We start from the raw sequence: 70128 nt of genomic DNA on the forward strand, positions 1-70128 counted from the left end.
GCTAGGGAAGTGATCCAACCATGGCTATAAGCCCTTAGGGCAGCCAAGATCAGATTCATTTCCCTTTGACAGCAACATGAGAAAATCGAAACTCAATATGGCAAGAATGGGAAGCTGCTGTCATTTCTTGTTTCCAGTGGGTGTGGGGCTCGAATGAATGGGCCAAAGTGATCCTAATACATCCTATTACATGTATATAAGTCGCCTTGGGAGCCTGGAATCGAACCAATACCTGAAACCCACAAAACAAAGTAACCCGTGAAGCACAAGAGAAAACCGAAAAATTCTGCATGTTGCATTTTCTGAAATCTCTTGATGTATTTCGGTTTTAACATGGAAATGATGATCATGTAATGAAAAATAATTGATATTAGGACTTGATTGAAGAGTCAAGGAAGAATATATGCATGCCTGGTTTCGTTTTGATAGAAAACGAAAGAACGAGACGATCCGGCGCGGAGGAGGTGGAGTGATCTTCTTTCCTTTTCTTCTACTAAATTTTCTCTCTAGTTTTCTCAAGTTCTAGCCACGATTTTTCTCTCCACAAACACTCTGAATTTCGAGACTTATGGAGGGGGAATGGTTGTTAAGAGGGTGAGGAGAATGGGTGCAAAATATAGGGAGAAAATCAAGACCAAGTCTCCACCTTTTTTTTTTGAATTTTGAATTTTTGTTGCTATCAAATATTTCTTGGAGGGATCTAGAATGTGGTGGCCGAATACTCATGCCAACCTAGACTAGGATTATGCTTATTAATTAATTAATTAAGGGTGGTTAATAATTAAAAAGGTTGGCATGTTAAAATAACAAAGAATGAGTCAAAAGGGTGAGTTGGCATAGAAATGTTGCATCTCCAAGGGGTGGCCGAATTTCAACAAATAAGTGGAGGGGAAATGTTAATTATTAACTAGATTTATAACCCTTAAAAGCCTTACCTATCTTTTAATTAATTTAGTGAACTAACCCCATAATTAAGAACTTAAATGAATTTATTTTCTACTCACCTCAAGTAACTTAAATAATTCCTTAAACTCCCTTTTTAACTTAAATGAACTTACTTGCTAGCTAAAATAAATTCTGGAAAGGTTTCTTGAATCTTAAATTCTGGCGCCACACATTCTTTTATATATGAGCAATTTATGCATTCTCTGGGTCTTGCTCCTATTGGTGAAATTGTCCACTTTTCTATTGTGCTTCCTTCGGGAGATTATATTCATTCTTCAAGTGTGATTCGAGCGTGCCCTGTTTAAGTAGATGAGGAATTGTTGTATGCTGATTTGATTGTCATTCCCATGATTGAGTTCGATGTTATTTTGGGAATGGATTGGTTATCTACTTATCGAGCTGTGATAGATTGTGTAGCCAAGACAGTGCGTTTTCCTTCAGGGCATGGTGATAGCAGGGTCTTCAAGGGGTCAGGTACTTCGCTTGGCCTTTCTTTTATTTCTTGCTTGCAAATGCAACGGGTGTTGTTTAAGGGTTGTCATGGGTTTCTAGCATCGGTGGTGGATATAACTAGAGAAGGGAGTTGGAATGTAAGCGACATTGATATTGTGAGGGATTATCTTGATGTCTTTGCGGATGATGTGCTGGGATTGCCACCGGATAGAGAGGTGGAATTAGTCATTGATATTGTACCAGGTACCGCACCGATTTATATCGAATGGCCCCAACTGAAATGAAAGAGTTGAAGAGTCAATTGCAAGAGTTATTAGATAAGGGCTTTATTAGACCAAGTTCATCTCCATGGGGGGCACCGGTATTATTTGTGAAGAAGAAAGATGGGTCTTTGAGATTGTGTATTGACTATCGAGAGATCAACAAAGTAACGAGCAAAAACAAATATCCTCTGCCCAGAATTGATGATCTTTTTGATCAGTTGCAAGGTGCTACTGTATTTTCCAAGATTGATTTGCGGTCAGTGTACCATCAATTGAAAGTAAAGGAGTGTGACATACCTAAGACAGCCTTTCGAACCAGGTATGGTCACTACGAGTTTTTGGTTATGTCGTTTGGAATAACTAATGCTCCTTCTGTATTTATGGATCTTATGAATCGGGTTTTCAAGTCATATTTGGACAGTTTCGTTATTGTCTTCATTGATTATATTTTAATCTATTCAAAGACTCGAGATCTACATCGGGAGCATTTGAGGATCGTATTACAGCAGTTGAGGGACAACCAGTTATATGCTAAATTCAAGAAGTGTGAATTTTGGGTGGAGCAAGTTGCATTTTTAGGTCATATCGTTTCCAAGGAAGGAATTGTTGTGGATCCGGCTAAGATTGAATCAGTTAAGAAGTGGCCTATTCCTTTGACAGTTGCTGAGGTACGAAGTTTCCTTGGGTTGGCAGGGTACTATCGTCGTTTTATTGCTGATTTCTCTAAAATAGCCTTGCCATTTACTACTCTGACGAGAAAGACAGTTAAGTTTGAATGGACTAATGAATGACAGCAAGCATTTCAAGTATTGAAGGACAAATTGACTTCAGCTCCAGTGTTTGCACTTCATCAGGGAGTTGAAGACTTTGTGGTGTATACAGATGCTTCCAAGAAAGGTCTTGGTGCTGTGTTGATGCAGCGAGGTAAAGTTATTGTAGTGCCCAAAATCAGTACACGTAAATTCCATGCATTTAGTTAATGAGTAATCATTTATTTAAAAATTTAAAAGTTATTTTTAATGATGAATTATTTATTTAAATTGCACTACGTTATGTGATGCACCTTAAAGTGTTTTTCGAGTTTCATGTTTCAGGCGATTATTCAAGGCGGAATCGAGGAAAAGACCGGTGACAATTTTTGGCAATTTAAAATGCGGTACTTTATCTTAAGTTGAGAATGGGGCGTTTTAAATAATTTATTTAATTTCAGCATTTTAAAGCCTAATTATTTATTTGGTGATTTAGGAATTTAAAACCTTTAAAATTTATCCATGTTGTGTTTTAAATTTTAATTGGGGATGTGTAGTAAATTATAAGGGGTTAATATTTCAATTAGTATTTAATTAACACTTAATTAGTCAATTAAGCACTAATTTACCCGTAATTACCTACACAACTCACACACACACACACTCACACGACACAAACACACACACACATATTTTCAATTCAGTTTTATTATTTTGAAGAGCGAAAACTAGGGTTCCTACTCCTAGAAGCAGCCGCCCCACTTCCCCTATTAAATTCCCAGCAATTTTCGTGTGTTTTCTTCAAAGATTTTAGCGCCACGTCGTCCCGGATCAATCCTCATGCCATCTCCGCTTCGGTATCGTCGCTACGGTATTTTTAAATATCAAAAGGCACGTATATTCTGTTATTTCTGCATTGATCTTGTCGTATTATGCGTTGTGTTGATTATTACGCGTAAAAATATATGTGGGACGTAGAAGTTTGAGCAGAAAATTAATCGACTGCGTTTTGAAATATTTTTTTTGGATCTGAAATTTCGTAATTTTCTGTTCTGTTGAAAACTGCGATTTTTCAGTCGAGATTTTGAGAATACTTTCAATACAAAAAAGGTAGAACTTTTTGATATCTTCTATTTTATATAAAATTCAAGTTATTTAGATAAAAATTGAGTGAGTTATGATGTTTTTCGTGGGACTGCTCAAACTACATTTTCAGAAAATATTGATGTTGAGGCGTTCTTGAAGTGTATATGTTGCAGGCTTCGTTGGGGATCGACGGGTGATCGGTGCTGCATATAGGTATATTGGTAATGATGTTAGGAGTATTTTTGAGGTTTCGTTTCATGTCATTAGGCAATTGATTTAATTAGAATTCGTAGGAAACGATTTGATGTTAATCGCCGTATTTTTTGTGTCGTATGGGTCGTAGGGTGAACGTCGTTGCTTTGGGGCGTTTGTACGAGTTGGGTCAATGTTTTGGCATCCTAGGACGGGTCTTGTGGTGTCGATTCATGGTCCGTTCGATTGAGTCTAGACTTTTAAGCAAAACCTGTTCAGAATTTTCGTATGTTGGCTTGTCCCGCAGGTACACGGACCCTGGCACGGGGTCCGTCCCTTTGTTTCCTCGTCAGTGTCATTTTTGCGTGCCTACACACACCCACACACGGACTAGGGCACGGGGTCAGTGCCTTTATTTTTTTTTCGGTGTCAAAATTCGCGAAGCCACCCGGACCCCTACACGGACCCTAGCACGGGGTCCGTGCCCCTTCTTCCTTTTGAGTATTCTTTCCACCGCACTTAGACGGACCCGTATATGGAACCGGTAACGGGGTCCGTGTACTCACGTTTTTTGGGAAAAGTTTAATGTTTGCTTTGGGGTTTGATGTCAGGGTTTAGTACAAGGATTACCAAGGTCGAGTCACGGGAAATTTTAGAATGTCCTAAGAAATGATTGAGCTTGAGAGTAACCATGATAAGTATGTCTAAGCTATGCAAGTTAAGTACGCAGTTTCATGTTAGTACGTGCAGCAGCGACGGCCCCAATCGAAGTCCAACGAATCCCTCAACGCCAATTAAGTATGTATGACGTGCAAGAAAATATTTTAAGTTTTTGAGGTATACTAAATGTCTTGTGACCGAGTTATGTTTAGGATTGGAAAGCGTTAAATTATGAACGGTGACCAATCCGCCCGTTAAATTATGGACGGGTTTAGATCGTGATTGGAAAGCGTTAAATTATGAACGGGGACCAATCAGCCCGTTAAATTATGAACGGGGATCTAATGTATGTGGCAGTGGATACGTCCCTGTCAGCCCAGTACTGTGGTTTAGTCTGATCAGGCGTTTATTATGTATGAGTCACTTGCTTTGAAACATATCTCTACGAAAAATGATGAAGTTATGTATGTTCAAGTATGCAAGCATGTTAAAAAAATTTATGTCGACGGCACGTCTAATTATGTACGTACGTATGTTCAAGTTCATTTTGCAAGTTCAAGTTTCAAGTATGTATGTCCTATTTTAAAGTTGCATGTGGCTTTATTATGTATTACTTGCTATTCCAGTTTATACGTGTTGAGTCTTTAGACTCACTAGACTTGATCGATGCAGGTAAGGATGTATATTTGGAGACAAGAGGTGGCGACCAAGGAGCAGGCTTGGACTGAGCGGGAGGCTAAACCCGAGGACCGCCCACGTCATTTTTAATGTTTTTATGCAAGTTTAAATTTACTCTGATTTTATGTTTTTGATGCGAGATGTTATGAACAATCTTTTCTTTTAACAAAATTTTATTGGTGATGGATGATTCCAATGATATTTTTATGAACGATGAGTTGACGACCGTATGGATGTTTATATTTAAGAAAATTTTTAATTCTTCCGTAAATTTTAAGTAGTAAAAGTATGGTGCGTTACAGTTGGTATCAGAGAGGTGTTCTTGTAAAGGGGTATGCCTACTGCCAGTCGCAAGAAGCTCTCGAAGTCACACCTCAAGTCTGTGAGTTTTAAAATTTTGCATTATGTATGTAGTTAGCATTGAATCATGATTTCAGCATGTCCATGTTTTAAGTTAAATTTCGTGCATCTTAGGATATTGTTATTATATTCATGCATATTGGGTTTACGTGTTGGGTAAATTGTTGGAACAGTATGCCTCCCAGACGACTGATTAACCGGGAAGTTAGGGATGAGAACAGAGAGCATCGCGATGAGGAGAGGGTCACTCCTCCTCGTCCACCTCCGGATATGCAGGCGCAGCTGCTTGTAGGTATGACGCAGTTCTTCGCGCAGTTTGCGGGGAACCAGGCTGCAGCAGTGTGTGCAGGGGAGAGGCCCAGGCCTGAGGCTGTCTACGAGAGGTTAAGAAGGATGAGTCCAAAGGAGTTCTCGGGTACCACTGACCCAATGATAGCGGAAGGATGGATTAAGTCCATCGAGGTAATCTTTGATTTTATGGAACTGACCGATGCTGATAGGGTCAGGTGTGCCACGTTCCTTCTGTCAGGGGATGCTAGACAATGGTGGGAGAGTGCGTCGGTGGCAGTTAACTTGCAGACCTTGTCTTGGGCTGGATTCAAGGAAGTATTCTTTGCCAAGTACTTCACTGAGGAAGTACGATCCAGACTGACTAGGGAATTTATGACGCTGCGACAAGGAGACAGCAGTGTTGCAGAGTTCGTTAGGAGGTTTGAGTGGGGGTGTTACTTCGTACCCCTCATTTCGAATGATGTCCAGGCAAAGCTGAGACATTTCTTGGATGGATTGCGGCCAATCTTGAACCGTGATGTGAGGGTAGCTAGCCCCAGTTCTTATGCAGTCGCCGTATCTAGGGCTTTGGCGGCAGAACAAGACTAACGGGATATTGATGCTGACAGGTTGGGCAAGAGGCCCTACCAGGCACCACTGCACCAACAGCCGCAGCATCAGCATCAGCGACCCCAGCACAAGAGGCCATACCAAGGGCCACCAGGGAAGAAACCTTATCAAGGACCGCCGAAGGGCAAGGGTCCAATTCAGCAGCAGGGAGCACCTCAGAAGCCCGGAAATTTCCCTGTGTGTCCTAAGTGCAACCGCCAGCATCCAGGGTAATGCTTATATGGGTCAGGCAAGTGCTTCAAGTGTGGAGCCAGTGACCACATGCTAAAGGAGTGCCCACAGTGGAAGCAGCCGACTCAGGGCAGAGTATTCGCCATGCATGCACAAGAGGCGAATCCAGACATGACTTTGCTGACCGGTAAACTTTTCTACCCAAGTTCAGTATTATTTTGCCTTGCATGTGGATTTTATTTGGGATTGTTAAGGTGCTAGTAATATTTTGAGCGATTTGGGATACTAATTTTCTGCTATGTTTGAGGTTATTGTTAGAATTTTTGGGAATGTAAGTTTTGCGTGTGCTAACGTCTCTCAAGAAATAGTTTCATTAAGAGAATAGCCACTCAGGCCTTGATAGATTAAGGAGCCACCCACTCATTTATATCAGAGACATTCGCTAGTCACTTGGACATCAAGTCCATAGGACTCGATGTGAATTATTCAGTAACAGTCCCGTCAGGGGAAGAGCTGTCAGCTACTAGTGTGGTCAGAGACATTGATCTGGAATTTCACGGCCACCTAGTATATGCCGACTTGATCGTCTTGCCGATGCCGGAATTCGACATTATTTTGGGAATGGACTGGTTGACAAAGAACAGAGACTTGATCGACTTTCAGAAGAGATCAGTTTTTGTTAGACCATTGGGCATGGAGCAGTTTTTGTTTGAACCAGCCAGATGGAGGAGTTTTCCACGCATGATCTCTTGCATGCAGGCACGGAGACTCATTTCCAAGGGGTGTCAGGCCTTCTTGGCCAGCATTATTTCTGCACCTGACATACCCACTCCGTCTTTATCAGAGGTGACAGTAGTCAGAGACTTCCCAGACGTCTTTTCTAATGACGTCACAGGTCTTCCACCAGAGAGAGAGGTGGAGTTTGCAATTGAGCTCATGCCAGGCACAGTGCCAATCTCTAAGGCACCGTACCGATTTGCTCTAGCTGAGATGTTAGAACTCAAGCAGCAGATTCAGAAGCTTCTCGACAAGAAATTTATCCGCCCTAGTTGCTCGCCTTGGGTCGCACCAGTGCTTTTTGTAAAGAAGAAGGATGGGAGTATGAGGCTATGCATCGATTACCGAGAATTGAACAAGGTAACGATCAAGAACAAATACCCACTTCCTAGAATCGAAGACTTGTTCGACCAGTTGCAGGGAGCTACAGTGTTCGCTAAGATAGATCTTCGATCAGGGTATCACCAGCTGAAGGTGAAAGATGTAGATGTTCACAAAACAGCCTTCAGGACTAGATATGGGCATTACGAGTTCTTAGTGATGCCATTTGGATTGACTAATGCTCCAGCAATTTTCATGGAACTCATGAACCGAGTATTTCAGCCTTACCTTGATCTGTTCGTCATAGTATTTATCGACGACATTCTCATTTACTCGAAAAGTCATGAGGAGCACAGTCAGCACTTGAAGACAGTTTTGCAGACTTTGTAGAGTCGCAAGCTATTTGCGAATTTCAGTAAGTGTGAATTTTGGTTGGAGAAAGTAGCGTTTTTGGGGCATATAATATCTAGCAGTGGAATTGAGGTGGATCCAGCCAAGGTGGCAGCCGTTAAAGATTGGGTTGAGCCGAAGAATGCATCAGAAATCCGCAGCTTTTTTTTTTTTGCTGGTTACTACTGTAAGTTCATCCAGGGATTTTCGTCGATAGCAGTGCCACTCACTTCGCTGACCAAGAAGAATGCTAAATTCGCGTGGAGTGACGAATGCTAGAAGAGATTTGACACTTTGAAGCAAGCTCTTATTTCAGCACCTGTGTTAGCCATCCCGACAGGGCAAGGGGATTTTGTGCTATACACCGATGCGTCTAAGCTCGGGTTAGGAACAGTGTTGATGCAACAGGGTCGGGTTATAGCCTATGCTTCCAGGCAGTTGAAAATGCATGAAAGGAACTATCCGACGCATGACCTGGAGTTAGCCGCCGTTGTGTTTGCGTTGAAGATTTGGAGACACTACCTGTACGGCGAGAAATGTCAGATTTTCACTGATCACAAAAGTCTCAAGTATTTCTTCACACAGAAAGAACTGAATATGAGACAGAGGCGGGGGTTAGAGCTGGTAAAAGACTACGACTGCAAAATTAGCTACTATCCGGGAAAGGCTAACGTTGTGGCAGACGCCCTGAGCAGAAAAGTCGCAGTTATAGCATAGTTGTCAGTGCAGAGACCTCTTCAGTCCGAGATTCAGAAATTCGGTCTAGAGATTTATCGTAAGGGAAGAGCTCCCAGACTATCTAATCTGACAGTCAAGTTTGATTTGCTAGACTGTATCCGTCAAGGACAGTCTTCAGATGAACAGTTACAGAAGTGGAGACGGAAAGATGAAGCCAAGGGCTGTATGCTCTACTCAGTGTCAGACGGTATTGTGAGATACAAGGGAAGAATGTGGGTGCCTAATGTAGATTTGATCAGAGAAGATATATTAACAGAGGCACATGCATCTCCGTATTCAATCCACCCAGGAGGTACCAAGATGTACAAAGACCTGCAGATCTAGTCTCGGTGGCCAGGGATGAAGAGAGACATCCGCAGATTTGTGTCTAAATGCCTCACTTGCCAGCAGGTGAAGGCAGAGCATCAGAAGCCAGCAAGAATGCTTAAGCCACTCCCTATCCCAGAGTGGAAATGGGAGAATATTACTATGGATTTTCTCATTGGGTTGCCAAGGTCAGTCAGAGAATCCAATGCCATTTTGGTTATCGTGGACCGACTCACTAAATCAGCGCACTTCTTGCCAGTGAAGACGACTTTCTCCATGATGCAGTACGCGGAGCTTCACATCAAGGAGATCATTCGATTGCATGGAATCCCAGTTACTATTGTGTCCGACAGGGACCCGAGGTTCACTTCATCCTTTTGGAAGAGTTTGCATGCAGCCATGGGGAAAAAGTTTCTATTCAGTACAGCTTTTCACCCGCAGACAGATGGCCAGTCTGAGAGAGTGATTCAAATTTTGGAGGACTTATTGCGAGCCTGTATGATCGATTGCCAAGGGACTTGGGAATCTAAGCTACCTCTAGTGGAGTTTACATACAACAACAGTTTTCAAGCATCCATTGGTATGGCTCCCTATGAGGCATTGTATGGAAGGAAGTGCAGATCACCGATTCATTGGGATGAAGTCGGTGAGAAAGCAGAACTTGGTCCAGTGATAGTTCAGCAGACTACAGATGTGGTGGTCAAGATTCGTGACAGGATGAAGACCGCCCAGAGCCGTCAGAAGAGTTATGCTGACAAAAGGATGAGAGATCTCGAGTTTGCCGTAGGTGATCACGTTTTTGTAAAGATAGCGCCTACGAAGGGTGTTATGAGATTTGGGAAGAGAGGCAAGCTGAGTCCGAGATTTATTGGACCTTTCGAAATTCTTGACAGAGTTGGGACACTAGCGTATCGTGTTGCCCTTCCGCAGAATCTGGCCGTGGTACACAATGTGTTCCACGTCTCAATGCTGAGGAAGTACCTAGCGAATCCTTCGCATGTTCTGAGTTATGAGCCGTTGCAGTTGGCTCCAGACCTGTCTTACGAAGATAGACCTATCCAAATCCTAGACAGACAGGAGCGTAGACTTCGGAACAAGGTGACGAAACTGGTCAAAGTCCGGTGGCTGAACCCATCAGTGGAAGAGGCCACTTGGGAGACTGAGGCAGATATGAGGAGTCGATATCCAGAACTGTTTGGTAAGATTTAATTTTGAGGACGAAATTTATACAAGTGGGGGAGGAACTGTAGTGCCCAAAATCAGTACACGTAAATTCTATGCATTTAGTTAATGGGTAATCATTTATTTAAAAAGTTAAAAGTTATTTTTAATGATGCATTATTTATTTAAATTGCACTACGTTATGTGATGCACCTTAAAGTGTTTTTCGAGTTTCATGTTTCAGGCGATTATTCGAGGCGGAACCGAGGAAAAGACCGGTGACGATTTTTGGCAATTTAAAATGCGGTACTTTATCTTAAGTTGAGAATGGGTCGTTTTAAATAATTTATTTAATTTCAGCATTTTAAAGCCTAATTATTTATTTGTTGATTTAGGAATTTAAAACCTTTAAAATTTATTCATGTTGTGTTTTAAATTTTAATTTGGGATGTGTAGTAAATTATAAGGGGTTAATATTTCAATAAAGATTTAATTAACACTTAATTAGTCAATTAAGCACTAATTTACCCCTAATTACCTACACAACTCACACACACACACACACACACTCACACGACACAAACACACACAAACATATTTTCAATTCAGTTTTATTATTTTGAAGAGCAAAAACTAGGGTTCCTACTCCTAGAAGCAGCCGCCCCACTTCCCCTATTAAATTTCCTGCAATTTTCGTGTGTTTTCTTCAAAGATTTTAGCGCCACGTCGTCCCGGATCAATCCTCGCGCCATCTCCGCTTCGGTATCGTCGCTACGGTATTTTTAATTATCAAAAGGCACGTACATTCTGTTATTTCTACATCGATCTTGTCGTATTATGCGTTGTGTTGATTATTACACGTAAAAATATATGTGGGACGTAGATGTTTGAGCAGAAAATTCATCGAATGCGTTTTGAAATATTTTTTTTGGATCTGAAATTTCGTAATTTGCTGTTCTGTTGTAAACTGCGATTTTTCAGTCGAGATTTTGAGAATACTTTCAATACAAAAAAGGTAGAACTTTTTGATACCTTCGATTTGATATAAAATTAAAGTTATTTGGATAAAAATTGAGTGAGTTATGATGTTTTTCGTGGGACTGCTCAAACTACATTTTCAGAAAATATTGAGGTTGAGGCGTTCTTGAAGTGTATATGTTGCAGCTTCGTTGGGGATCGACGGGTGATCGTTGCTGCGTATAGGTATATTTGTAATGCTGTTAGGAGTATTTTTTTGGTTTCGTTTTTTGTCATTAGGCAATTGATTTAATTAGAAGTCGTAGGAAACGATTTGATGTTAATCGCCGTAATTTTTGTGTCGTATGGGTCGTAGGGTGAACGTCGTTGCTTTGGGGCGTTTGTACGAGTTGGGTCAATGTTTTGGCATCCTAGGATGGGTCTCGTGGTGTCGATTCATGGTCCGTTCGATCAAGTCTAGACTGTTAAGCAAAACCTGTTCAGAATTTTCGTATGTTGGCTTGTCCCGCAGGTACACGGACCCTGGCACGGGGTCCGTCCCTTTGTTTCCTCGTCAGTGTCATTTTTGCGTGCCTACACACACCCACACACGGACTAGGGCACGGGGTCAGTGCCTTTGTTTTTTTTTCGGTGTCAAAATTTGCGAAGCCACCCGGACCCCTACACGGACCCTAGCACGGGGTCCGTGCCTCTTCTTCCTTCCGAGTATTCTTTCCACCGCACTTAGACGGACCCGTATACAGACCCGATAACGGGGTCCGTGTACTCGCGTTTTTTGTTAAAAGTTTAATGTTTGCTTTGGGGTTTGATGTCAGGGTTTAGTAAAAAGATTACCAAGGTCGAGTCAGGGGAAATTTTAGAATGTCCTAAGAAATGATTGAGCTTGAGAGTAACCATGATAAGTACGTCTAAGCTACGCAAGTTAAGTATGCAGTTTCATGTTAGTACGTGCAGCAGCGACGGCCCCGATCGAAGTCCAACGAATCCCTCAATGCCAATTAAGTATGTATGACGTGCAAAAAAATATTTTAAGTTTTTGAGGTATGCTAAATGTCTTTTGACCGAGTTATGTTTAGGATTGGAAATCGTTAAATTATGAACGGGGACTAATCCGCCCGTTAAATTATGAACGGATTTAGATCGTGATTGGAAAGCGTTAAATTATCAACGAAGACCAATCAGACCGTTAAATTATGAACGGGGATCTCATGTATGTGGCAGTGGATACGTCCCTGTCAGCTCAGTACTTTGGTTTAGTCTGATCAGGTGTTTATTATGTATGGGTCACTTGCTTTGAAACATATCTCTACGAAAAATGATGAAGTTATGTATGTTCAATTATGCAAGCATGTTAAGAAAGTTTATGTCGACGGCACGTCTAATTATGTACGTACGTATGTTCAAGTTCATTTTGCAAGTTCAAGTTTCAAGTATGTATGTCCTATTTTTAAGTTGCATGTTGTTTTATTATGTATTACTTGCTATTCCAGTTTATACGTATTGAGTCTTTAGACTCACTAGACTTGATCGATGCAGGTGAAGATGTCTATGAGGAGACAAGAGGTGGCGACCAAGGAGCAGGCTTGGACTGAGCGGGAGGCTAAACCCGAGGACCGCCCACGTCATTTTTAATGTTTTTATGCAAGTTTAAATTTACTCTGATTTTATGTTTTTGATGCGAGATGTTATGAACAAGCTTTTCTTTTAACAAAATTTTATTGGTGATGGATGATTCCAAAGATATTTTTATGAACGATGAGTTGACGACCATATGGATGTTTATATTTAAGAAAATTTTTAATTCTTCCGCAAATTTTAAGTAGTAAAAGTATGGTGCGTTACAGTTATTGCTTATGCTTCTCGCCAATTGAAGGAGTATGAAAAGAACTATCCGACTCATGATCTTGAGTTGGCAGCCGTGGTATTTGCTTTGAAGATCTGGCGACATTATTTATATGGCATGAAATGTGAGATTTTCTCAGATCATAAAAGTCTTAAGTATCTCTTTACTCAGAAAGAACTGAACATGGGTCAAAGAAGGTGGTTAGAACTTGTGAAGGATTATGATTGCACTATCAGTTACCATCCAGGAAAAGCGAATGTGGTTGCTGATGCATTGAGCCGAAAGTCAGGTCAGCAATTGGGTTCTATGATTCAAAAGCCTCTGTTGTTGGATTTGCAGAAAAGTGAGATCACATTGGTTGAGGAAGGTACGATCGCTCGACTTTCAGTTTTAGTTATTCGACCGACTTTGATTGACAGAATTAAGCATGAGCAACAGTTGGATACTCTTTTGTTGGACTTGAGAGCAAAGGCAGAAAAGAAGGGGAATTCTGAGTTTGTATTGAACAGTGATGGCCTGATTACATTTCAAGGCCGTATTTGTGTTCCTGTTGGTGATGCTATTCGTCGTGATGTTTTGACGGAAGCTCATACTGCACCTTGTTCAGTACATCTTGAAAGCACCAAGATGTATCAAGATCTTCGTCGATTGTATTGGTGGTCAGGTATGAAGAAAGATATAGCAGCATTTATCTCTGAATGCTTAACTTGTCAGCAGGTAAAGATTGAGCACCAACGACTGGCGGGCTTATTGCAATCCTTACCTATACCGCAATGGAAGTGGGAACACATCACTATGGATTTTGTTGTTGGGTTGCCAAGAACTCAGAAGGGCTATAATTCTATTTGGGTGATTGTGGATCGATTGACCAAGTCATCACATTTTCTCCCTGTTAAGACGACATATTCTATGACTCAATATGCGGAGACGTATGTCCAAGAGATTGTAAGACTTCATGGGATACCCGTGTCGATTGTTTCAGATCGTGATACAAGGTTTACATCTGAGTTTTGGAAGAGTCTCCATAGAGCTTTGGGTTCAAAGTTGGCCTTTAGCACAACCTATCATCCTCAGAGCGATGGACAATCAGAGAGAATTATACATATTTTGGAGGATATGTTGAGGACCTGTACTATTGACTTTCCTGGTAGTTGGGATTCGAAGTTACCTCTTGTCGAGTTCACATATAATAACAGCTATCAATCATCGATTAGCATGGCACCATATGAAGCAATATATGGTAGGAAGTGTAGATCACCTTTATATTGAGACGAAGTAGGAGAAAGGAAGATGTTGGGACCCGAGTTGGTTCAACAAACGGTTGATGTGGTCGCACTGATCAGACAGAGAATGAAAACGGCTCAATCTCGACAGACAAGTTATGCAAATGTTCGAAGAAGGCCCTTGGAATTCAATGTAGGTGACCATGTGTTCGTTAAAATAGCTCCCCTCAAGGGAGTTATGAGGTTTGGAAAGAAAGGTAAGTTGAGTCCTCGCTATATTGGACCTTTCAAGATTCTGGATAGGATTGGTGAAAGAGCGTATCGATTGGCTTTGCCTCCGAATTTGGATTGAGTTCACAATGTCTTCCATGTTTCAATGTTACAGAAGTATTTGTCCAAACCATCCCATGTTCTTCGACACGAAGCATTAGATCTTTTGCCTAATCTGAGCTATGAAGAAGTACCGGTTCATATTATGGATCGCAAAGTTAAAGTGCTAAGGAACAAAGAAATTGGCTTTGTTAAAGTTCTTTGGAGAAATCATGTGATTGAAGAGGCTACATGGGAACTGGAGGAAGACATGAAACAACGTTATCCGGATTTATTTTGATGTAAGCAAATTTCGGGGACGAAATTTTTATAAGGGGAGGAGATTGTAATATCCCAACCTTTTATCCTTTTATTGTTAATGATTTTATTCTATGGTTTGGTGTTATGGATATATGGTTAAGTTATTATTGATCATGGTTATTGTTATGGTTTATGAGTATAGTTGATGGAAGGGTTGGTATTTCATGTTATAGCATCAATATGGTTATTACATTGTATTCCTGGTTAATTATTATATGGTTTTGGGTATGGTTAAGTAGATGGTTGTGTATTTGAGGAATTGTTATTGTTGTGAAGGTATAATTTTGGGAGTTGGATTGATAGTTTGGATGGTTTGAACCAAATAGGTAATTGGGGTGCAGAAACGGTATGAAAATTTTGGTATTTTTTACGGTTTTTAGCACAATGAATGAAATATTGATCCAAATGACATGAGGCTAATTGCATTAGAAATCTAAGATCCAAGGCTACAACTTTCATGTTTTGAGTTTTGTTTAAATAGTTGAGGAAGATGAGTCAAAAGTGGCCCGAAGTGGGTCGTGTGTATTGTTGTTCTTGCACTGACACATGTTGGGAGAATGGGCATAACTTTTTAGTCAGACCTTCAAATGCCTTGAAACCAGTGGGAGATTCAGGAAAAGACATAGGGCTACAACTTTTATGTTTACCACTTTGGCTAATTCGGAAGAAAAAGTGCGGTTTTGGCCCTTGGACCGAGGGTACACGGACCCAGGCACGGGGTCCGTGTCTGGCCAAGCAAAATTTGTGTTTTCCAGTGTGTACACGGACCTATACACGGAGGGGGGCACAGGGTCCGTGTCTATGGCGTAGAAAACATATTTTTAAGAGTTTCTAAGCCAATTATTATGCCATTTCTCTTAGCTCTCTTGCATCCATCGACTTGGAGAGTTAGGGTTCTTCATTTCTTTTTTAAATTCTTTTCTTTCTAAGGTTTGGATCTTCAAGTTGGAGGTGTGATCTTCATATCCTCAAGAGTAAGTAACCAAAGTAAGGAAAATTATCTTTTGGGTATTTGGTTGAAGTGAAGGGAATGGTGGTTTAGGCTTAAATGATAGTTATAGGTTAAAGATGTGAAGTTAATGGTATAATCTTGATATTGTGTTGTAGGATCAACTACCAAGAAACTATCACAACAAGTTCTATTGGTTGTAAGTGAGCTTTTTCCTTGAATGCATCTCATGGCCTATGTGAATGACAAATGATATTGTTATTGTTCCTAGCTCCTTTAATTAATTGTATATATATTTGTTCACTACAAGAAATTCTACATACAACAACGCACATACGACAACGGTTTTTCACAAAAACTGTTGTCGTATGTTTTTTAACAACGGTTTTATCGAAAACCGTTGTGGGGACCCCAAAAAGACAACGGTTTTAACGGTTTTTGGGATCAATGACAACGGTTTTATTGAACCGTTGTCTTTGAGCGTTTTTTTTGGGTCAACAACAACGGTTCTATGAACTGTTGTCGATTAGCGTGTTTTTTTGGACAATTGACAACGGTCGATTAGCGTGGTTTTTTGACAAACAACAACGGTTTTGAAAAACGTTGCAATATTTAGAGACAGTTATATCAAAAACCGTCGCTAAATGTAGCGACGGTATAACAAAATCGTCGCTAATTTTAACTTAGCGACGGTTTTGAAATAACCGTCGCTAATTTTAACTTAGCGACGATTTTGTGTCGCTAATTTTTGCGTTCAAAACCGTCGTTAATTTTTGCGACGGTTTTAAAAAAACCGTCGCATCTTAAAATTTAGCTACAGTTTTGACAAACCCGTCGCTACAATTAGCGACATTGTTTTGAAACCGTCGCTAATTTTAGCGACAGTTTAAAACTAAACTGTTGCCAAATAAAACTATGCGACGGTTTATCATTTACCGTCGCCAATAGCGACGGTTTAACCAAAACCCGTCGCAAACTGTCTATAAATATCTCCATTCTCGTTCCATTTTCCTCCAGAACACTTCACAACACTTGAAATTTTTCTCTTTTACACCATTTTATCACTTCACACAACACTTAAAATTTTTTTCACCACTTCATAACACTTAAAATTTTTCTCTCTTAAACCATTTTATCACTTCACACAACCCTTAAAATTTTTTTTCTCTTACACAATTTTATCACTTTCACACACCACGTAAAATTTTTCTAACCACTTTATAACACTTAAAATTTTTCTCTTTTACACGATTTTACTACTTCACAAAATGTTGAAATTTTTTTCTTTTACACAATTTTAGTTTGGATTATTAGTTTCTTTTAGATTTATTAAATTATTAAAAGTATTTTTTTTTTTTCGAAAAAAATTAGCGACGGAAATCTTGACAGATGACCGTCGCTAAAATTAGCGACGGTCGTGATTGCTACCCGTCGCTAATTTAAAATTAGCGACGGTTTACAAAATCTTCGCCGATTTGAACTAGCGACGGTGTATGTAACCGTCGCTAATTTTGAATTAATGACGGTTTTATTCAGAGCCGTCGCTATTTTTATTGATCTACCACAACGGATAAAAACCGTTGTCATTGAACGGACTTTCAACAACACCCTCAATTACAACAGTTTTTAAATGGCTAGGACAACAGCTAAAATCCGTTGTCGTTTGCCGTTTTTGTAGTAGTGGTTATGTAATGGTTCATTGATTGAAAGAAAAGAAAAGGAATTTTGATGCCAATTGCTAAGAAAAAAGCTAGTTCTAATTTCATGAACACCACATGTTTGATAGGATGATTCAATGGTTCTTTTTATGGCTTGATAGTTATATGGTAGTGGTGGTGCTTCTAGCACTTCTAAACCTACATAACGGAAGTTGATCAACATTTAACATGTACAGTGACTGATTTTGACTGAAATGTACATGTATACCATCGACGGATGACTTATCAATGCCATACAAGGAAAATTAAAGAAATAGTTGATAGAATGACATCTTATAATTGTTATCTATATATTACATTGAACGATGGCATTTCCTATGGTTCAATTGTAATGATTCTTTTCTTTACACTGTTGTATATGTAATTGTTATTGAAAGTTCCACTTACTGAGTTTCGTAAACTCATTCCAGTTATGTCATGTGATGCAGATAAAAAAGAATAGCGATAGAAGTGTCGAAGTATGGAAAGTGCATGTGCCAAAGCGTGGAGACTGATGTTTTGATAAAATGTGGCAATTATAAAATGGTTTTGATTATTGTATATTGGTTATGTTTTGAACAAGAAAATTATGTCTTAACTTTTGTCAAACACTTGGTAATTATGGAGATGGGATTATGTGTTTAGTGGACGTTTTGAGAATATATGTGTATTTTGGAAATACTGATTGTGGTAATATTTATTTTGTTGGCTTGGGATTTTTTTTTGGTAAGTCTATATATATGGGAAAACTTTGCCACAAATTTTATTAATTATTATTTTCTCCAAATCTTCTATAAGGCTTCCGTATTTTAGCATTTATAGTTTAATGTTATAGATTAAGGGCGTTACAATAACTCATAAAACGTGATGTGCGAAAATATGGTCCTCGGGTCATGTGCGCACATCCAGCCATGCCTACTCAGAATTTTGCACCTCCAGCCTCCTCATCGACGTGCTCACCTGCATCATTCACACCTAATGAGTCTAAAGACTCAACACACTTGTAACGATAATACCAAGTACATATACATGCTGGCGACAATGAAAAGGACTATAATAAAATACAATTCATGATCTCAAAAAGTCGTATGCATAATCGTGACCTGACAAAGCATAAACATATACATAACGTATACCAACATAATAACGTATATGTATTCATTTTCTTAATTTGAATTTCGTTCATCAGCTGTGACTTTCGTATTATCATGTCGATCAGTCGATGGATCCATCTACGTGTAACTGCGGTACCCGGTGGCGGGGACATCAGCGACAGCACTACCCGTCCACTGAACATTGGCCTTATATGTCATCGTGTCATCGTATTAGTCACAACCAACTCCCATCAGCCAAAACATGTCATCATATTTATCACTTAATTAAATCATGCATATACGTAATTTTTTCTTGAAACCAAGCATGCAACGTATTTTCATAATCACGTAAAAAAAATCATATACGTAATACATAAACATTTGAAAAAAAACGATAAATTTGTGCTCAGGGCAATGCAAGGACTAAAATCTCGACTCGGGTTCAAATAATCATTTTGCCCCTGTAAACCCAAAATGACCATTTTACCCCTGGACCTCAACATTTCGAACCGAAGCTAACCAAACTCCTTAATACATCCCAAAACATAATTTTAAAAATTTCTTAGACGTAAACTCGATCCCGAATCGAAACTTACATGATTCTTTTTAAAACTTAGACTGAGGTCCCGATTTTAACCTGAATCAACCTGAAACGCAACCAAATCTTTCCAAACTTAAAACACAACTTAATATCATAAAATTAGACCTAAAACCCTAGCCACCTAAGATCTCCAAAAACCTTGCTGCAACCTACTGAAATTCCATCCCCTAAACGTGGAAACCCTAGTTGTAACCACTCGGCCCCAGCTCGATCACCGCCCCTTCCAGACCCAAACCAAACCACCTAGGACTAATACCAGGCCCTAATGGACCCAACTCACTGTGACTTGCAGCCCCACACACGCCTCAACACCCCGTGCACCTGAAGGATGCCCAACACACCAAAGTCGTGACCAAGACTACTCTTCGGTAGATTGGATTCGAGACCAGCTCCAGCTGTGTTCAAGCCATCTTGGACCATGACTTCGACCCACCAGGGTCTGGTTCATGGCTAGGAATGACCCTTGCACAGCCGGCTCAGGCTCTCACCCAAACCCTAAGGAAAACGAGCCAACCCCTCAACACAACCCCTCGGTTCTTAACATTGCACGCCTACCCTCGACTCCAGCCTTATGGAAACCCTTTACTATCATGCACAGCCCCTTTGCCTTGACAACACGGCAGCCCCTTGAACGAAAATCATGAAAGCGTGAGTTATGCACAAGAAGAAATCTTTTTCATGAACCTTCAAAGAAAAAACGTAACAATCATGCAAGGATTATGGAGCCTACATAAACGTCACACATATAAGCAAGTACATAGCGTGAATGATGCAAAAATAAAGATACATGGCGTGACTTGATAAGATAAAAGAAATGGCTGGTGTGAGTAGCTCGAGTGCTTCACCGTTTTCTCTGGAGGCCAGGAAGGCTGAGATAGAAGATGAAGTCTTCTATGAGAATCTTCAGTACTGGGAGAAGTTACAAGAACTTAAGTTCTTGTATAACACTGGAGAGGCTACCACTCCTGAATGGGTGGCAGAGCTGAGGAAGGTGCGGAAGCACTTGCACATAGCCGAGTGGATTGACGTCTTTAAGGATGGTCATAGTCATCAGCTGATGCTCCGGAAGGAAGTGAAGATCCTGAGGCGCATAGTTTATTCACACAGCTTTGCCAAGACGTCCACTCCACCTTTATCCACTTGGTTGAAGATGTGGATAATTGATGTAGAGGAAAAATATTATGCTGTAATGCGAGCTAATGTTTATGCTTGAATAAAATATTTATATGAGTTAATTTTTTCTTTTTCTTTCCTGCAAATTGGCAGTTTCATTAGTTGTTGTAAATGAATTACTAACTGAACAAATGAACTGTTAAAGAACTAATATTAGTTGACTGTAAACTGAAATCAGTTAAGATTTAAAAACCAGACTGATATCAGTTGAAAAAATGAATCAACTGGTAATTAACAAACTGATATTAAATAAGCAACTGATAGATAAGAAGCCTGGGTAATTGAGAAAAAACTTTGTTGGCTTGAGACTCTTCAACTTCTTTGACATTAAATGTCATCTGTCTATAAATAAGATAATAGCAGTGAGTTGTGAGATAATATCATTTAAACATGGCAGATTCAGATATTTCTGATGCTTGTAGTAGTACGCATGTTCACGTTACTGAAGAAACAAGTGCTTATTTAGAAGAGTTGAAGAAGAAGATGGAAGAATATGTCTTGAAAAAGGTGATGTCAACATGGTTAAAAATTCATGAGCTGCAGTGAATAAGTAGTGGTGGTGCGACTCCTTCTCGAGTTCAAGCAGCAACAGCCAGAAGAGACTTGGAACGATTTGAAGTCAGACATGTTACAGAGCTTGTCGATGACAAGGTTCTGTTACAAGCAATGCTATGGAAGGAGTGGCATGTGATTAAGAAGATTTCTATAGCTAAATCATTTTCTAGAATCCGAATTTATGAATTGAACAAATTTATTACAGAATGGCAGGATTCAGTTGGTTCTGAATTGTCTACTGTAAGATGGAATCGTTTTTATTCTTAATAACATATAATTTTCAGTTTATTGTTGTGTCCTTATTTTTTGCAGACAATTTTATTAGTAAAGTAGCATCAACAATTTTCTTATGATAAATCAATTAAACCAAGAATATTGTGAAAGGAAGAAAACTTAATCTCGGGTAATGGTTTGGTGAAGATGTCAGCTGCTTGTTGCTCAGTTGATATATACTCCAGTCGAATGTCCTTCTTCAAAGCATGATCTCTAATGAAGTGGTGTCTGACATCTATATGCTTTGTCCTTGAGTGAAGAACTGGATTATAGGTAATGGCAATTGTGCTCGTATTGTCACAAAATATGGGCGATTCATTTGTAATTACTCCATAGTCTCTCAGTTGTTGCTGGATCCAGATCAGTTGTGCACAGCAACTACCAGCAGCTAGATATTCTGCTTCAGTTGTTGAGGTAGCTATAGATGTCTGCTTCTTGCTGAACCAAGAAATCAGTCGGTCTCCAAGAAACTGACATGATCCACTTGTGCTTTTACGATCTAGCTTACATCCTTCATAATCTGCATCTGAATATCTAACTAAATTGAAATAAGAATCTTTAGAATACCATAATCCGACATTTTGTGTGCCCTTAAGATATTTCAAAATTCTTTTGGCAGCTGAGAAATGTGATTGTTTAGGATTTGCTTGAAATCTGGCACACATACAAACTGCAAAAACAATATCAGGACGACTAGCAGTTAGGTATAATAATGAACCTATTAAACCTCGGTACATCATCGCCTCAACTGATATTCCCCCTTGATCAGTGTCCATTTTCACTGATGAGCTCATGGGAGTGGTTGCAGCTGAACATGATTCCATTCAAAATTTCTTTAGAAATTCCTTTGTATATTTATTCTGACTTATGAATATACCAGTCTCCAGTTGCTTCTCTTGCAGTCCAAGAAAGAATGTCAGTTCACCCATCATGCTCATTTCAAACTTGTCCTGCGTTAACTTAGCAAACTTTTCGCACAATTTGTGTTTAGTTGACCCAAATATAATGTCATCAACATAAATTTGAACAAGTAAGATATGATTATTTTTAGAAAATTTAAACAAAGTCTTATCAACTGATCCTACGGAAAAATCATGATCAGTTAGAAATTTTGAAAGGGTTTCATACCAAGCTCTGGGAGCTTGTTTAAGGCCATACAGGGCTTTGTTCAAATGATAAACATAATCAAGTAAACTATGATTTACAAAACCTGAAGGTTGTTCAACATATACTTCTTCCTGCAGCTGACCATTTAAGAAAGCACTCTTCACATCCATCTGGTATACTTTGAAGTTCTTGTGTGATGCATAAGCAAGAAAGATTCTTATTGCCTCCAGTCTTGCAACTGGTGCATAAGTTTCATCATAGTCAATTCTTCTTCTTGCCTATATCCTTGTGCCACAAGTCTTGCTTTGTTGCATACAACTGAGCCGTCTTCATTCAGTTTGTTCCTGTACACCCATTTTGTACCTATAATAGTTTTTGAAATTGGTCTTGGAACTAAGTTCCAGACATTGTTATGAGTGAACTGATTTAGCTCTTCTTGCATTGCATTTACCCAGTTAGGATCAGCAAAAGCTTCATCAGTTTTCTTCGGTTCTAGTTGTGAAACAAAAGCTGAATGGATAAATAAATTTAGCATTTGATTTCGAGTTCTTACTGGATCTGATGGATTTCCTATTACCAGTTCAGGTGGGTGTGATTTTTTTCATCTGTACTCAGTATTTGTTGTATCAGCAATTTCTTCAGTTGGTAACTGAACACAATTTTCAGTCTCAGTTGGTGCTTCGTCAACTGGTATTTGAGTGTTATCATTATGCTCTATCAACTGATCATCAGCAACGACTTTATGTACATCTGATTGGTCCAGTACTTCTGGTTCAGGTGTTTGAAATCTGTTTTGATTGCTGTGACTTTCATTTTTGCTATCATCTTCCAAACTGATATCTGTAAATCGATCAGCTAGCTCAACTTGATCAGTTGGCTTATCAGTTAGTTCAGTTTCATCGAAATCAACATGAGCTGATTCTTCAACATTTAGGGTTTTCTTGTTGAAGACTCTATAGGCTATACTAACTGATGAGTATCCAAGAAATATTCCCTCTGCAGATTTAGCATCAAACGCTTTTAAATAATTTTTACCATTATCAAGGATAAAACATCTGCAGCCGAATATTTTGAAATAAGTAATTATACTTTTTCTTCCATGCCAGATCTCATATGGTGTTTTCATATGATTCTTATTAATCATTGATCTGTTCTGAGTATAACACGCAGTGTTTACTGCCTCTGCCCAAAACCTTTGAGAAATACCAGAATCAGCAAGCATTGTTCTAGCAGCTTCTTTAAGGGTCCGATTTCTTCTCTCAGCTACACCATTTTGCTGAGGAGTTCTGGCTGCTGAGAGCTCATGCTTAATTCCAGCATTTTCTAGAAAATTTGAAAGAGTTTGATTGATGAATTCAGTTCCTCGATCAGATCTGATTCGATCAATTCCAACTGATTTTTCATTTAAAAGTCTTTTGAAGAGCTTTATCAGTTGTGAAGCAGTATGGTCCTTAGATTTGAGAAAAATAACCCAAGTAAATCTTGAAAAGTCATCTACGACCACCAAGGTGTATTTCATTCCCCCTAAGCTCATGACTGGTATAGGACCAAAAAGATCCATGTGCAACAGTTCTAAGCATCGGGATGAAGATTTACAACCCTTGTTTTTAAAAGAGGATCGTACTTGTTTACCATACTGACATGCTGAGCAAAGTTTTTCTTTTGAAAAATCTATTTTGGGCAAACCAGTTACAAGTTCATGTTTACTCAGATAGGCAATGGTTTTAAAGTTTAAATGATTTAGTCTCTTATGCCACAACCAGTTTTTAGATGACTTGGAAGCAATAAAACAAACTGGTGCATAAGTTTGATCATTCCAACTGACTTTATATGTGTTTCCACAACGTTTGCCAGTTAGTATGATTTCATCAGTTGAAGTTTTGACTGAACATGAATTTTTGTCAAATTGTACTGAGAATCCACTGTCGCATAACTGACTGATACTAATCAAGTTATACTTCAGGTTTTCTACTAATAGAACATCTTTAAAAGTAAAGTTACCATGGATAAGCTTACCCTTACCCACAGTTCTACCTTTGGAATTGTCCCCGAAACTGATGTTTGGACCACTGTATTTGGTCAGTTGAGATAGCACACTTGCATCTCCTGTCATGTGTCGCGAACATCCACTGTCCAAATACCATATTGAGTTCTTGTTTGTACCTGTTATCTGCAATCACACACATAATAAAACTTGGTACCCATACTTATTTGGGTCCTGAGCTGATTAGTCCCTTAGGAACCCACACTTGGATTAGTCTAACAGACTTTCCAGTAGTTGTATTCCAAATTGTTTTTCTCGGCTTTTGTGTGCATGGTGTGTAGTGTACAGATGATACATTATGTATTTTAGGTTTATTCAACTGATTGTTTAGTCTGTATCTCTTCTGAACTGGCTTGCAGTTATAGTAATTGAAGTAGCTATTTGAATAGTTTTTGTGAAACCTCTTTGATGACTGACTTTGTGAATCAGTTGAGGATTTTTGACTATAACCAATCCCATATCTTCTAGCCTTGTTCATATTTACAGTAGGTTGCTCAATCAGCTTACTAGGCTCAATTTGTTCTTGTACTACTGCTGATTTAACAAAGTGAATATATTTCCCTTTGTCTATTTTTAGCTTTGGTTGAGTGTCATTTGGACACATTTCTCCTTGAGTGTTGAACCCTAAACCAGTTTTATCAGAAACTGATTTTTGTGAATTCTGCATTTCATTTAGTGCAGTAGATGACTTGTTCCAAGATTGAATGAGCTCAGTCTGTTTTGAGTTTTCAAGAATCAACTTTTGGATTAATAACTGATCTTTGTTTCTTTCTGCTTTTAACTCAGCAATTTCCCTTTTCAGACTCAACCCGTCAACTGATTCATCAGTTTTGGTTTTATTGTCTGTGGGATCAGTTTGCTTTGCTTTGATTTTTTCGAATAATGATGCAAGCTTTTGATATTCATTTACCATATCATGTAGTGTTAGAATGAGTTCTTCTCGTGTAAAGTCAGTTGAGCTGAAATCAAATACCTGTTGACTAGATGATTCTTCTTCTGCATCATTAGCCATCAGGCACTTGTCTTCCTCATCATCACTAGAGCTGCATGAGCTTTCTGGTTCTGACTCCTCACTGTCAGTTTCTGCCCATTTAGATTTGCTTTCTTCGGCTAAGAGTACCTCATGTTTCTTTCTGAAGGACTTCTTATCATCCTTGGGTTTTCTTTTGTTCTCATACGATTTCTTTCTTCTATCAGTTGAGCCTTGATTGTCCTTCTTGGGTTTAGGACAGTCAGCAATGAAGTGACCTGATTTGCCACAATTGTAACAAGCATTTGTTTCATCTTTGGAGTTGTTTCTTTGGTATGACTTCTGAAAGTTTCCTTGATTCTTTCTCATGAACCTTCCAAACTTTTTGATGAATAGTGACATAGCATCATTACTTAACTGATCAGCAGATTTCTCAACTGAACTAGTTGGTTCTGTTCTGACAGCAGCTAGAGCAGTTGTGGCTGCTGGTGTGGATGGTTCTCCTTCTCTAGTTTGCAGTTCGTACTCATAAGCTTTAAGATCAGCAAATAGATCATGAAGTTCAATCTGGTTCAGGTCTTTGGATTCTCTCATTTCCATAGTTTTGACATCCCATTCTTTGGGAAGACCTCTCATTACCTTCAGTGCAACCTCTTTGTTTGTATACACTTTTCCAAGTGCATTTAACTCATTGATGATACTGCTTACTCTTTCATCATACTCGTGCATTGATTCTCCTGCTTTCATTTCGATGTTATCAAACTTCTGAACTGCAACTGAAAGTTTATTTTCTTTGGTTTGATCATTTCCTTCACAAAGCTGGATCAGATTTTCCCAAATTTCTTTGGCTGTCTTACACATCTTTATTTTGCCGAAAGTTATTTTGTCCAGCGTCTTGTACAGAATGTCTTTAGCCACATTATCAAGATTGGCTTTTCTTTTATCTTCAGTTGTCCATTCTTCTCTAGGCTTTTCTATTCTTTGTGGTGCCCCTTCTGTTATGGCAACTGCTGTAATAGTTTTAAGAATCTTCATGGGTCCATCAGTTATGACATACCACATGTCATCATCTTGTGCAGCTACATGAGCTTGCATTCTGATTTTCCAATCATCAAATTCTTCTCTGGAGAACATAGGGATTTTGTTGAATGAAGTCATGCTAGCACGTTTATAGATCAAAAGTATTCAAGAACAAGATTCAACTGCTTTGATACCACTTGATAGGTTCGATTAACGTATCAAGAGTGTTTAGAAGGGGGGGTTGAATAAACACTCACAATTAAAATGAATCTTTTCCAATTTTGAATTCAGTTTGGTGACAAATTGATTCTCGGAATCTTGTTGGTCAATGACAATCAGTTAAACTCAGAGTAGTTGCGGAAAATAACTGACTGAAAGATAGAATACAAAACTGAAATAAAGTACGCAAGGATTGTTTCTGGATGTTCGGAGATTTCAATCACTTCTACGTCACCCCTTCTATCTCAAGGATAGGATTTACACTAAAAGTCTTTGATCGAATACAAGACTTGTACTGACCCACTTCAGTTTTGACTTAACACTGCCAAAACTGAAACTCTTAGCATACAACAGCTTTTATCAGTTCGTGGCCGATCTTAGCACAACTGATATATTCTTGATTGAATTACAAAGTGCTAACACGCTCAAAGTGTAGCTTTAGATGCTACTGATATATCTGATATACGTGAGCTGTGAATTGTGATTTTAGCAGCGTAACAGCAAGCTTCAATAATGCGTTGATGGTTCTACTTCTCAGCTGCTTTGTTCACTTATTTATATGTTTCCTTTCCAACGGTAACTTGATACGAATTTGAATCTTTGTATCCGTTGATTTTTTACTTGATTATTCCTTGGATATTGTTTCCTTCATTTATTATGATGCGGCGTCTTAACTGTTTTCGCCGAAATGCGTTGTTCTAAGCTGTATTGATTTAAGTGCGGCGCTGCAATCTTCTATGTCTCTTTGTCGGTTGATCGTTCTTTCCCAAGGCATGTTCAGTTGAAGGAAGCATACGACTGAATATATCAACTGATCGGTTTCCAACTGATCAGTCAGCTGTCTTCGAGAATTCAATTAAGTTCAACTGATCAGTTTCCAACTGCTCAGTTGGTTTTCTTCGAAAGTTCAGTTCAGCTGGGCTCGGTTGCCTTAGATAATATGCGCGATACTCTTCAGTTTGGCAAGCTGTATAGATCGAATATTTAATCAGTTAGTTCCAATAAATAATCGGTTTGTCAAACATCCGAAATTAAGTTTCCAACAGAGTCCGATAAAAGCTTATTTCCTTTTTATTATATGGGGCCAAAAATCAAAATACCATCTAAAATAAATGAGGCCCGAGAAACTGATTAGTGGGGCAAATATCCGAGTCGGGTCAGAATATAATGGGTTATTTACTTTGACCCTGTCTGTTTCTGTTCACTGTATCGTTTGTAGAAACTCCCAGGTGTCCCATTTGTTTTATTTCTCCTGAATATACAATCCGCTTGATTTCTAAGGTAATTTATTGTAATTCAATCATCATTTTGTTTATTTTAAGTGCGAAATAACGTGGAAAATTCTATGCATTCCCGTTCATTTTTTTTGAATCCCGATATCTCAATGTTATCTGTTGTTGTCATTGCGATGATATATGGCTGAAACGTTGTCTCGCTCCATGATTTTTGATTCATGGTGATTAAATTTTGCTAGATTTATTTTTTTTTCTTCACCAGATCCAATCATAGGATGTGATTTGAATCAAAGTGTTGTATTTGTATTTGTATTGGAGTTGTTTCTTTGCTTCAAAATTTTACATTTTTTAGGTTCTTCATCCTCGAACGTTTATGGATTCTCACCACGTTCTGGTGATTAATAGTGAAGGTAAATGGATTCGTATTGATCGTTATTTTTGTGGGAGTATCATTAAAGTGAAATATTGATTTGTTTGGAGATTTACATCTTTAATCAGTTGATCTGACAGGGAAGAGGAAAGGAAAGAAGTTAAAATCTATGCTTATGAATGACATTTGTTGTTATTTCTTTAAACACGTGTAGCTTTGGAACCTTGGATTTTTAACGTTTTAGTTGTTTAGAGTATGATTATAACAAGATGGCAAATTTATATTTGCATGAAGCAATTATCAAATTAATTCTCTTTGCAATAAATCCTGGGATTGGGATTAATTGAGCGCTCTGTTATTGGATATTAGTGTAAATTTTATTTTTTCTGTCTTTGTTTTAAGTTCTTAATTTATAGCTGTTGGCATTTTACAGTTGTTTCCTTGCATTATGAATCCACCTGTTGATGACCATGAGTTAGAATTAGATAAACTTGAAGAAGAAAAGGAGGGAGGTCCTTTGGTTCATTGTGATCTTTATGATACCGATATAGTTTATAAGATAGCACAGGAACTACTTCCTGGATTGGCCTCAGCATGTATTGACAACACAACTGGTGGCCTCTTAAAAAGCCCAGCTTCAGTGGCTGTTGAAATAAGAAGAGAAATGGTGGATTATCTTATCCAACGAAGTGAAAATTTCTTGGCTGAGTCCGCCCTAGAAGGTGGTGTGAATGAAGAAATATCTGGAAACCCATATGATATTCTCTCTGATTTGATTGACGATTTTTCAAGTTCTAAAAGGAACTTTTTCAGCAGAGTTTCAGGATGGCTACTGAGTGAACGAAGAGAAGACTGGATAGATGATCTAGTGCAAGAGATGGAAATAAATGGTTTTTGGTTGTTGAATAGGAGAGAATCGGTTGCGCAGACTCTCTTGAAGAATGTTGATTTCAAAAACAAATATCATTGTGGAAAGAGCTTTAAATCTGTGGATGATTTAGAAGTGCATAAATTGCACTGCAATTTTAGGACTATGACCTGCACAAATGAAGGGTGCAATTCTAGATTTAGTGCAGCTCAGATAGATCATCATGATTCAACCTGTCCTTTTAAAATACTTCCATGTGAGCAAAACTGCTCTGACAGGATCATGAGGCGTGCAATGGATAGGCATTGTATTACCATATGTCCCATGAAACTTGTGAAATGTCCTTTTTATTCGGTAGGATGCCATTCTACTATTCCTCAATGCGCTATTGACCAACATCGATCTGAGGGTCTCCATTCTCACGTACTTTACATTCTTCAATCTCTTCATGGTGAAGGATTAACAGAGACTGTGAAGGAAAGGGCAGAAGATGTCGTAATGGTAAGCTTCAAAAAACTGTAGTTTATTCCATAAAGTTCATAGACAGGTAAGAACCATGAAAATTCTGGACTAATAAATTCACTCCCCATTAATTCTTTGTATTGTCTTTACATATTACCTAATTTTGATCAGTCTTTAAGTTGTAGTTATTGATATCTGCTGAAATGCAGCAAACAATCAGATCTAGTGCAGAAATGCAATTTAATGAGGTAATGACAACAAACAAAAAAACCCAATGTTTGTCGCGAGGTTTTTTTGTTAAGTTGTTGGGGCTTGTTGATTTAGTCTTTTTTTTATTTTTTTAATCTTTCCTAGGCCCTTATTTTGTACTGCTAGCCATCTATGTTTTACATGGGTTGGTGTGTAAATTGGTTCTTATGTGGTAATTTTTTGATATTGCATAAATTATCTTTCCCAAAATCTTTATCTTTTCCAGAACGAGATTAAACATAGGTTTAAAATGACCAGTAGCAATGTTGTCATGATTCACTTTAAGGATATGCCTCTTTTCTTCCCTCGTCACCTTTTTGCTCAAGCTTTTACCTTACCAGCCCAGTTCTCGCACGGCTTAATTTACTGAAACTCAGTTTACTTGCCTCCTTTCTGATGACAGCTATCATCTCCTGAACAACTAGCATCAGCTCGTGATGCAAGAGCTTTAACAATTGCTGTTAAAGATCTAGACACAAAACTCGGACCTTTAAAAGTTATAGTAAATGCAAATCATTCTGAAGAGTTGACCGATTCAGCTGACAATATGGAGAGCCCCAGCTTATCGATCCAAAATGTTGGGTTGGAGGAGTTTACGAAAAAAGAAGAAAAGCAGATCATATCACACTCCAAAGGTACAGAACACGATGACTTCTGCCAGGAGATGGGGACATCAGTGGACTCAACTGCTAAGGTAAGTGCACAAATTGAGTCACAACTTAGGCAAGAAAACTTGAATGAGTCGCCCCGTTTAAGAAAAGAGGACATACACTTACCAACCGAAGTCGAAGGGACAAGGAAATCATCCATAGCAGCAGTGGTTGATCCAGATACAGAGGAACATGCTACATTACCAATCAAGATGGAAGAGCTCTCAGAATCAATTCATGAGAGGGAGCAGCATAACGAGTGAGCTAACTAGAAGGGTTCAATTAAATGACTTAATTCAGAAGAGTGTTTTTGGTTTCTCTGATAGAAAAGTTGCGTTTATGTATGAGAAAAGGGTATAATTCTTTTGTTTCTTACCGCTCTGTTGAGCTTCAATTTAATTTGCTGAATAATTTGCATTTAGAAAATGACTGCAGCTCTAACGTGCATCTCAGTTGGTTTCTGGACTTGGTTTATTTTTCATTCTTCTTTTTTTTTTTTTTTTGTATTGCATCCGGTCAGTTTCCATTTGTTCACATTATGAAGCAATTTTCCTTGTTTTTTTCGCCCTTATTACTTGCAGAGCAGTATTCTCTTAAATTTTTTTAAAAAAAACTCCCTGGATAAAATTTATATCAAAAAATTGTAAATTAAACTAAAAATAATATTATCATTTGCAAATTTGAAATGAAAGATAAAAGTTGAATGCACCGTCTTGATTATAAAGATAGCATCGTTTAGCCCAAATATGAACACACAGGTTTATATCATAAAAATCATGAAGTTTGATGGGTTGGATTAAATAATCAATTCACATAGCGAACTTGGTCTCTTGCCATGGGATTAACAAATCCAGGGAAAATGATATATATATCACATCTAAAATATGTATTCACGTGCAACCAGTAAAATCAAATGTATCACAATTCTAAGTGGAAAAGAGATGTTGACTGTTATCCAAAAAACTAGGGGTCAGAGTAAGGCGCTTAGCCTACACAACTACCAACTTTTTTACATGTGTTTGACCAAAATTGCCTCCACAACACCCTGAGCTATGGTGTGATAACAAGCACATGCTTCTGAGAACACCCTCTTTGCAAATATCTTCTCTTCTTCTTTGCTGGGACCTTGGACGAGTGCAGTATACAGTAGACGCAGATACTTCATCCTTCCTACTTCTTGAAGTGTTTTCTCGGCCTCACTGTAGTAATGACTGCACCTCGACAAAATGGCAAGCTGGAGAAATGCTACCTTGACCTCGTAATCCTTTGATTCCGAAAACCTGTAGCGTTCATCCAAAGCCGACACCTGTGATACAAGCAGTGTAATAAAGTTGCATCAGTTTTACAATAATACATCTAATTATTTGGATCAAGTTCAAGAGTGTCTTGTCTACCGAACAATTGGTGCCTAATAACAAGCAAAACATTTGAAGGGGTGGTTCATTTTCAGGCAAACAAGAAACATTTGAAGAATTTAGGATATAGTATCTAGTACTCAAAAACCAGTACACGTAAACTCCATGTATAACTGAAATAATTTATTTATTTAATAATTTAGGTGATGCATGCTATGTGTTAATTTATTTTAAGTGTATATATATATATTTATTTTATTATACAATTTAAAATGTTTATGGAGTTCTAGTTTTTAGATGAATATTCGATGTCGGACTAAGAAAGGAGACCGGAGACGATTGAGGTGTTAAAATTTAAAGTTATATTTTTATTTTAAGCCGATAAATTAAGTATTTCAAAGGAATTATGAATTTTAGCATTTTAGAGCTAAATTTAATTTATCGAGTAAAATAGAAACGTTAAGCATTTTAATTAGAAAATTTCGAAAAATAAGAGATTTATATACATCCACTCAAAATCTAGTATTTTAATAATTATTTTTATGATTTAATTAATTAAATTAGTTAGTATTTAATGTATGGGTAGAGTTTAGGATTTTAAGGACACTTAATTTGGCAAATTTTAAAAAGTTGGAGGACATTGTTATGATTTAAAACTTTGATTAATTAACCTAAAAACCTAATCCATATTTTCATTAAATAGAAGGAAGAGTCCTACCCTAGAACACACAACTCACACGCCATACACAACACACACTAAGAGTCGCCCGAAATGTTTTTTAAGCTAGGGCTTGGAGTTTTTTATTCTTCTTCAAACAGTAGTATCACGCGACCTTGATAAATTTAGCAACTTTTGGAGAAAGGAAATGCAGCAAACCATCTCCATTCGACCTTCGTTCTTCCTCGTATCGGTTATCGATATTTCTATGTTTTTAAAGCAAAAGCATGTCTAAACCTTTCTTTTATACATCGACCATGTTATATATTGTATTTTGATACAAATTATGAATGAAAACTTGTTAGTTTGATCATATGTATGCTAGAACGTTACAGAAATAAATTTCGATACGATATATGCATGAACTCCTATGTTTTCTTCTAGTTTTCGATCGTAGGCTTCACTGGAAAGAAACTAGGGCTTGCTGCTACATATTTTTATATTATAGGTTGTGTTTAGATGTTAATAAGTGGTCCGAGAAGGGTCCAGAAGCTGCTGGTGCGGCAGAAAGTGAAACAAGCGCAGCAGCGCACGCAGGGGCATGATCGCGGGTTCACGTCCATTTGGGTGCTAGGCTGGACAAGGCTCGTGGATAGGGTCTAGGCAAGGTCTTAGCGTCTCGGGGTTGGCCTGGCATGGGTTGGCTAGCGTAAAGGCTGGAGCCATGAGTATAGGCTATGCTCATGAAGGTGCGCTACTTAGGTCCACGGGGGCTGTGCATTAATATGTGCTGGACCAAAGTTTAAGTTATGTCTAAGGGTTGAATCTAGGGCTTGGTTCGAGTTAGAATCGATAGGAAGTCGTACAGAACACATAGGTGCCATAACGTCGCTCTTTGTGATAGCTTGTGTCTTTATGATTCGTTGTGCATGGTACATGATTCAGGCACGGTTAGGAGCTAATTTAGGGCCTTGGACATTAGGTTAGGATGTGTTTTACATGTGGGTCGAATCTCGAGTCGATTGGTATGTCTTAAGTGGTTCTATTTAATTCGAGAGTCGTATGTGTCCGAATGCACCTTAGGGAATGTTATGAGTATAAATTTCAGTATGTTAGGGCAGCATGTCCGAAGACGATCCAATGAGGTTTACGATGTTCGTAAGTATGTATGACGTGAAAATAATTATTTTTGAGTTATGCGATTTGTCTTGTGGACAAATTATGTTACGGTTTTGGAATTCGGAGAACGTGTTCGGGGACCTCTCCAACCTCTTAAGAGGAATTATGTTATGTTAGGGAGTAGACATCCAGTCCAAGAGCTATGGTGATCCCTGCCAGCCTAGTACTGGGTTAATTTGATAAAACGATTTATGTTATGGGCTACTTACATTGAACAAAACTCTACGCAAAATGATTTACGATTACTATGATGAGCATGAAAATATGACTTGCAGGAAGTCGCGTGATGCATATTTATAATTATATTATGCTATGTACGAGCTATGTTTAAATTGCATTAATTTTTATTGTGTATTACTTGTTATTCACGGTTTATGCATGTTGAGTCGTTAGGCTCACTAGACTTGATCGATACAGATGATGTTATTGAGAAGACGGGAGGTGGTGACCAATGAGCAGACTTGGGCTAGGTTCAAACCCAAGGACATTATAGTTTACGAGATTTATCATGCACATTTTAAAAATATTTACTCTGACTTTATTGCACTGGTTTTGGTGACTAGAAAGTTGAGAATTTTTATTTTTTATATTATGGTTGTGGTTTTCAAATGATGGAGTTTTAATATTAATTTTATCTTTAATATGAGTGGTTATCGTTATTTTATTTTATGAGTTATATTTATAATAAATTATTTAATAAGAAATTTCAATTTTTTCGGTGAATATTAAAGTAGTACTATTTTAAGACATGGTTCGTCACATAGTACCTGTATTATTTATTGGAATTTATTATGCATGGTTCGAATTTTTTGGAATACTAGTAAGCTATTTTTGAAATTTATATGAGAACCCTAGGATAATGGATTCAGCCTGTGCATGAGTTTAAGTTTAGTCATTTTTTAGAATCTTTGAGCTGAATGTATGTTAATATTATCTCATGAAGGACCTATATTGTCACGCCCCGAGCCCGGGCCCGCGCCTGCGTGACTGCACAATGGGCCCCTATAGCAACTACTTCGTATTCGTCCTCGCTTTACGAAAATGATTAACCCAAGTTGCTATAGAAGTCCATTGTAAGCCATTATAAACTTATTTTAAATCTTTGATTTTTTTCGATGTGGGACAAGGGTATCACAACCACCCCCCCTTCAGAACGCGACGTCCTCGTCGCGGCCTGATCCCTCGATCCACCAGCACCGAGAATCTAGAGGTGGCTCCTACAGGTTCAAGAGGTTGCTCCCGTCATGTAGCACTTTGCCCTGCAGGTTCAAGAGGTGGCTCCCATGCACGTAGAACTTTGCCCTGCATAGCACTTATTTCCCGGTGTTCCATGCTGGTGACCGGCTCTGATACCATTCTGTGACGCCCCGAGCCCGGGCCCGCGCCTGCGTGACTGCACAATGGGCCCCTATAGCAACTACTTCGTATTCGTCCTCGCTTTACGAAAATGATTAACCCAAGTTGCTATAGAAGTCCATTGTAAGCCATTATAATCTCATTTTAAATCTTTGATTTTTTTCGATGTGGGACAAGGGTATCACATATATAGCGGGAGTAGCCACGAATGCTCTGTTAGATTCCGGGGCTACTCATTCTTTTATATCAGTCAACTTTGTGAGTTATTTGGTTGTCAAGCCCACTAGGCTGGCTTTGAGTTATTCTGTGACCGTTCCATCTGTGGAAGAACTGTCTACTTCTAGGGTGGTCAGAGACTTGAGTCTCGAGCTACAGGGCCACACAGTCTATGCTGACCTTATTGTACTACTGATGCACGAGTTTGACATCATTCTAGGAATAGATTGCTTGTCGAAGAATGGACTGTCGATCGACTTCCAATGAAAATCAGTGAGGGTCATACCATTAGGGAAGGATGAGTTTGTATTCGAGCCAAATGGACGCAACAGCACGCCGCGGATGATATTATGCCTTCAGGGAAGGAAGCTCTTGCATAAAGGGTGTTGAGCGTTCTTGGCGACCATTATTTCTGCCCCTGTTACTACCAACCAGTCGGTAGCAGACGTCCCAGTCAGAGATTTTCCTGACAAGTTCATTGACGACATTGCGGGTATTCCACCTGAGCGTGAGGTGTAGTTTTCCATTGATATTAAGCTGGATACTGTGCCAATCTCAAAAGCACTATATTGAATAGCGCCTGTAGAGATGAGGAGATCAAACAACAAATACAGGAGCTACTGGATAAAAGGATTCATACGCCCTAGTTGTTCATCTTGGGGCTTCACCAGTACACTTCGTGAAGAAGAAAGACGGAAGCATGAGACTTTGCATCGACTACGGGGAGATGAATAGAGTTACAATGAATAATAAGTACCCATTACCAAGGATCAAGGACTTATTCGATCAATTGCAACGAGCTTATGTGTTTTCCAAAATAGATCTTCGCTCCGAGTATCATCAGTTGAGAGTGAAGGAGGCAGATTTTCACAAGACAGCCTTCAGAACTCGTTATGGGCATTACGAGTTCCTAGTGATGCCGTTTGGATTGATAAATTCTCAAACGATTTTCATGGATCTCATGAATCGCGTATTTTAGTCTTACTAGGATCGGTTTTTCATCGTATTCATAGATGAAATCCTCATTTATTCGAAGAACCATGAGAAGCATAGCAAGTATCTGTGTACCATATTGCAAGTGTTGCAGGATCGTAAGCTGTTTGCAAAGTTCAGCGAGTGTGAGTTTTTGTATGAGAAATTGGAATTTTGGGACATGTTATCTCTAGTAGTGGCATTGAGGTTGACCCGTCCAAAGTGGAAATAGTGAGGGAATGGGTTGAACCAAAGAACACATCTGAAATCCGCAGTTTCTTGGGCTTAGCGGGTTACTACGAAAAATTCATCCAAAGATTTTCTTCTATTGCAGTGCCATTCACCTCATTGACGAAGAAGAATGCCAAGTTCGTATGGAGTGCAAACTACTAGAAGAGCTTCGACACCTTGAAGCAAGCTCTTATAACAGCACCAGTTTTGGCCATGCCATTAGGGCAAGGCAACTTCGTGTTGTATACCGATGCTTCTAAGCTAGGATTAGGTGCCGTATTGATGCAGCATGGCCGAGTCATCGCATATGCCTCTAGACAGTTGAAGGTGCATGAAAAGAATTATTCGAATCATGATCTGGTGTTAGTTGCCATGGTTTTTGCTTTGAAGATATGGAGACACTACTTGTATGGTGAGAAGTGCCAGATATTTACTGATCACAAGAGTCTCAAATATTTCTTCACTAGAAGGAGTTGAACATGCGACAGATACGGTGGCTAGAGTTAGTAAAAGTGTAATGCCTGAAAACCCAAACACACTAACCACATTCTTGTATGAAAATTAATTAGAAATCTATTTAAATAAGTGGTCTAAAGGTATGTTAAGTATTGGTATGATCTGATGAATATTTGACCAAATGTTATGAAGGTGAACTTTCTGCAGTCGAATACGCGATGTACAGCCAAGGCGAGAGAACCGGAGACAATTTTGATAAGATGTCTATTTCTGGAAGTCTAGCAATTGGAAACTCGAGATTTAGTAATCCAAAATAGGAATGCGACAAATTTATTTGCAAGAAAATGAGAAGTTTTGAATTTACAATACCGGGAACTAATAACACCAAATAATTATAATTATCACTTGGACTTTGAGTGGATTAATTATTGATTTAATTAGCTTCTTAATGGGCCTAGATTAATGGAGTGTAATTAAAATAATTAGAAGCCCTAATTAAAAACCCTAGCCTACCACCCATAACCACACGCCTCCTACACCTTCAACACACACACTCCAAATCCTAGGGTGGCCGAACACCATAGCCAAAGAAAGGAAGGAAGTTTCATATCCCGTTCGTCTCTCGTCGCGCCATCTCTTGTTACTCGTAAGAATAAACAATGAAGGCATGTTTTCGACCTTTCTTTGTGCACCATTCAATCCATAATATTGCATGTATTCTATTTGTTTAATGAGGATGATGATTTTAAGTTCATCCATGTGAATCTCATGTTTTCATAAAGGATTCTTGAAGTTTTGAGAATTTATGTAGGAGGGATGAAAACCAAGGGATTCAATAGTCGATCTAAACGGTTAGGAGTGAGTTTTGAAGGGACAAAAGCCAAAATAGGGCTCAAAGGGAATCACCGCCATGCACGCGATTTGTGTGCAGGCCGAGAGGGAAAATGTGAGAACCCGAGATTTTCCGATCAGAAATAAATCATGTAAGAAATACGAACTTGAAATTTAGCTTAATATAAGCTCAACAACTTTCATTCTAACTATAAACTTGAATATGAACTTAGATTTTCAGTAAATTTAACTCGAGTAAATAGCTTCAAAGCTCTGGGATTAGCTCAACGAGAGGCCAAGCTGCAAATAACAGCATTCATTGAAGAGTTACTATGGAGGAGTAAAACCCCAGCTCAAGGACACGATCTTTCAGCTCAAAGAATCTCAACCGAGCTTGTCCTAACAAGACCAAAGAAAGAGCTAAAGGAGGAGCTAAAGGTTTGGACAAATTAAGTATGCAAGAAATGACATTTGAGTTAACCCATGAAGGAGCTGCGGGAGGAGCTAAGGGCTAGGACACATTAATGATGCAGGAAATGACCCTATAGAAAACAAATGTGACTCTTGAAGAATGCATGGGATTTTGGACTACATTTATGGCTAATCTTGGAGACCAAGGGATCGGCCAAATGGCTAGATGGAAAGCCAATTTTTTTCTATAAATAAAACCTCAAGGTTGATAGAAAAACACACTCAAAAAGCCTTAAATTTTGGCTCCCTCTCCCCCCCCCCCCACCAAACCTCTCGGTCGATTCAACAAAGAGGAAGTGCTGCACGTGCGGTTCAAGTGCTAAAGTCCTGCATTGAAGTGCTGCTGAATTGAAGACATCATCTGTAAAAGTTACGTCGAAGTGCTATCCGATTTCTCAGAAGGAAATTTTGTGCAAAGATCTGCATTTTCGAAGCGCATTTCTAAAACACTGTAAGTGGGTTTTTGCTATGTATATTCGTTTGTACTTTAAAACTTGAATATATAAGTTATGACATGCATGTATGTGTGTCTTCATTTTCGAAAAAGCATGAGGTCCGTCTTTTAAAATTTCGATCGATTATGTGTTTTCTTCTATGTTTCGAAATTTTTTGATTCAGCTGAATCCGTTTGAAACTCTCATATCTGAAAATTCTGATACGTTCTGTCTGATAAGTCTGAAATCTTTGTTACACTGTTACGATTCAATTTGAAATGGGACGAGAATTGTGATTCTGTCTGGCCCCCAATGGTGGGTATAAAACCATTTCTGTTTGGCCCCCAATGGTGGGTATAAAACCATTTCTGTATGGCCCCCACCGGTGGGTATAAAACCGAGTTCTGGCCTCACCCCTTAGAGGACTAACATATTGAGGACAATTTGATCATGGAAATGAGATGAGTAACAGTGTTGTGTCTGTCTTCAAATTGTTCTGAAATGATCTGATCTGCTTCTGAATTGTTCTGAATCATCTGTTAACTTCTGTCTTATATTCGATTCGTTTCTGTAAGTTAAAAGTAATGAGATTTGAAAGTGTGTCAAAGAAATGTTTTAAAGACTAAGTTCTATATGTATAATTGGATACCGATCGACCCCCCCACTTGCTGAGTGTTTCCCAAAACACTCACCCCTTACAAATTTCAGATAAAAACGAGGAACAACAGAATGAGGAAGAGCAAGATGCTTTTTGGGGATGGTGAATCAAGGATCGAGATCAAGATGCAAGAATTTTATTTTCCCTTGTTTCCGTTTCAGAAAAACTCTGATGTAATGTTTATTCCATTGTCATTGTAAAAGACAATATTATTTTATGAAAAAGACTGGTTTGTTTTGATACGAGGCTTATTTGTTTTCAAGTAATTAAACAATGCCGAATGTCACCGACGCTTCGGACACGAGGCGTGTCAGAAAAAGGGACATGTTGGGGTCCTTATGGCCAAGGGGGCTGCATGGGGCCCTAACCAAGGTATGGAGGGAAGCATGAGGGTCCTAGGAAGGTCTATGAAGGGTTCGGTCAGGGCTTGGACAAGCTGGTACAGCAATGTGGACGTGACTCCAAAAGTTGCACTTGTTGTTTTGTTTTGGTGCGTGCGGTCTTAGGGCTAAGAGGATGGTGTAAAGGACTGGACCAAGGGCTTTGGACGTTCCTTAAGGTCTTGGTGAGGGGCTGGTGTGAGCTAAGAGTCGAGATAGAGGCTGCAACAGCCGCTGGTGCGTGCGAGACCCACTGCGCGCAAGGGATGCGCGCGGTGCGCTGCTGATGTGAGAGGTTTAGGGCTTAGGGCGTCTGGTCTGAGTCCGAAACACTAGTAGAATTTTTGGTTTTACTTCGTCAATGGTTAATTCGGTGATTATTAATTATGAAGTAGTATATACTAATTAACTTCGATAAAAACACTGGCGAAGTAAAACATTATTTTTTACTTCAAAATTTAAAAAACACGGGCTTCACTTCTAATTTTATGTAATATTTTTCTTCGACAGAGTAGTTTTGATGAAGTAAAAAATTAAAAAAAAATTTATTTAGTGAAGTAAAAAAATAAACCATAATTTTAACTTTTCCCCAAAGAAAAAGAAGCCAACCCCATTCCCCAAAATTCAATCCGGCCGTAACCCTTTTCTTCCCCAAACTCGTCACCCTTCATTCCTCACCAGCTTAGTTTAGGTCAATATTTCTATTCCCAACGTTTCGACTACTTTTCAGTAATGAATGATTCGTCGGCTGCAGGGGCTTCTTGTTCTGGTAATCCAACATGCACTCCAAAATTAACTTCCAAGAAGAAGCGAATTCTTCCGGGAATGCCAGGTTATATTCTAATAATTGAAAACCATGCATTTATTTTTATGATGTTTTTTCACTGATCAAATAGTTTAAAAGATGCAATATTGATCGTGGGTTCATTTTTTGGTGCGGGCTCGAGTGTTTGTGTAATCACTGGATCCTGATTCAGAAGTGATTGCCTTTTCCCCGAAGGCACATTAAAAGATATGTGGAACTAGAGAGTATAGATGTGATTGTGGAACTTTGTTTTCATGGTTTAAGTGGCGAATTTGCTAATCAATTTCAGAACTCGCCTTTTCATATTATGGAGTGAATTAGGATATGCTTTCGTGGCTTGAGTTTTCAGCCTCATTGTGCAGGAGGGATAGTTTCATTACACACAGGGCTTTTTGTGATGCATTAGCTAGGGAAAGTTCGAAACCACAGACAAAAGCCGAATCTCATGTTGATGACAAGGATCCAAAATCCAAAATTGCTCCGGCCACAGCAGTATTAATGCCTCAAGATCCAACACCTGCAGTTCCTACTTCAACTATTGCGGCCGCTCCTGCTTCTCCTGTTCAAAATCAAAGTATTTTGGCAAGAACTTGGCTTTTGAAGTTTGAGATTTGGGTTTTGTTCGCTGTGCAACATAAAACACTTAGCTTGGTTTTCTTTGTTCACATGTCTTTCATTTTGGAGTTTAGTTGCTGTTGATTTTTTCTTTTTTCTGTTATTGATGTCTATCTTCATCTGCATATGAATGCCAACTTTTTAAGAGTCTAACTGATCTGTGATTTAAAGGACTTGAAGTTAAAAGAAGCTAACAATCGATACATTAGAATTAGAAATTATTAGATTGATGAACTAAATAGTGCATTTTATATGCTCGTCACACTTGTTGAGTCGACAGAAAACGATGATATTTGCTTGCCTTTTGAGTTCTCTTCACTAGTACTTTATTTTTTTAGTGGTATTGTTTATTCACAGAATTGAATGAAAGAAACCTCCCCAACCACACTACCAAACCAGCCTTAGATGAGTCTCCTGCCCTGGCAAACTCAATAGCAACGTGCAGCAGTAGTATTGGTTCCTGTAGTAATGGAAGTTTTTCGGAAAGTTCCTGTAAACTCTGACGAGTTGCTGTACCTTGAGACCGCTAGCGGCTAATTTTAATCCCGATATTTTGTTTTGAGTCCGAAATTCTAGCTATTACACAAGTAAGCAAGCTGCCCAAAGATCGATATTTTGTCCCCTTTGATTTAATTCTTTTTCGTCAATTGAAATGCGATATATTGACGTATATATTGGGTTTATATTGTATGATTGATCGTTGTTTGCGTTTGAGGTATATATTGGGTTTAGAGTTTTGTTGACAAACTAAAGAGCAGCACCCTGTATCCACATGTACATTTCAAATTCACGTGAGAGTGATTGAGTTTTTCGGGTGCAATAAGTTCGTCATGGTTTATCATAGTTCCGGTGCAATAAGTTAGTCACGGTTTATCATAGGCTTCAGAAAATCTAATGTCTAGCATGATGTGTGTATGTGTGTGTTTATCCACTTCATACGAGAGAGAGAATCCCGTAGCGATTAAATAATTAATGCAAATCTTCTTTTCCATGGTTGTTAATCCATTTGTGGATCCCGTAAGCATACCTACATGCCCAATTGGCAAAGATGGTCGTGACTTATCACGACATATTGCCGACCAGTTGGAAGCAGTGCATAGAGACAGTATCTGCCTTATCCCATAAAACACTGGTAAGAGTTTAGTTAATTATTGATTTCTACTACATACTAGTCAATGCTATATTTTCATTTTTGAATGTACCATTGGATCTTGACTATCATTTATGAAGATAAAAATATGATATATTTATTGGACTCTACGGCTAACAGAAACCGAGACGATGCATGGAAAAATATAGTGACCAAATAAGTTGTAACGCCCGAAAAACCAACCTACGTAAACCACATGCATGCAAACAAAATAAATTGCATAATTTTTTTATTTAATTGATTTTAAATATTTACTTGATGCATAATATATGTTTTAAATGTATGATTGCATGATTAAATGCATAGTTGTAAAAAGCGCTCGCCTCGCTCGCTTAAGCGCGAGGCGAGGCGAAGCGCTGTAGATGCGCTTCAAGAGAATCTGAAGCGCATTAGGTTGAGAAAGCCCACGCCTCACTGCGCTTCAATTTTGTTTGTTGGGCGAGCGCTTGTGCGCTTGAAAGAAGCTGCAGGCTTTTTTTTTTTTTTTTAAGACAGCCCAGGTCCAAAATCCAATTTTAAGCCCGGCCCAATTGTAAAATTAAATTCTCTGATAAATAAGAACAGCCATGCGTATATTCTCTATATTCTCTGCCTCTGCCCAAGTCCAGTCTCCAGTAGTATTTTACGCTGCATCTCTTCGCCGCCGTCGCCGCCGCTGCCACCTTGGCGTTCTCTTTTCTTTTGCTATTCAAAAATTGGTAAACCCTAAGTTTAGGAATTTTTGTAAAAAATTTTAAATTGTGTTTTTTTATTTTTAATAATTTAATATGTGATTTATATTTATATTTCAGTATTTAATCATGTCAAACACAACGATTCTATCAAATCGAAAAGATATTGCTTGGAATTATACAACACTTTCGGATCCTAAAAATCCAAATATTGTATGCTGTTGTTTTTGTGCCAAAATAACAAATGGTGGGATTTATCGGCACAAGTTACATTTAGTTGGGGGCAATAAAAATGTGAAAGCTTGTCCGAAGTGTCCGGAGCATGTTAAAGAATAAATTAAAGAGTTTATGCAAAAAAAAAGTGTTTTGAAGAATCAAATGGATGATATTCCTCATTTAAATGATATTGTTGATTTGGAAGAAGACGAGGATGAGGATGATATTCAAACTAAAATGAAAGGGAAACGACCAATGTCTGGCCCTACGGTGCAGGATAAAAGGTGTAAACAAGCAGGGCCTATTGATCTTTATTTTGCGAAAGATGTAGAAGAAATTGTCAGACAGAGACGTGGTAAAAAATAAAGGCCAGTTTGATGAAAATAAGAAGAAATTAAGAGAATATGCGGTTCAGAAATTTGCTACATGGATGTATGATGCCGGAATTCCTTTTAATGCTATTAAATACGATTCTTTGCAACCTTGTATTGATGCTATTGGGACTTTTGGAGTGGGAATGAAACCTCCATCATATCATGAAGTAAGAGTTAAGTATTTGAATAAGGAGTTGACAAATATGAACCTGTTTCTCAAATCCCACGAAGAAGATCATGCTAGGTATGGTTGTACAATCATGGCAGATGGGTGGACGGATACAAAAAGTAGAACTCTTATAAATTTTTTGGTAAATGGTCCTAAAGGAACTATATTTGTTGAATCGGTGGATGCTTCAAGTTATTCTCACACTGCTGATAAGATATATGAGTTACTTTCTAAATTTGTGAATCGAATTGGAGAACAGAATGTGGTTCAAGTTGTAACAGATAATGCAAGCTGCAATGTTAGAGCAGGTAATATTTTAAATTGCAAATTGAATTTAAAATCTGATTTTTTTATTTTTAAAGTAAATTTACTTCATTTTTTCAGGTCGTCTTTTGGAAAACAATTTTCCACACTTGTATTGGACTCCATGTGCAGCTCATTACTTAGATTTGATGCTTGAGGAAATATTCAAAATTCCTAACCTCAAAAAATTGCATGAACGGGCATTGATGGTGAATGGTTATATTTACAATAGACCACAATTGTTGAGCATGATGAGAGAGTTTACTGGACAGAGAGACGTGGAAAGAACTGCAAAGACTCGTTTCGCAACCGCTTTTTTTACTTTAAAGCGGTTTTAAGTTCAGCAAGCAAATTTGAGAAAGATGTTTACATCTGAAAAGTGGGAAAAAAGTCGATATTCTAGAGAGGCGGCTGGAAAACGTGTTGCAGAAGTGATATTGATGTCTTCTTTTTGGAAAACTACAGTGTTTGCATTAAAAGTTGGCGGCCCATTGCTGAAAGTATTGCGGCTAGTAGACGGTGAAAAAAGGTCCCCAATGGGTTACATTTATGAGGCAATGGACAGAGCCAAAGAAGCTATCGCTGCATCATTTAATAATAATGAAGAGAAATATCGTGGTATTATTGAAATCACCGACAAAAGATGGAACGTTCAACTCCATCATCCTTTGCATGCGGCTGGATATTTCTTAAATCCTGAGTTTTTTTACTCAAATCGTGACATAGAAAATGATGAAGAAGTGTTGGAGGGTCTGTACAAATGCATAGTTAGATTGGTGCGAGGTGAATATTTACAAGACAAGATTACAAATCAATTGGATAAATACAAAAAAGCAGAAGGACTTTTTGGTTTACCCATGGCTATTAGACAAAGAGCTTCAAAATCATCAGGTAAATAATACTTAGTGCAATATTAATTTATTTCTCAAACATTACTTATAATATAGAGACAAACTTTGAATGATAAGAAATTTAATCTAATATTTGTTTTGTGTTTCAACTTTCAAGCTGATTGATGGTCTTCTTATGGTGCATCAACAACTGAATTAAAAACATTTGCAATGAAGATTTTGTACCTCACATGCTCTTCTTCAGGTTGTGAACGTAATTGGAGTGTATTTGAACATGTAAGTTAAAATTTTTTTTTACATATTAAATTTTATATTATGGAGTATGAACCTAACTTCTTACATTCTATTTTTTTGGCAGATACATTCTAAAAAAAGAAATAGGTTGTCTCAACAACGATTGAATGATTTGATATATATCAAATACAACAGAGCGTTGAGGCGAAGATATGCCATGCGAGATAAGATTGATCCTATTTCTTTGTCAGAAATAGATGATAGTAACGAATGGTTGTTGGGAAAGTTGGATGATAGTGATAACGAGAATGATGATAACGATTTGGTCTTTGAAGATGATGATTTGCGTTTGAGTGATGTAGCACAAGCGGTTGGGGTTGGTGAAAGTGCATATGACTTTCGATCTCGAAATGCATCTATTTCAAAAAGAGCGTCATTGTCCACTTCAGCAAAAAGAAAGCAATCTTCAGCTCGAACTAGTCTTGTGGATGAAGTGGATGAAGAAGAGATCAACAGTGATGATGAAACTGAAGAAGAAGAAGATACCGATGGATATAAATCAAGTGATGGGGCTGATGACGTAGATTTGGAAGATGAAGATGACGATTAAAATGACATTTGATATTTAATCTATCACATTTTGAAAGACTTTTTATTTTATTTTGATTTTTTTGATAATATTTTGTTTATTGTGGCGTGACGTAGATTTGGAGGATGAAGATGACGATTATAATGACATTTGATATTTCATCTATCACATTTTCAAAGATTTCTTATTTTATTTCTATTTTTTTGATAATATTTTGTTTATTGCGCTTTTTTCCGTAAAACGTGCGCTTCGCGCTTGAAGCCCCAAGACACTTGAGCGCTTTTTTTCACCTCGCGCTTTTGACAACTATGATTAAATGATTATACGACATGATTTCATGAAATTGAAATATTGTACCCGAATATTCGATCATAGGTGGGGGAAAGGAGACCAGGGACGACCAAGACAAGAACATATATTTTCACTAAATATTTTAAAGACTTCCTAATATGATCAAAAATGATTTAATTTTTATAAAATTAGTAGAGTTCAAATTATTTTAAGAGTCGAGCTCGATTTTTCCTCGGAAACCGGTTTTGGGCAAACGAGGAATTTTTAAAAGGTCAAAAATATTATTTTTGGCAACTAAATTTTAGAAACTTTTGTGTTCAATTAAATAAAAATTATTGGGCATAATATAACTAAATTAAGTAGGCCCACTTGCTCCTAATCATGCAGGCTCAAAAGTCAAGCCCATTAACATGTTGATTAAAATTATAAATAGGTATCTAGGGCTTCATTAACCCCATAATTCATCACCTATCATCCGAAAAACACACAGCACACAGACACATTATTTTCGAGAATAGAACGAGGAGAAAAGGCTAGGATTCTTCGCCGTCCGGTCATCCATCTTCGCACCCTCGCCAACGATTGAGTATTCGAGCGTTATAAACGCAAATTCATGTTTTCTAAACTCTTTTACGCATCATTCAAATCATATAATGCATGTTTTAATTTTTTATGCATGAAAAATATGAGTGTCTGATTATTTTTACGGTAGAACATATATTTTCAAAGATATGATGTTTTTATGCTTATATGGAAAACGATATGAATCCAATGGACACGTTGCCAACGTAGGATGATATATGAATGAAATATGAATTAATTGAAGGATATTTACATCATGGAACTGAGGGAAAACCAGGAGAGGATCCGAGGGTTTGGAAGGGGTTTGCACTTGATTCTTGTAAGGTCCAAAATTAAGACGACGTAATCCAACTGCATGCAAATCTAGGAAATATGAAAATGGCTAATTCATTGATTTTAATTTCTTAATTGATTATGTGACATACATGATTATATGTTAAATAGGATTTTATTATCATTATGCATAAAACTGTATTTTTAAAAGGATATTCAAGTTGCGATCGAGGAACGAAGACCGAGGGCTAAAAAACGTAAAATGTTTTTATTAAATAATGGTTTTTAGTTATTTAAAATATGGGTGTTGGTTTTTCATATTTTTGAAAATACGGGGTTTTTAGGTGATTTTATACACCGGGACGTAAATTTTATCGGTGTTTGTTTTTCAACAAAAATACAAACTTTTTGACAACCCGGCTATTGAATTCACAAACTTATTTTACGAAAACTATTTTAATATTTTAATTAAATCCTAATCAAGCACTAATGGGCCTAAACTTATGCTTAATATGCCTAAATCCTTGATTAGTGAATTGATTAGTATATAATATATAAAACACACCCTAAACCCTACACAATACCCACGCCACTTTTCAGAATTTGACACCCCAATATTCTTCAAACACACGGCACACACCTTCACTATTTTGTGAAGAAAAATCGAGAGTTTGCAAGGAGGAATTCAAGCCAAAGGTCTTGCCCCATTCTTCGCGATCTTCAACAGTTTTCGTGCGTTAAATACGCAAAGGCACGCCTAATCTTTCCTTCAAAACATCATCACACCATATTATGATTTTTATTGCAAGTTTTGAATGAAAAATCAAGGGCCATGATAATTATTTTCGAAGTTACATGCACATGGATTCTATACTTGAGTTTGTGTTTACCAAAATCATGTATTTGTATTGATTAAGGGATGTCATGACATAGGTTATGAATAAGCATGGTTTTACACAAAATATAGAGTCCTAGTACACACCAAAACCGTTATAAAGCATGGTGTAATCAAACTGGAATCATACTTGGGCTGATGTGTTTTTTTGGCTCACGGTTTTGGTATGCTGGGGGCTGGGCTCGGTTCGGCTGGGACCAGGGGCTAGCCAGGGCCGTGGGTGAGTCAAGGGAAGAGTCTTAGCCATGCTAGGACTCGGGTAAGTGTGCTGGGAGGAGTCCTTGCCAAGAAAGACTCCTACCCGAGAGCCATGGGATATGCCCGCAGGTTGCAAGCTTGCGCAGGAGTCAAGGGCTCGGCCTGGGGTTCAAAGGCTGGGCTAGGGTGTGTCCTAAGGGTCTTAGGTGAGTGTTGGAGGGGTGTTTCGGGGTCAAAACAGGAGTCAAGGGCTCGGCCTGGGGTTCAAAAGACTGAATTTTGAATTTAAGAATTTTATATTAAAGTTTGGGATTTTTCGGAATTAAAACGCCTTCAAAACGTCTAATTACGAATTAATTGAAAAGCCTAGTTTTTAAGCTAAATAAAATTTTGGGAATTTTAATTTAGGCTTAAATAATTATTGGGGACATGTTAAAGTCAAATAAATTAAGAAAACGTCAAAAACGTAAAATTATACGTTAAGGGGTAAAATGGTCTTTTTACACCCAAAAATTACTAAACGACATGGCAGTGTCCTAAATGCTATTTTATACGCTAATATGATTATTTTCAATAATTATGGATGTTTAAGGATTTTTATATGGTAAATCATGATTTTTAAATGTTCAAGGAATTTTTATGGTTTAATTATTAAACATTTAAAAGATATGTTGCATGCTTGGTTTCAAAAATGAAAATGATACGTATATGCATGATTTTTATTAAGTGATGATAACATGTTGAAGGACGTGAAGGGATTGTGACTAACACGATGATATGTTGGAGATATCGTGAGGGTTAAAAGATATGTTGCATGCTTGGTTTCGAAAATGAAAATGATACGTATATGTATATGATGATATGTTAATACGTAAGGCCAAGGCCCAATTGACCGGTGAGAGTGTCGCTGGTGTCCCCGCCGCCCAGTACTGTGGTTACATATAGATGGATCCATCGCCCAACACGTATATGAAAGGGAGGCTTGGATGCATAATCTGAATGGACTGAAGTTACACATAACCCGAGGACCAGCGCTTCTATTTTCCGTATTTAAGTTTATGATTTTACGTTAAATATTTTCCGACTATTTATTTATGTTTTGAGAGATTTTTGAGAGGTTTAGTATGGGCTACACTTTTCAACATTTATTCCTTTTTAGGTTTGGTAAAACGATTCATGTTTTGACTATTTCCTTTGGATTTTCAAATACTTGTTGGATGTTTTATTTCAAAAAAATTGCAAAAATATTTTATGTTTATATGATGATTTCGGCCGATTTCATTGAGGTTAAAAAAAAAATTTCTAGTGCTTTTAAAAGAAAACCAATAATTAGACATTTCAGTTTTAGGGTCGGCTAGCTTGCATGGGTTGATAGGACTCGGCGAGGGCCTGTTCATGGGCAGTGTAGGTCTTAGTCTATGGCTGGGTTGGGTCCTAGGGCGGCTGTGGTTCGAGGGAGTGGCTAGGGAAGAGTCCTAGTGAACTAGGACTCTCCCCCACCCACGCATGGGCTTGGTTCGGGAGAGGGGAGACTTGCGGCTGGCCTGGGGGCGAGCCATTTTGGTCTGTCAGGGTCCAAGGGAGGTGTTCAGGGGTCGGGCCATGGGTTGGTGCTGGTGGGTTCGCTGGCGGCTCGACCACGACATGATGAAGCCTCAAGGTGTGCGCGGCTGCTGTTCTTTGAGCAAGCGGCTTGTGGCGCTTGTTCAGGGCCTGGATTGGGTTAGGCTGGGTCTGGACGTGGTCCAAGGTCGGTGAGGGTCAGCTGGGCTCGGTGGTGGCTCGAGTAGGAGAGTCTTAGTTCACTAGGAGTCCTAGTTATCTGGAAGGGTTACGCGCAGATTCTGGTGTCTAAGTTGCTGGGCTTGTGCACGACTTATGGGCTGGTTCCAAGGGTCAGGGTTGGTCAGGAGTGTGCTTAGGTGGGTTGGCTAGGGTCTACCATGGGTCCACGTGAGTGGTTCATGGCTCACAAGGGTAGGTTAGGGAATAAAAAGGTTATGTTTAAAATTTGAGAAGAAAATATTAAGTTTTCAATTTATTCGAGAATTAAACGCCTCACGAATTATTAATTAAAGAATTAAATGAAAGTCTCAAATTAAGCTAAATAAAATTATCAAAAATTAGATTTAAGCTTAAATAATTATTTGGGATAAGCCCATTTCATTAAAAGCAAGAAAAAGTTAAAATCGAGAAATTTTACGTCTATGGGCAAAACAATCATTTTACACTTGGATAATACGTAAAAGCAGCGTCCCGATGTATCATAACGCATGTTAGATGGTTTAAAATGATGATTTTGATGAAAATATGATATTTTATGAATTTTGGTAAAGCTGTATAATTTTTACTGTTGAAATGATATTTTTGGAAAGTTATGATATTTTACGATTTTATTTACTGTGAAAGATGTTATTCTTCAAATGTGTAAAGGAAAGGATATTTTTATGTTTTGAAAAGGAAAATGAAAAATATTTTGAGGAATGTGAATTGACTGTGACAAAGGATATATGATATGTGGGGGATCCGTTTTAAGAAGGAACGGTGAACTTATGATTTTGTGGGGATGTCGTGAGGGACAAGACTCCAGAGGGACCCTGTGTTTGGGATAAGGCCCCAAAGATACCACAACGATCGTATTTCCACGGCGGGGCCTAGTGTCCGCCCCATGGGCCATGTGGAGCTGAAGACTGATCAGTCGACCAAAGGATAAAAACTAGTCACTTTCAAGGATCAAACTTCACCCAAAATGATAAAGGATTGAAAAGTTTACGATTAAAACGATTTTACGATATATGATTTATTTATGCTGAGATTGATATTATATGGTTTATTTATGTTTAAAAGCTAGTTTAAATAAAAGTATGATTTTCAAGGCATGTGATTGTATATGTATTACTTGTTATTCATGTTTAGAACGTGCTGAGTCATTAGACTCACTAGGTTTGAATGACGCAGGATTTGATGATTTGAGGAGGCTTGACGCTTGAGTGGATCGAGTGCAGCAGTACACTCCCGAGGGACTTTTATTTTCCGCACTAGCTTGATAGATAAAAGATTTAAAGGATTATTGCTAATGATTTTATTAGGGATTTTTATGGTTTATTTTATTGTTAGTTGATCTTTTTAAAGGTCGATATAGGATATTTGGTTAGTTAAAGATTTAAAGATTTTTACGCTCTTGATATTTTAAACGTTAAATTATTATAATTTATGGAAATGTTAAGTGTTTTTAATTAGTAATTTTCGAGTGTATGATTTAAAAAAAATGTCGATGTCGTTTCAGTTGGTATCAGAGCCAAATATCCCCAAGGGGTTGTGTACTGTCACTCCGAGAAGCTCAAGAAGTCACGCCTCAAGTATGTGAGTTTTACTGCTTTAAATTTTATATGTTGAACTTTAAATGCTTATATGATGCATGATATAGAGGTTAGTTGCATGCTCCATTTAAAATGTTAAATTGGTTAGAGGAATTGATTGGATTATTGAAGAACTTAGAGGAGAATAGGGTGCATGCACTACTTGAGCTGGATTTAGGAGTCAACATTGGGAAATTTTTGCTTAATAGTACAATTTTCAAGTTTTGAGAGTTAAGTTTGAGGTGGATGATGGATAATAAGCTGTTCATTTATCAAAACAAGGCAAATTTCGAGGACGAAATTCTTTTAAGGGGTGGAAAATTGTAACACCCGAAAAACCAACCTACGTAAACCACATATATGCAAACAAAATAAATTGCATAATTGTTTTATTTAATTGATTTTAAATGTTTACTTGATGCATAATATATGATTAAATGTATAATTTAATGATTAAATGATTATATGACATGATTTCATGAAATTGAAGGATTGTACCCGAATATTCGATAATAGGTGGGAGAAGGGAGACCGAGGACGACCAAGAGAAGAACATATATTTTTCACTAAATATTTTCAAGGCTTCCTAATATGATTAAAAATGATTTAATTTTTATAAAATTAGTAGAGTTCGAATTATTTTATGAGTCGAGCTCGATTTTTCTTGGAAAGCCAGTTTTGGGCAAACGGGGAGTTTTTAAAAGATCAAAAATATTATTTTCGGAAACTAAATTTTATAAACTTTTGTGTTCAATTAAATAAGAGTTATTTAGCTCAATTTAACTAAATTGAGTACGCCCAATTTCTCCTAAGCATGCAAGCTCAAAAGTCAAGCCCATTAACATGTTGATTAAAATTATAAATAGGTATCTAGGGCTTCATTTACCTCATAATTCATCACCTATCAGCCGAAAAACACACAGCACACACATACACATTATTTTCAAGAATAGGAGGAGGAGAAAAATCTAGGATTCTTCGTCGTCCGGTCGTCCATATTCGCACCCTCGCCAACGATTAAATATTCGAACGTTCTAAACGCAAATTCATGTTTTCTATACTCTTTTATGCATCATTCAAATCATTTAATGCATGTTTTAATTGTTTAAGCATGAAAAATATGAGTGTTTGAATATTTTTACGGTAGAACGTATATTTTCAAAGATATAATGTTTTTACGCTTATATGAAAAACGTTATAAATCCAATGGACACGCTGCCAACGTAGGATGAGATATGAATGAAATATTAATTATTTGAAGGAAATTTACCTGTTGGAACCGAGGGAAAACCAGGAGAGGATCCGATGGTTTGGAAGGGGTTTGCACTTGGTTCTAGGGTCGGCTAGCATGCATGGTTGATGGGGCTCGGCCAGGACTGGTTCAGGGGCAGTGTTGGTCTCGGTAGGGCGGCTAGGGTTCGATGGTGTGGCTAGGGAAGAGTCCTAGTGAACTAGAACTCTCCCCCACCCACGCATGGGCTTGGTTCGGGAGAGGGGGGACTTGCGGCTGGCCTGGGGGTGAGCCAGTGTAAGGTCCAAAATTAAGACGACGTAATCCAACTGCATACAAATCTAGGAAATATGAAAAATGATTAATTAATTGATGTTAATTGCTAAATAGATTATGTTGCATATTTATATGATGTTTTAGTAGTTTTTTCACTTGCATGCATTAAAATGTAATTTTTGTTGTGAAAAAGTAAAAATTTACGGTAAAAAAGTAAAAATCTCAAACTCTCAAAATTATCACACTACACACTTTATAATATTTTTCTCTCAACTCAATTGTGATTTTCTTCACAAATGAGAGATCTATTTATAGAAAATTTTTACAAATAATCCAAAAATAAAATACATCATTACCTACATCATCACACACTAATTTTCAATATTCAACACCTAATTTTACCTAATTTTCAACATTCAACATTCACATTTTCAACACAAATATTTAACACATTTTTAAATAATTTTTCAACACTCCCCCTTGTGATGATGATCATAATGATTGTATACATTACGTGTTTTTATACTGCCTCGTTAAAAACCTTACTAGGAAAAACCCATTGGGATAAAAACCATAGTAAGGGAAAAAGAGTGCAGTCACGTAAACTCCCCCTCATGTTGACACGAACAATTCTTCACAAATTTCGTAGATTGCGCATCCCAATATTATATATGTGCTTTCTGAATATTGTCGTAGGAAGTGCCTTTGTGAAGAGATCTGATGAGTTTTCACTTGATTGAATGTGACGAACATCAATACATTTATTCTTCTCAAGCTCCTTGGTGAATGCGAAGAACTTAGGAGGAATATGTTTAGTTCTGTCGCTTTTTATGTATCCTTCTTTCATTTGAGCAACACATGCAGCATTATCTTCATATAGTATCACAGGCTTCTCGTCGAATGATAATCCGCATGAGATTTGGATATGTTGAGTCATTGATTTTAACCACACACATTCACGGCTTGCTTCATGTAGTGCAATAATCTCGGCATGATTTGATGAAGTTGTTACAAGTGTTTGTTTCTGTGAACGCCAAGAAATTGCAGTGCCTCCACGAGTAAATACATATCCAGTTTGAGAACGTGCTTTGTGTGGATCAGATAAGTATCCAGCATCGGCATAACCAATTATACTTGGATTAGCATCTTTTGAATACAAAAGTCCCAAGTCTGTCGTTCCTCGTAGATAACGGAATATATGTTTAATTCCGTTCCAATGTCTCTTTGTTGGATATGTGCTAAATCTTGCCAATAAATTTACGGCAAAAGATATATCAGGCCTTGTACAATTTGTAAGATACATAAGGGCACCGATAGCACTTAGATATGGTACTTCTGGACCAAGAATATCTTCATCATCTTCACATGGACGGAATGGATCCTTTTCTATGTTTAATGATCTAACAACCATTGGAGTACTTAAAGGATTTGATTTGTCCATATTAAAACGTTTAAGGATCTTTTCTGTATAATTTGTCTGGTGAACAAATATTCCACATTCTTTTTGTTCAATTTGTAAACCCAGACAATACTTGGTTTTTCCAAGATCCTTCATTTCAAATTCTTCTTTCAAGTATGACACAACTTCTTGAATTTCCTTATTTGTTCCAATGATGTTTAAATCATCAACATATACAGCAATAATTACGCATCCGGATGTTGTTTTCTTAATGAAAACACAAGGGCATATTGAATTATTTACATATCCCTTTTTCATCAAGTGATCACTTAGCCTATTATACCACATTCTGCCGGATTGCTTCAACCCATATAATGATCTTAGTAATTTCACAGAATAACATTCTCTGGGTTTTGAACTTTGTGCTTCAGGCATCTTAAATCCTTCAGGGATTTTCATATATATATTACTATCAAGTGATCCATATAAGTAGGCTGTAACAACATCCATAAGACGCATTTCTAAATTTTCAGATACTGCCAAGCTAATCAAATACCGAAACGTAATTGCATCCATCACAGGAGAATACGTTTCTTCATAATCAATTCCAGGCCTTTGAGAAAAACCTTGTGCAACAAGTCGAGCTTTATATCTTACTATTTCATTTTTCTCATTTCGCTTTCGAATAAAAACCCATTTGTATCCAACAGGTTTTACACCTTCAGGTGTAAGGACTATAGGTCCAAAAACATTACGTTTATTTAGCGAATCCAATTCAACCTGGATGGCATCTTTCCATTTTATCCAATCCTGCCGATTTTTACATTCACCAAAAGATTTTGGTTCATGATCTTCATTATCATTTATGATGTCGATTGCCACATTATAAGAAAATATATCATCAATTTCTTCTATATCTTTTCGGTTCCATATTTTTCCAGTATTAATATAATTGATAGAGATTTCATGATTCTCGTCAGTTTGTGGTTCTGACAAAACATTTTCATCATCATGTGTTTCTTCAGGAACATCATTCTCTATTTTGTGATCATTATGTGTTTCTTCAGGAACATCATTCTCTATTTTGTGATCATTGTGTTTCTCTATGAATTTTCTTTTTCGAGGATTTTTATCCTTGGAACCAACTGGCCTTCCACGCTTCAGGCGTTTAATGACATCATGACTATCTTCAATTTGTTTCTTCGGAATTTCAATTCGAGCAGGGGCATTTGCAGCATGTATATATGATTTAGTTACCCCTTTTGTGTCTGCAAATGCATCTGGTATTTGATTTGCTATTCTTTGCAAGTGCACAATTTGCTGTACATCTTTTTCACATTGTTTTGTTCTTGGATCCAGATGTAACAATGATGATACATACCATGTAATTTCTTTTTCGGTATGTTTCTGTTCTCCCCCTAACATTGGGAAGATTTCCTCATTAAAATGACAATCAGCAAAACGTGCTGTGAACACGTCGCCTGTCTGTGGTTCAAGATATCGAATGATCGATGGACTATCATAACCAATATAAATTCCAATCTTTCTTTGAGGTCCCATTTTCTTTCGTTGAGGTGGTGCAATAGGCACATACACCATACATCCAAAAATTCTCAGATGAGAAATGTCTGGTTCTTTACCAAATGCAAGCTGCAATGGGGAGTATTTATGATATGCACTTGGTCTGATGCGAATTAATGAAGCAGCATGTAAAATTGCATGTCCCCATATAGAAATAGGGAGCTTTGTTTTCATAATCATTGGTCTAGCAATCATTTGCAGACGTTTAATCAATGATTCAGCCAATCCATTTTGAGTATGTACATGAGCAACAGGATGCTCAACAATGATTCCCATAGACATACAATAATCATTGAAAGTCTGGGAAGTAAATTCACCAGCATTATCAAGTCTAATTTTCTTGATTGTATAATCGGGAAATTGATTCCTCAATTTTATTATTTGAGCAAGTAATCTTGCAAATGCAACATTTCGAGTTGACAATAAACATACATGTGACCATCTGCTGGAGGCATCAATCAATACCATAAAGTATCTGAATGGTCCACATGGTGGATGGATTGGTCCACAAATATCACCCTGAATACGTTCAAGAAACATTGGTGATTCAGTTTGGATTTTGGCTGGTGATGGTCTTATAATAAGTTTTCCAAGAGAACATGCTTTACATTGAAACTTATTATTCTGAAAGATCTTCTGGTCTTTCAATGGATGACCATGTGTATTTTCTATAATTCTTCGCATCATTGTTGAACCAGGATGTCCTAATCGATCATGCCAATTGGTTAATATTGAAGAATTATCAATTACCATGTTTGATTCAATGGGACGTATATGTGTATAATGCAATCCAGTAGGGAGCATTGGTAGTTTTTCAATCACATATTTCTTTCCTGATTTATATGTGGTAAGACACATATATTTCTCATTCCCTTCATTCATTGTTTGAGTATCATACCCATGGGAATATATATCATTAAAACTCAACAAATTTCTTTTCGATTGTGGTGAATATAAAGCATCATTGATCAAAAATTTTGTACCATTAGGTAACAAAAATTGTGCTTTACCACATCCTTTAATCAAGTCTACAGGACCTGATATTGTATTCACCGTTGTTTTTGTTGGTTTTAGTTCCAAGAAATATCTTTTATCTCGGAGGATAGTGTGCGTTGTACCACTATCGGGTATGCAAACTTCAGCTTTGCTCATAGCATTTTCCATATTTGAACTTCAAAAAATATGCAATGAAAAAAAATTAATGACAATACATATTTAAATATAACACATATCATAATTGTACAATAAAACATTATCATATAAATACATGAAAAATAAATTATTGTACATTTATATTCTACCACTATATTGTTCATTTTCAGAGAAATCATTGAGAAAATCTGCAGCATCAATATTGTTCATTTCTATCCCACCAACATATTGATCATTTCCAGAGAAATCATTCATAAAATCAGCAGCATCAAAATGAGTTGAATCACTCAAACGGTCACTTCGCTCAGTGAAGTTGGTCTCCTTTTCTTTCCCCTTTATCGATTCTTTATAAAGTTTGCAAAGATGCTCAGGGGCTCGACAAATACGAGACCAATGTCCTGGAGTACCGCATCTGAAACAAGAACTTTCAAATCTTTTCGAGTGATTTTCATTAACACTCATGTTTTCTTGATGCCTTTTCTGTGGATGGTTTGGGACGTTATTTTGAGATGAGTTATAGAAATAACTATCTCGATTATTTTCAAAACCACGGCCGCGTCCACGACCACGACCACTTCCTCGTCCACGTCCACGTCCACGACCTCGACCTCGACCTCGACCTCGACCAAAACCTTGTCTTTGAATTTGATTTTGGTTTCCAGGTTTAAATTCATTTTTACTTACAGCATTTACTTCTGGAAATGCTGTTGATCCAGTGGGTCGGGACTGATGATTTCTCATTAATAGCTCGTTGTTCTTTTCCGCCACAAGAAGACAGGCGATGAGTTCAGAATATCTCGCAAATCCACGCACTCTATATTGTTGCTGTAGTGTTATATTTGATGCGTGAAACGTGGAAAATGTTTTTTCAAGCATTTCCGATTCTGTAACCTCATGTCCACAAAATTTTAACTGCGAGATTATTCTATACATCGCTGAATTGTAATCACTGACTTTTTTAAAGTCTTGGAATCTTAACATATTCCATTCATCACGGGCGGTCGGAAGTATAACTTCCCTTATATGTTCAAATCTCTCTTTTAATCCTTTCCACAGAGCCATGGGATCTTTTTCGATGAGATATTCACATTTTAAACCTTCATCAAGGTGTCGTCGTAAAAATATTATAGCTTTTGCTTTTTCTTGTGATGAAGATATACCATTTTCTTTAATGGTCTCGCTTAGACCCAATGACTCAAGATGCATTTCTACATCAAGAGTCCATGGCATATAGTTTTTCCCAGTAATATCAAGAGCGATGAATTCGAGCTTTGCCAAGTTTGCCATGGTGGTACTAAAAATTACGATGCATTTTATTAGTTAATGAATATTGCAATACAAAGTAATGGATAAACAACAAGTACAAGTATTCGTAAAAATAAAGAAAACACACGAGGAGGATATTCTCCGATAAATACAAGACTGGTGAGTATGATAACCAAAATAATTAAAAATAACCTCGTGAAAGCCATCTTCTTTTTTTCTTCGAAAATTTGATGAAGAATAATTTTTAGAGAAGAAGAGAAAGTTGGAGTGATTGAATGTATTTGTGAGATTGTATTTATAGAGCAAAAACTAGCCGTTTTGTTACCGTTTATTACCGTTGGTGTATAAGAAAATAAATGTATGTATTTGTATAATTTTATGGTAATAATATGGTGTATATAATATTAGTCATATTTAAATAATTATGTATATCATATCACATTATTATAATTAGGTGTCATAAGTTATTTTGTTTAAAAAACCTTATAGGCTTTTATACTTGTCGTATCCCTTACCGGGAGTGTGGGATGTCGTCTTAACATCCTCCCAGGATTTATAACAAGTTTTTGAAAAAATTATTTTTATTATTTCTAACAATAACATTATATTATATATTACATATATAAACAATAAATAAATAACAGTAAAATAAATATTATTACTTTTGTTACCTTTTTCTTCTGTTCGGAGCTTGGAAAAATATGGAGGACTTTTAGAGCTTCGTGCTGATAACGTGTTGTGAAAAAGTAAAAATTTACGGTAAAAAAGTAAAAATCTCAAACTCTCAAAATTATCACACTACACACTTTATAATATTTTTCTCTCAACTCAATTGTGATTTTCTTCACAAATGAGAGATCTATTTATAGAAAATTTTTACAAATAATCCAAAAATAAAATACATCATTACCTACATCATCACACACTAATTTTCAATATTCAACACCTAATTTTACCTAATTTTCAACATTCAACATTCACATTTTCAACACAAATATTTAACACATTTTTAAATAATTTTTCAACAATTTTAAGGGTTATTCGAGTTGCGATCAAGGAACAGAGACCGATGGCTGAAAAATAGAAAATGTTTTTATTAAATAATTGTTTTTAATTATTAAAAATATGATTGATTCTTTTTCTTATTTTTGAAAATAAGGAGTTTTGGTGTGATTTTATACGCCGAGACGTAAATTTTATCGGTGTTGGATTTTCAACAAAAATACGAACGTGTTAACAACCGGGCTAATAAATTCACAAACTTTTCTACTCAAAAGAATTTTTAATATTTCAATTAAGTACTAATGGACCTAATTAACCTCCTTAATGGGCCTAAGCCTTGTTAGTGGTTTATTAAGTATTTAAAATACAAACTTCACCCCATACCCTACCATTCCCACGCCCACCTCCCTTACTCAACACAAACTCTTCTCTCCCTCAATTTACATGACACACACACACACATCATATTGAAGGGAAAATCATCGAGTGTTGCTTAGGATTTCAAGCCAAGGCTCTCCTTGTCGTCGTTCTTCAATCGCCAACATTTATTCGTGCGTAAAATACGCAAAGACATGCTATGTTCTTTCCTTCAAACATATATCACACCATAGTATTTTATTTTAATGAGTTTTTGCATGAAAAACAAGTGCATCATGTTATATTTTCGGATATGCATCATATGTGATTTTTAAAGCTTGTGTTTTCATTCAAAAACTTGTTTATTATGTGGTTAACGGGCTGCCATGGCTATGGTATGGATTAAGGGTTATTTTACACGAGTTTAGGGTCCTAAGAACACAAACCAGACGCTGCATACACGAACTAGAAAAGCTGGAACCATCTTTGCTGATATGGTGTTCGAGGGGCTCGGGTTTAGGGAGTTGTGGCTTGGCTTGGTTTTGGCTGGGACCAGAGCTTGGCTAGGGTCCGTGAGAGATCAAGGGAAGAGTCCTAGCCATGCTAGGACTCGAGACCAAAGGCTGGGGAGGAGTCCTAGCAAGCTAGGACTCCACCTAAGAGCCATCAAGGAAAACGTGCAGGGTTCAGCAGCGTGCAGGGAGAAAGGGGCTCGGCCAGGGGGCTTTGGGCTGGGCTAGGTCGAGTCATTAGGGTCCTATGAGGGTGCATGAGAGGCTGGTTCAAGTGCTGGCTCGCTGGTTAAGAGTCTAGGCAAGAAACAAGAGTCCTAGTCCATAAGGGAGGTCTCGGCCATGCATGTACAGGTTTGGGGAGCTTCGGTTGTGGGGCTAGGGTCAAGTCCTAAGGGTTCTAAGGGTCCAATAGGGTCCATAGGGGGGCTGGCTTGAGGTTGGCTCATGATGGTTCAAGCATGGCTCGAGAAAATTTTAAGATGGCTCAAGGTGTAGTGCATAGGCTCAGTTAGGGTTTTCTTTTTGGAAAACAATTCGAAACATGGCTCATGGGGGTCAGTCATGGTTCACAAGGGCTAAAATAATATAAAAAATCTATGTTTTTAATTTGGAAATTTTATATTGAAGTTTGAAATAATTCATGATTAAAATGCCTAAAAAACGAATGATTAAAGATTAATTAAAAAGTCTAATATTTAAGCTAAATAAAATAATGGAAAAATTAATTTAAGCTTAAATAATTATTTGGGACATGTTAGTGTCAATGGAATTAAGAAAAAGTCAAAAACATGAAATTTTATGTCTAGGGATAAAACGGTAATTTTACACCCGAAAATTAGTAAACGTCGTGGCAGTTCTTTGAATGCTAAGTGCAAGCCCGACAATCTTATTTCCATTGATACGAATACGACGATATGTTAATACGTTGGCCAAGGCTCAGTTGACAGGTGAGAGTGTCGCTGATGGCCCCGCCGCCCAATATTGCGGTTATATGTAGATAGATCTGTCGCCCAATGAGAATACGAATACGAGTCACAATCAACGATCTGAATTCAACGAACACGAATATGAATATGAATATGTTTATGATAAATATGAATATGAATATGTTGATATGAAAATGCTTATGAAAATGTTTATGTTTAAAGTTTATGCTTTATTATGAAAATGTTATTTTAAGTTCAAATATTTTTCACTGTTGTATGTGATCTGTATACGTATTATGTTGTTATCAAGATTATTGTATGTTGATTATTTAGACTCACTAGGTATTATGGATGCAGATGATTATGATAATAATGTTAGTGGAGGTCTTGATGGTTGACCTGACTGGATTGGAGGTGCACATGACCCGAGTACCAGCGCTTCTATTTTTCCGCACTTATGATTTATGTCAAAGATTTTACGACTTTTTATTTATGTTTTTAGAGGTTTTTTAGAGGTGTTGGTATGGTCTATACTTTTCAAATTATTGCTTTTAGGTTTGGTAAAACATTAGGTGATTTTATGCTTTAAATATTTTCCTTGATTTTTGAAAATATTAATTGGTTGTTTATTTTAAAATAGTGTCAAAATATTTTTATGCGCATCTGTATATTCGGCCGATTCAATAGTAAGTGTTTTAAAAAAAATGTCTAGTACTTTTTAAGCAAAACGAGTAGTGGACGTTTCAGTTGGTATCAGAGCAATGGTTCTGCAAATGGTTGTGTCACTATCAGTGCCGGGAAGCTCAGTTGTCAAGCCTCAATTTGTAAGTGATAGGATAGATTAACCACTACAACAAAAATGGCTTTTCGTAGCGCGCAAATACTCTTTCCGCGGCGCACATTGCACTCTGCGAAATTGCAAGCTGTTGAAAGTTCAAGTTTATCCGCAGCGTGCATGCGCACGCTGTTAATACTACTATCAACGGCGTGCATATGTACGCTGTTAATACAACTATCCGCAGAGTGCAATGCACGCCGTTAATATTAAAAAAAATCTAAATATTAGCGACGGTTTTAAGATAACCGTCGCTAATTTGCGACGTTTCAATACCAAAAATACCGTCGCTAAATTAGCAACGGTTACTACTCTGTCGCTAATAGAACGACGGTGTTTAAATTTAGCGACGGTTTTATGAACTGTCGCTAAATGTAGCGACAGTTCATAAAACCGTCGCTAAATTTTGCGTAAAAATAAAAAAAAAATTTACTTTTATAATTTAATAAATTTTAAAAAAAATTCCAGTAAAACTATCATTTTTTAACTAACACTTAAAAAATTAACCAAAAATTTTAAAAAAAATGTACTTAAACCAAAATTAAAAACGCATATTAGAGAAAAGTTTAAGTGTTGTAAAGTGATGTGAAAGTGGAACGGAAATCGGATATTTATAGACAATTTGCGACAATTTGCGACAATTAGCGACAGTTGTGCATTAAACTGTCGCTAGTAGCGATGGTTTAAATATAACCGTCGCCGATTTACAACTATTAGCGACAGTTCAATAAAAATCGTCGCTAAAAGCGACGGTTATTTATTAAACCGTCGCCGATTTAAAATCGGCGACGGGTTATTTTATACCGTCTCTAAATATAGCGACAGTTTTTAAAACTGTCGCAACGTTTAGCGACGGTTTAATAAACCGTCGCTAATTTAAAAATTCACCCATTTCAACGGCGTGCTTTTACTGCACGCCGTGAATGCATAGAGTATTAACAGCGCACATTATTGCACGCTGCGGATACTATATCATATGACTTTCCGCAGCGTGCTTTTAATGCGCGCCGTTAATATATATGTTATTAACGGCGCACATTAAAAGCACGCTGCGGAAAGTATATAATATTTACAGCACACATAAATGCACGCTGCGTATATTACTTTCCGCAGCGTGCTTTTACTGCACGCCGTTATTTCTGTCAAGTGCAACAATATTAACAGCGCACATATTGAAGTACGCCGTTAAAAGTACTATTCGCAGCGTGCTTTTAATGCACGCTGTTGATGATGCGCTGCGGAAAGTCATTTTTGTTGTAGTGAACGAAACAAGAGTGTTTAGAAGGGGGGTTGAATAAACACTCACAATTAAAATTGATCTTTTCGAGTTTTGAGTTCAGTTTGGTGAGAAACTGATTCTTGGAATCTTGTTGGTCAATGACAATCAGTTAAACTAAAGTAGTTGCGAAAATTAACTGACTGAAAGATAGAATACAAAACTGAAATAAAATACACAAGGATTGTTTCTGGATGTTCGGAGATTTCAATTACTCCTACGTCACCCCTTCTATCTCAAGGATAGGATTTCCACTAAAAGACTTTGATCGAATACAAGATTTGTACTGACCCACTTCAGTTTGGACTTATCACTGTCAAAAACTGAAACTCTTAGTATTACAGAATGTTCTCAGTGCGTAAATGATCTTAGCACTATCGAATTTAACGATTATTACAAAGTGCTAGTGAGCTCAAATTGTAGCCTTGACTGCTACGAATAAATCAAGTGACTGTGAGCTGAAATTTTGACAGAGTAATAGCAAGCTTTGAATAGAGAGTTTGTGCGTGCGCACTTTTTCAGCTGATCTTCTGTCATATTTATAATCTTCCCTTCCAACGGTAACTTGAGATATATTTGAATCTTTGTATCCGTTGATTGCCACTTCATCATTCTTTGGGCATTGTTTGCTTCGTTTATTATAATGCGGCGTCTTAATTGCTTTAGCCGAAATGCGTTGTTCTATGCTGTATTGATTGAAGTGCGGCGTTTCGTATTTAGTTGCAATCTGCTATGACTCTTTGTCGGTTGAATGTTCTTTCCCGAGACATGTTTAGTTGAAGGAAACATACGGCTGAATATATCAACTGATCGGTTTCCAACTGATCAGTCAGTTGTCTTCGAGAATTCAATTAAGATCAACTGATCAGTTGGTTTTCTTCAAAAGTTCAGTTCAGCTGGGTTCGGTTGCCTTAGATAATATGCGCGATACTCTTCAGTTAGGCAAGCTGTATAGATCAAATATTTGATCAGTTAGTTCCAATAAATAATCGGTTTGTCAAACATCCGAAATTAAGTTTCCAACAATTTCTCCTTTTTTGGTGTTTGACAACACTAAGCAACTAATAACTGATCAATGAAGCTTATATGATCTTCAAGTTCGTTGTAGATAACATAATCAACTGTTGTGTACAGATTCGTACAATGAAAGAATGAAATGATCTGAATGAAATAATCTGTAGCTACATTGTATCAAATCTATTGAGTTGATCTCCTTTGAACTGCTGATCTGATGATCTATTCCCCCTTTTTATCAAACGCCTCCATTCTGACAGATAATCTCTTAACATCAGTTGAAAGAATCTTGATAGAAGTGGCCACGTCTGCGACTGCATTGAGCACAGTGGTTTGCATGAAGTCTATCTTTCTTGATACGAGTGTCTCCACCGCATCAACTCTTTTGCTGATAGTGTCTTGAGTCGCTGAGAGACTTTCAGCTATACCTCTATTCTTTTTTATTTCAGCAATTGCAAAGGAAAGAGAGGTCACGGTAGCTTGAACTGCCTTCAGTTTCTCTGAGTTAAATACTTCTGCATGTTCCAGTTTCAGAGAATGGGCGAGTTGAGTATGCTGAATGTTAGAGATGGCAGAGAGAATTTTATGCATATTATTCTGAATATCTTGAATTTCTTCAAGAACTAATTCAAGATCATTAGATGAATGAGGTGGTGAATGTCCAGAAGTTCCAGGTGCTTGTCCTTCGGAGACTGGATCAAAGACCACTAAGGTCCTGTCAGTTATAACTGTCTCTGCAATGGTCTGTTCTGGAACAATTATTTCAGCAACTCCAATTTGATCTGGGGGAGGAGAAGATGGATCATGAGTAGCAACTGAATTGTCCGGCTGAATAGGCAAATTTGTGGTATCTTCAGTCGGAGCATCAAGAACTGGTGCTTCTGCTAGAGATTCAGCTGAAACGAGGACTGGCTCGTCAGTTGGAATATTTTCAGAATTTAGCAACTGAGCCTCCACATTTTCAGTAGTTTCTTCACCAGGTGACTGAGCTGGCACATCAGTAGGCTGAACAAGCTCTTCGGGTAAGACGGGATCCTCTAGAACTGCTCGATCAGTTGAGTTATCAACTGAGACAAAAACAAGTTCCTCTGTTTGAGATTCTTGAATCACTGACTGAATAATTTCATCAATATTGGCGAGTGTCAAGTCAGCTTCTGCGTACATTTGAGGATCAGCAACAGAGGATCGAGGCATATCCTGAGCTTGTTCTTTATTCGGTGATGTGGATTCTTCTTCTTCTTCTTCTTCTTCTTCGGAAGGCCCTCCATGAATGACCAATTTCTGATCTCTTTCCCAGAATTTTATCTGTAAGTGCAAAGAGGTAAGATCTGAATCCAATTGAGTAAGCACTGCTCGATCATTGTAGGCAGTTGGATTCGTAGGAATGTAGTTGGTCTTTAGCTCTTAAACCAGTTGTGCCAACTTTTTGGCTCTCATTAGATCAAAAAAATAATTTTTTCTTTGCAAGGCCTCCACGATAGTGGCAGCTTTGACTATCCTCAAGACAATTTCTTCCAGCCTGATAAACTTCTTCAGCTGGGACTTTCTCTTTAATTGTTTTGCAAAAGTATGAGTTCTGTACATAGTCTAGGCGTCATAATTTTTCAGTTTGGTTGTGGCAAATGCATTTACCTGTTCCCAAATGAGGTCGATATGGGTTTGAACTGCATTTGTTGGCCTGGGCTCTTCAATCAACTTGCCCTTCCCTTTCTTATCGATGAGAATGTGTGGAATGTTCAATCCTGAACGAGTAGTTTCCATTGTCTCCCGAATAGAGATTCCTTTTGGTCGAGCAGGAGCAAAGAAAATAGGGCGATTAACTGTTTTCAGAGAGGACATGATCCTAACTGACTCCTTCTTTGATGGGTCAGTTGTTCGAGGCAACTGATTTTTTGCTGAGGCTTTAGCTGAAACGGTTTTTAATGGAATAGCCTGAATAGGTTGTTGAGCGTCCGATGATTTCAACCTTTCAGTAGGAATAGATTCCAGGGAAGCTATTGGTTTTGTCTTCTTAGTTCTAGGCTTCTTGACAACCTGGGGAGACAGAGTTTTCTCCGATTCTGAATTCACATATAATCAACTTTCTCTTTGTAGTCTTCAGTTGAGTCAGCGCTTTTGCCTTTTTCCCAGACTTGGGAGCAGCCTGTTGAGCTCCAATTTCCTTTTTGATATTAATGAACTGATCAGGATTGAGATCCAGTTTGGCCTTGGGTGGCAACACATTTTTGGCATTGAAAATTTTTAATTTGGATGATCTCTCCGAATCATCAGCCACCAATCCTTTAACTTTCATCAAGTAGCTTAACTGAACAGCGAATCCCTTGTACTGCTTGTTGGATTGAAACATGTTCTTCAAAGTGTTGAAGATAAGGTGCTTCCAGTTGAGTCGTCGGTCGGCCATAATAACAACAAGGGCCTGGAATTTTTCCAAGGTTAAAGCAGCAAAGGATCCTGCCTTTGCCAATAGCCCTTTGGCTACAATATCAGCCAGTAACTGAACTTCATGTTTCAGTTCTTTCTTTGGATCAGAGACCTTGATTTTCCGTCCATCCGCAGAAAGAAGAGTTTGCATAGCTTCAACATCTGATGCTTTGACTTCAACAAGGTGTGCCAATCCATCAGACGACAACAAAAATGTCTCTCCGAAAGAGTCTTCAGATAAGGTCAACAATTGACCATTAACAATAGAGGTGATGATACCATCGGGATTGACAGAACTATTGGAGTAGAAATCAAGAAGTTTTTTCGGATAAATCTCCTGGGAAGATTGTCCCAAAAACATTCTGAGACCAGCAGATTCAATCTTCAGAAAAACGTTCTTAACATCAGCTTCCTGAACTGATAAAACCGAGTCAAAATCAATGGCCATAGCGTTCAACATGTGAGCTGGGATCTGGTTTGCCATTTGAACTGAAAGATTTCCTGCGAAAGAGAATGCTTGAATTTGTTTTTGTTCGGAGAAATTTGGATAAGCGTAAAGAAGAAGAACTGAAATGGGGTGGGTAAAGTACTTATGTACGTGACTGTTCGAATTATAGTACACGTGTCAGTCCAAAAAAATTTTGAATAAAATATGTGTACGTGTGCTATAAGCGTGTGTGCAAAAAGTGAGTGGTTTTAAAATAGGCCACGTTATGAAACTGCAGTCACGTCAGTTGATTTGGAATATAATAAGTTTTTTAATTTGTTAACTTATGTGAGAAGATTCGTAAAACATCCAACTGAACAATTAGTTGGGAAACTGATTCATTTCAGTTGAGTATTCACAAACAATTATCCTCTCAGTTAACATTTTCAAAAACTGATATTCCCCCTTAATTGGTGCATAGAATAATTAAAATGATATAAAATAAATTTAAGGGTCAGAAAGATTATCGTTTACTGGAACGTTGACGGCCCTTCAGCTTTCATGATATTCGGCTATAAATAGAAGTAACACGATTAGTTTCAGTCATATTGGTGAAAATATTTAAGACAAAAAGAATGGCAGATACGAGTAGCTCGAGTGCTTCGCCGTTTTCTCTGGAGACCAGGAAGGCTGCTATAGAAGATGAGGTCTTCTATGAGAGTCTTAATTACTGGGAAAAGTTACAGAAGCTTGAGTTTCTGTATAATACTGGGGAGGCGACCACTCCTGAACTGATGGCAGAGTTGAACAAATTGCGGGAGCACTTGAACATAGCTGTGTGGGTGGACGTGTTTAAGGATGGTCATCTCTATCAGCTAATGCTTCGAAAGGAACTGAAAATCCTTAAGCGCATAGCTGGTTCTCATAGCTTTGTCAAGACATCTACCGCACCCTTATCCGCTTGGTTGAAAATGTGGATAATTGTTGTAGAGGAAAAATATGATGATGTAATCCGTGCAAACGTTTATGATTGAATGAAGTATTTATTGGCTTAATTTAGTTTTTCTCTTTCCTGCAAATGATAAACTTCATCAGTTGTTATATATATATGAATTACGAACTTTAAACAGATGAACTGATGAAAGACTAACTTTTATCAGTTGACTATGAACTGAAATCAGTTAAGCATTAAGTAATAAATAACAAACTGATATCAGTTGATAATGAACAACTGATAATTAAGAAGATTGGGTAAATGAGAAAAACGCTTTGGTTGACTCGAGACTCTTTAACTTCTTCAACATTTAATGTCATCTGTCTATAAGAAAGACGATAGAGATACAATGTGAGATAATAACAGTTCAATATGCCGGATTCAAGTAATTCTGATGCATGCAGCAGTACTCATGTTCAAGTTACTGAACAATTAAGTCCATATTTAGAGGAGTTGAAGAAAACAATGGAGGAATATGTCTTCACAAAAGTGATGTCAACATGATTCAAAATTCATGATTTGCAGAGGATAAGCAGTAGTGGTGCTGCTCCTTCTCGTGCTCAAGCAGCAACTGCAAGGAAATACATTGATCGTTTTGAAGTCAGACATGTTACAGACCTGGTTGATGACAATGTTCTGTTACATGCAATGTTATGGAAGGAATGGCATGTAATTGAGAAGATTTCTACAACTGAATCATTTTATAGAATCCGAATTTATGAGTTGAATAATTGGATTACACAATGGAAGGATTCAGTTGGTTCTAAGTTATCTTCTGTAACATGGAATCGATTTTATTCTTAATAAAGTATCATTTCCAATTTGTTGTTGTGTTCTTATTTTCTGCAAATAATTTTATTATTAAAACAGCATCAATAATATTTTTAAGACAAGTCAATTAAACCAAGAATATTGCGAAAGTAAGAAAACTTAGTCTCGGGTAATGGTTTGGTGAAGATGTCAGCTGCTTGTTGCTCAGTTGAAATATACTCCAGTCTGATGTNAACTGACAAGATCCACTTGTACTTTTGCGATCAAGCTTACATCCTGCATAATCTGCATCTGAATATCCAACTAAATTGAAAGTAGAGTCTTTAGAATACCATAACCCAACATTTTGTGTACCCTTAAGATATTTCAAAATTCTTTTAGCAGCTGAGAAATGTGATTGCTTAGGATTTGCTTGAAATCTAGCACACATACAGATAGCAAATACAATATCAGGACTACTGACAGTTAGGTACAACAATGAACCTATTAAACCTCGATATAATGTCGCGTCAACTGATATTCCTCCTTGATCAGTGTCCAATTTTACTGATGAGCTCATGGGAGTATTTGCAGCTGAACATGATTCCATGCCAAATTTCTTCAGCAACTCCTTTGTATATTTAGTCTGACTGATGAATATACCATTCTCCAGTTGCTTCACTTGAAGTCAAAGAAAGAATGTCAGTTCACCCATCATGCTCATTTCAAATTTATTCTGCATTAGCTTAGCAAACTTTTCGCATAATTTGGGGTTAGTTGAACCAAATATGATATCATCAACATAAATTTGAACTAATAAAATGTGATCATTCTTAGCAAATTTGAACAAGGTCTTATCAACTGATCCAACAGAAAAATCATGATCAGTTAGAAATTTTGAAAGAGTAGCATACCAAGCTCTGGGAGCTTGTTTCAGACCATATAAGGCTTTATTCAAATGGTAGACATGATCAGGAAAAACATGATCTATGAAACCTGGAGGTTGTTCAACATATACTTCCTCTTGTAGTTGACCGTTCAGGAATACACTCTTTACATCCATCTGGTATACCTTGAATTTCTTATGTGATGCATAAGCAAAAAAGATTCTGATTACTTCCAGTCTTGCAACTGGAGCATACGTCTCATCATAGTCAATTCCTTCTTCTTGCCTATATCCTTGTGCCACTAATCGTGCTTTGTTGCGTACAACTGAACCATCTTCATTCAGTTTATTTCTGTATACCCATTTTGTACCTATAATAGTTTTTGAAATTGGTCTTGGAACTAAGTTCCAGACATTGTTATAAGTGAACTGATTTAGCTCTTCTTGCATTGCATTCACCCAGTTAGGATCAGCAAGAGCTTCATCAGTTGTCTTCGGTTCTAGTTGTGAAACAAAAGCTGAATAGATAACTAAATTTAGCATTTGATTGCGAGTTCTTACTGGATCAGATGGATTTCCTATTACCAGTTCAGGTGGATGTGATTTTCTCCATCTGTACTCAGTATTTGTTGTATCAGCAATTTCTTCAGTTGGTAACTGAACACAGTTTTCAGTTTCAGTTGGTGCT

General features: G+C 37.6%; 3 protein-coding genes across 6 annotated transcripts; all 3 read left to right on the plus strand.

Moving 5' to 3' along the window:
- The first annotated feature begins 27677 nt into the window (after window positions 1-27677).
- LOC140976665 (uncharacterized) lies at window positions 27678-30890 on the plus strand. 2 transcript variants are annotated; one of them, XM_073440915.1, is made up of 4 exons: window positions 27710-27807; window positions 28114-28171; window positions 28565-29500; window positions 30114-30890. In XM_073440915.1, exons 3-4 carry the CDS (start codon window positions 28580-28582, stop codon window positions 30621-30623), a joined length of 1431 nt encoding a protein of 476 aa, XP_073297016.1. In that variant the 5' UTR covers window positions 27710-27807; window positions 28114-28171; window positions 28565-28579; the 3' UTR covers window positions 30624-30890. The 2 variants fall into 2 exon arrangements, with proteins under 2 accessions (XP_073297015.1, XP_073297016.1); XM_073440914.1 differs by lacking the exon at window positions 28114-28171 and having other exon boundaries at window positions 27678-27807; window positions 30114-30889.
- An 11885-nt stretch (window positions 30891-42775) lies between these two features.
- LOC140977546 (uncharacterized) lies at window positions 42776-45830 on the plus strand. Of its 3 annotated transcripts, none has more exons than XR_012175423.1 (3): window positions 42776-43865; window positions 43942-44987; window positions 45070-45830. XR_012175423.1 is itself a non-coding variant. In XM_073442297.1 (3 exons), the coding sequence occupies exons 2-3, from the start codon at window positions 44922-44924 to the stop codon at window positions 45553-45555; spliced, it is 552 nt and encodes a 183-aa protein (XP_073298398.1). In that variant the 5' UTR covers window positions 42778-43865; window positions 43942-44921; the 3' UTR covers window positions 45556-45820. The 3 variants fall into 3 exon arrangements, 2 of the variants coding, with proteins under 2 accessions (XP_073298397.1, XP_073298398.1); XM_073442297.1 differs by having other exon boundaries at window positions 42778-43865; window positions 45070-45820; XM_073442296.1 differs by lacking the exon at window positions 45070-45830 and having other exon boundaries at window positions 43942-45043.
- Window positions 44223-44759, plus strand: LOC140977659 (uncharacterized). The gene has a single exon (XM_073442404.1). It carries the CDS (start codon window positions 44223-44225, stop codon window positions 44757-44759), a length of 537 nt encoding a protein of 178 aa, XP_073298505.1.
- Window positions 45831-70128: the final 24298 nt, after the last annotated feature.

This window comes from Primulina huaijiensis, chromosome 5 (assembly GCF_012295235.1).
Source record: "Primulina huaijiensis isolate GDHJ02 chromosome 5, ASM1229523v2, whole genome shotgun sequence".
Classification (NCBI taxonomy): domain Eukaryota; kingdom Viridiplantae; phylum Streptophyta; class Magnoliopsida; order Lamiales; family Gesneriaceae; genus Primulina; species Primulina huaijiensis.

Bases quoted from the DNA above. Each gene is read 5' to 3' on its own strand.
- LOC140977659 (XM_073442404.1), top strand. From the start codon at position 44,223: ATGTTTACATCTGAAAAGTGGGAAAAAAGTCGATATTCTAGAGAGGCG.
- LOC140977546 (XM_073442296.1), top strand. From the start codon at position 43,445: ATGTATGATGCCGGAATTCCTTTTAATGCTATTAAATACGATTCTTTG. The intron at 43,866-43,941 runs GTAATATTTTAA...TCATTTTTTCAG, and splicing joins AAGCTGCAATGTTAGAGCAG to GTCGTCTTTTGGAAAACAAT.
- LOC140976665 (XM_073440914.1), top strand. From the start codon at position 28,580: ATGAATCCACCTGTTGATGACCATGAGTTAGAATTAGATAAACTTGAA. The intron at 29,501-30,113 runs GTAAGCTTCAAA...TTCTGATGACAG, and splicing joins GGGCAGAAGATGTCGTAATG to CTATCATCTCCTGAACAACT.